The 72089-nt window shown below is 41.6% G+C and overlaps 7 protein-coding genes across 8 annotated transcripts; 2 read left to right on the top strand and 5 right to left on the bottom strand.

Annotated features, from left to right (window-relative positions):
* Nucleotides 1-28547: 28547 nt before the first annotated feature.
* Nucleotides 28548-49788, bottom strand: LOC308335382 (histone H1-like; the record flags this gene model as incomplete). 2 transcript variants are annotated; one of them, XM_080792400.1, is made up of 2 exons in its annotated part: nt 28548-28736; nt 49219-49788. In XM_080792400.1, the coding sequence occupies 2 exons, from the start codon at nt 49786-49788 to the stop codon at nt 28548-28550; spliced, it is 759 nt and encodes a 252-aa protein (XP_080648526.1). The 2 variants fall into 2 exon arrangements, with proteins under 2 accessions (XP_080648526.1, XP_080648527.1); XM_080792401.1 differs by having other exon boundaries at nt 28548-28664.
* LOC308335868 (THO complex subunit 4-B-like) lies at nt 31222-36661 on the bottom strand (the record flags this gene model as incomplete). Its single annotated transcript, XM_080793087.1, has 2 exons — nt 31222-31949; nt 36574-36661. The coding sequence occupies 2 exons, from the start codon at nt 36659-36661 to the stop codon at nt 31222-31224; spliced, it is 816 nt and encodes a 271-aa protein (XP_080649213.1).
* Nucleotides 44404-44787, top strand: LOC308335409 (histone H2A-like; the record flags this gene model as incomplete). Its single annotated transcript, XM_080792436.1, has 1 exon — nt 44404-44787. The coding sequence occupies one exon, from the start codon at nt 44404-44406 to the stop codon at nt 44785-44787; it is 384 nt and encodes a 127-aa protein (XP_080648562.1).
* LOC308335416 (histone H4) lies at nt 47249-47649 on the bottom strand. The gene has a single exon (XM_080792443.1). It carries the CDS (start codon nt 47641-47643, stop codon nt 47332-47334), a length of 312 nt encoding a protein of 103 aa, XP_080648569.1. The 5' UTR covers nt 47644-47649; the 3' UTR covers nt 47249-47331.
* Nucleotides 49789-52944: 3156 nt separating the features above from the next.
* Nucleotides 52945-53355, bottom strand: LOC308335396 (histone H3.2; the record flags this gene model as incomplete). The annotated part of the gene is made up of 1 exon (XM_080792418.1): nt 52945-53355. One exon carries the CDS (start codon nt 53353-53355, stop codon nt 52945-52947), a length of 411 nt encoding a protein of 136 aa, XP_080648544.1.
* Nucleotides 53356-58399: 5044 nt separating this feature from the next.
* On the top strand, nt 58400-58989 carry LOC308335401 (histone H2A-like; the record flags this gene model as incomplete). Its single annotated transcript, XM_080792428.1, has 1 exon — nt 58400-58989. Exon 1 carries the CDS (start codon nt 58606-58608, stop codon nt 58987-58989), a length of 384 nt encoding a protein of 127 aa, XP_080648554.1. The 5' UTR covers nt 58400-58605.
* Nucleotides 58990-60782: 1793 nt separating this feature from the next.
* Nucleotides 60783-61160, bottom strand: LOC308335412 (histone H2B 1/2-like; the record flags this gene model as incomplete). The annotated part of the gene is made up of 1 exon (XM_080792439.1): nt 60783-61160. One exon carries the CDS (start codon nt 61158-61160, stop codon nt 60783-60785), a length of 378 nt encoding a protein of 125 aa, XP_080648565.1.
* Between the last annotated feature and the right edge of the window lie 10929 nt (nt 61161-72089).

Raw genomic sequence — 72089 nt, 5'->3', positions numbered from 1 at the left:
ACCAGATTTAGTTTACAAAATACGTTGCTGCTATGCCTTAATCTGGACGTCCATTGACGACCAGATTTAGTTGATGAATGACGTTGGGCAAGCAGTCGCGACAGGCCTTAATCTGGACGTCCATTAACGACCAGATTTAGTTGATGAATGACTTTGGGCAAACAGTCGCGACAGGCCTTAATCTGGACGTCCATTGACAACCAGATTTAGTTTACAAAAGACGTTGCTGCTATGCCGTAATATGGACGTCCATTGGCGTCCAGATTTAGTTGATAAATGACGTTGAGCACACACGTCAGGACAGGCCTTAATCTGGACGTCCATTGACAACCAGATTTAGTTTACAAAATACGTTGCTGCTATGCCTTAATCTGGACGTCCATTGACGACCAGATTAAGTTGATGAATGACGTTGGGCAAGCAGTCGCGACAGGCCTTAATATGGACGTCCATTAACGACCAGATTTAGTTGATGAATGACTTTGGGCAAACAGTCGCGACAGGCCTTAATCTGGACGTCCATTGACAACCAGATTTAGTTTACAAAAGACGTTGCTGCTATGCCGTAATATGGACGTCCAAGCAGATTTTGTTCTTAAATGACATTGAGCAAATGTGTCCTGACAGGCCATAATCATGATGTCCATTGACTGACCAGTTATAGATCATAAATTCATAAGTATAGTTTATTCTATTCTGAATTACCATATGTTGATCTGACCTCATCAAACCCTGTACACTTGAAAAATGCTCTATGTACATGTATGGCCAGTACAGAATTCATTCCATATATGTTGATCTGACCCCTCATGCCAAAGTGCCAGCACTCGCCCAGCAGTCTGCAGTCTGCCATCACCCAGGCAGGTGGATGCATGCATGCCTTCTGGCCCTGAGTCAAGGCTTCTTACTGGTATAGAATAATACAAAAATAATAACAAAATAATAACGGGTTTTACTCAAGGTGGCTACTATAGAGCGTAGCAGTCCCTCCCCCATTCATGACGACACCAGGCCCAGGAAATGATTCCCAATGCATTTACCCATAGACATTTAAAAAATGTTTAAATGCTTTTATGAGCACATATCAGAGTATACATGACTATAAAACAATTGTAAAATAATTGTGAAAGAGTCCTGTATTGGACTGGAAACAATTGGATTTGCACAAATAATTCACTTCAAAATGCTTCTCACCACACACTGCACTACACAACGTCTCCCCCTACCTCGACCTCCTAGCCACTTATCCCATCCCATTCCCTCAGGTACAGTGCTGCCGGCCTACTCAGGGTCCCCATGGCCATGCGTTGAACCTGGGGTGACAGGGCCTTCTCTGTGGCTGCCCCCTCCCTCGAATGCACTCCCCAAATGCATCAGAGATGCTCACCCCCTCCCTGCCTTCAAAACTGCCCTGATCGACAAATAAAGTTAATCTCTCCCCCCGGCCCTCCCAACACACTTTGACTTTGGGCAAAAAAAATGCTATATAAATCCCAGGTATTATTATTATTATTAAGTCCTCCCAGTGGCCTTAATTGACTCTCATCAGGGGCCCTTTAGTTGGGAACTGGACAGAGAGACCATGCATATCGACAATTTACTAAAAATGAAATGTTGAATCAATATGTGGGCCCCTCTTTTCTGTATTTATAGGCTACAGCAGTGGTTATACACATATGCACAAATATATACTTGGTATACAGACTGTAAATCCCCAAAAAGTGCTTGACCCACACACATAAAACCCAGACTCTAGGCATGTACACACTCTTTCTTTCCTTTCTTTCTTTCGTTTGCTTGTATGTGTTTATTTATTTAACATCAGATTCATCCGCACGCACGCGCACGCACGCACACGCTGGGGTTGGCTCTGACCGCACCTGTGACAAATCTGATGATTAGTGATTAAGTAGCTGGGCAGCTGTGCGAATTGTAGCCTACGTTCGGAATCGTCTCTGTCCTGTGTCCACATACTCCTGCTGCTCCGCTTCGAAATCATTGAGGTAAGGAATTAAAATCAAACTATTACCCGAAACTTTTATCAAAGTTAGTAGTTTATGAGGATTATTCAATTGTTGTTTTCCTGAAATGGATAACGTAGAGATAATGTGGCCACGCAGCTCCTCCTGCAGCCCTCTTAGCATTGGGGCTATATATGGACCAGAGCTAGCAAGGCTACCCATTCCTCATGTATTTTCCCGATCATTCTTGATGCTAATTGTAATTTCGACCGTTTGAAAAATAATTGCATCTCATATTTTTTGGTAAATTAATGTGAATTAATATGGCGTGTAAACGGGAGGTCCATGACATGACGAGGTCTGAGAACCACTAGCCATGGTTCACATGACGCCCGTGTTTCATTGCTAGAGAACCACGTGCGTGCCTTAAATTCATTGTATTAAGTTATTCAAATGATTTACCTAGTCGTTCTCAACATTTATATTTTACAACTTTTAAGTGAGAGTGGCCTACACGAATGGAACCAAAGCAAATGGACAAATACTAAAACTCCAGCCAGCGTGCCGGCGTGGCAATTGGCTTAATTTTGCCAATCAATGTGCTTATAATTTCTTCAAAATCGTGCCTCTAACAAGCTTTTAAATAACCAGATGGGCCTTCCGTTCCAGAGATTTGCTAAAATGCCTCTTCAGCCATGAAAATAACCTTATTTTATTGTTTTGGGCAGGTTTTGAGAACTATTTTATACAGGGTGGCAGGGCCCTAGCTCTGGTATAATATAGCAGGGCCCATGCAATCAGAAATGATCATTGTAATGCAAATGAAAGATGTACTGTTGGAATAATGATCTGAATTGTATATATATTTTATTATTGATATTACTCTTATTGTGAAGTACCTAACACCAGACAGGAAGTGCTTGTTAACTATGTGTATATAACCCGGTGTAAATAAACCTGTCAGAGATGTGCATACTACTGACCCAGCAACACATAGCTGATGCCTCCTGGTGTGTTATTTATTTACTCTTCAGTGTTTTCCTCCGTCTATAATTTCTTCACTTTATATTTCTGGTACAACACGCAGTATTACAGCTGTGAAACTCAACAGGTTATGGGCCCAGAGAGACCGGATTTATTTACGAGGTGAAAAGTTTGTTGTCGGCGTGCTTTGCCAAACTAGTCTCGAGTTAGGCTAACAACAGAAGAACGGAACCATGCGGGCTGATTCGAGTGGTCAGACTCATTGGTCAAGATTGTGTTTCGACGGAGATGCTGAGAGATATATACTGTGGGAGACGAGGATGTTGGGACATTTGAGACTACAGGGGTTGAAGGATATCGTCCTAAAAGATCTCGAGCCACCCGTTCAGGGTGAAGAAGTTGATGTGCCCTACGAAGACAAGAACGCTATGGCATATGGAGAGCTGGTCCAGTTTTTGGACAGCAAGAGCCTGTCGCTGATTACACGAGCAGCGACGGATGATGGACGCAAGGCACTAAAGATCTTGAGAGCCTTTTATACAGTCAAAGAGCCGGCTGCAGCAGCATCAGGAAATGACGGTGTCATGAGCGCCCAGATCCGAGTGCCGCAGCCGTCTATGTCTATGCTACATGAAAGTCCTGATGATGACCAGCGAGGGACGGTGAGCGTTGGTGACGGTAGGATGTGCTACAGATGCGGCGTGAGAGGCCACATCGCCAAAATGTGCGAACGCCTGGAGTGGTGCGAATACTGTCAACGTTCTACACACCGGTACGCGGTCTGCAGAAGGAGGAGAAAACAGCGGCGAGATGAGGCACGGAGAGTGTCGGAGAAGAAGAACAGCGAGCACGAGTACTCATTCGGGGTGAGAGACTGTGATGCCGAAGTTCAACAAGTGAGAGCCGAAAGAGGACATCGTGATCGTGAGAGACAGACGGGTCTGATGGTCGACACAAGAGCGACTTCCCATGTCATCACGGACATCACAAAGTTCACAAGTTTCGACGGCAGTTTCCAGCCTAAAGAACACTGTATGGAGTTGGCTGACGGTACGAGATGTCGGGGAGTGGCGGAGCGCAGAGGAGATGCAAAGGTGATCCTGATCGACAGCAGGGGGCAGCGCCACACAACTACCCTGAGACGGGCATTATACATTCCTACATATCCACAGGACATGTTTTCGGTGCAAGCAGCAACCACCAGAGGTGCCACTGTTATTTTCCAGAAAGGTAACAATGTTCTGAAGTGCAGAGATACCAGGTTCAAAATATATTTGTACAACAGAATGTATTATTTGAACACGGTGAACGACCAGAAATGTATGGCTAATGCTAATGGTAAAGTGCAGACGCACAGGTTGAAGTGTGTGATCCCACCCATTGTAGAGCGCCAGACTGTTAATGATGATGATGATGATGATGATTTATATGTGCCGAGATGGAGGGGTAGGTCTAAGATAAATACTCCACTCCTACCACGAGGGCAGGTTCAGCAGCAAGTGCACGAGGCTATAGTAGCTACACCTCAGGCAAACCAGACTGTGCAGGTTCAGCAGCAAGTGCACGAGACGGTAGTAGCTATACCTCAGGCAAACCAGTCAGATGAGGGCGAGGCTAAAGATGAGGCTAAACAGCAGACACGTTACCCTTCCAGAGTGAGGATGAAGCCAGCCTATTTGAGTGACTATGTAACTGTCAGTGCAGAAAAGGTCCTGAAGAACATGGACTATTCCTACAGCTACAGGTTACAAGTCAGACAGCCAGAGGGCAAGAAAACAGTGGGGGAAGCAAGCAAGAAAGCAGTGGGGGACAGAAACGGGATGGTGCATGATTATTGGACTAAAAATCACACTAGTACTCAAAACCCAGCTATGCAGAAGAAAATGAGAACACAAAAGAAACCAAAGAGAAAGAAATGTTCATTTGTGTTGGAGTGATCTGATTTTGTGATTTATTTAATCTGCTATTTATTATTAAGTATTTGAAGAAGAGTAATATGTGTATCTAACTTTATTATTGAAACCAGTAATGACAACATGATGACGGATGTCAAAGGTTTAACTTGTGTGTGTTACAGAAGTGTTTTGATTTGTTTGAAGAGATTATGCATTTTGTATTATATGGTGAAAAGAAGAGAGGGGAGAAAATAATGTATATAAGAGAAATGTATGAAAAAGAAAATATATCCAATGTGAGATCAAGTGGGGGTGTTGGAATAATGATCTGAATTGTATATATATTTTATTATTGATATTACTCTTATTGTGAAGTACCTAACACCAGACAGGAAGTGCTTGTTAACTATGTGTATATAACCCGGTGTAAATAAACCTGTCAGAGATGTGCATACTACTGACCCAGCAACACATAGCTGATGCCTCCTGGTGTGTTATTTATTTACTCTTCAGTGTTTTCCTCCGTCTATAATTTCTTCACTTTATATTTCTGGTACAACACGCAGTATTACAGCTGTGAAACTCAACATGTACTGTAGCGCTTTCTTCAAATTATCCTTTATAGCTTAATTCCATGTTGTACATGCCATGCCAACAATTCCAAACATCATCATTGTTGGATTATTGATTATTAGAGATTATTATTATTGCAATTTTTATTTTGGTGCAAAATGTGTTCTGGAATCTTAATAAACCAGCTGATTTTATGTTATCTTTCTTTACCCAACAGTCTCATTTCCATCGGTCCTGTCCTGTCCTGCGCTCCCTGCGGCTCCATTAGAATTTGAGTGGAAGGTGCGTGTCACGTGTACTTGTCAATGTTCTTGTTTTATTTAGTGGGATGTAGCTATTGTAATGTGTAATTGTAACAAATGTGAAACAATATATTTGTGTGCAAAATGTGTTTGGAATCTTAACACATTACAGGCAGGAACCACTTTTTGTGACTCTACCCTTCTGGACGGGAACCCCTTTTGGGATTAAGTACATGCAGTATTCAAAAATTACAAAATATCGATGCTGCTATAAATATTTCAGAAGTTTTCTGAAATATTTATAGCAGCATCGAAAAAGTTCAGGATTTAGAAGGCATTTTTAGAATCTGTCTCAGTCCAAAATGGGAACCAGCTGATTTTATGTTCTTTCTTTACCCAACAGTAACATTCCCATCAGTCTGTTTCCTGCTCCCTGCGGCTCCATTCAGTCCATTTCCTGCTTCTGACAGCTCCTTCCTGCTCCTGGCGGCTGTTTCCTGCTCCCTGTGGCTCCATTTGGTCTGTTTCCTGCTCCCTGTGGCTCTGTTTAATCTGTTTCCTGCTCCGTTTGGTCTGTTTCCTGCTCCTGGTGGCTCCTTTCCACTCTTCTAAGGTGAGTGAACTATTGCCACACGTGCCGTTTTGAGCTGTGTGGGGGTGTTGCAACTAAAATGAATATCAAATATCTAAATACTGAATCAAGCAACTGTAAAACTCACTGGGGTGTTCATATAAGCCTGAGTAGACGTATCATCTACTCAATGACCATTAAAAAAAGGAAATATCCCTTTAACTTTAAAGACTAATTCATTTAGACAGGTTAATATACACGTGCTATGTGGTACATTTTCAACTTTTACACATGTAATGTATTGTAGAAATAATTTTAATCCATTCAGGGCGGGAACCCCTAAGCATTGTTATATTGTTGAAAAATAGCAGATCTACAAGCTCATAGCACGGCACGGAGTGCTGCGCTAGAGGTTGTAGAAAAATCAGACCAGTCTGAAGCGAGTGGTGCAACAGCACCCCTTACTGGTACTCTAGACAGACATAGTAACCTAGTCACATAGTCACACCAGGACAAAGCTGTTCCTTGGAGTGGTTGCACCACTCAAAAAAAATCATGAAAATGTGGTGCAATCTTAACATTAATTCACAGCGAACATTTTAAACTAATCTTTGCTTCTGGGGTGGTCCCTGGAACAACATATTTTCAGATGGGGGTCCACGGCCAAATACAGATAATTCTGTGGTCCTTGACATAAAAAAAGGTTGAGCACTACTGATACCTATGTGACTTATGTCCCTGTGTCCCGATGCCGTCCGGTGCTGTTGCACCACTCACTTCACTCACTTCACTCACTCACTCACTTCACCTCACTTGGTCTGATTCTCAGAACTTTTAGGATTTAGAAGAGTTTTTATTTGTTCGATCAAAATGGGTTAATTTGGGTTTCACAATAGGTTTGGCTGTTGGTGGTGGATTATTTTGTAGTTATTGGATGTTGTTTAGTCTTGTTTGGGTTTGGTTACAGATGGCTTACTTAAGAATGTGGCGAAAGAGGAAAGCAGACATCAATAAGCTCATCCTGTCTGTTAGCGACGATGATGTTGATCCAGTGGCGACCAGTATCGGCCCAGTGGCGACCAGTAGCGGCCCAGTGGCGACCAGTAGCGGCTCAGTGGTGTCAAATGATGACGTTGACCACCCAGAGATGATCCATTCCGATGGTGGTGACAGTTCCGACTCGGAGTTCGACTTTGACACAGACATTGAAATGTCTGACTCTGATGCTGAAACATTGAACAGTGAACCAGATGTAGAAATGCCTAGCCTGGGAGATGATTTGAGAGACTGGTATACTAAACATCACATCACTCAAAGGGCGTTAAATGACTTGTTGCACATTCTTGCAAATCATGGACATGTACTCCCAAAATATGCTCGTACTTTAGTAAAGACTCCTCAAGCCATTGACAGTGAGTCAAAATGCAGTGGAAAGTATGTGTACTATGGGTTGGAGAGGGGCATTTCCCGTGTACTCAGCCAAAATACTGCTTTTAGACGAGAACATGACACTGTTAGCTTAGATGTAAATGTAGATGGGCTACCCATCTTTAAAAGTAGAAACATCCAATTCTGGCCAATACTAGTGACATTCAACAATTTCCAACCCTTTGTTGTGGCATTATATTGTGGAGATAGTAAACCACAGCCCCTTGAAGATTACCTCAAGGACTTTATGGAGGAGTTTGTGCATCTAAAACAGAATGGCCTTGTATATCAAGAGAAACAATATGCTGTAAATATCCAAACCTTAGTATGTGATGCTCCAGCAAGAGCATTTTTAAAACGCATAAAAGGTCATACTGGATACCACAGTTGTGAGAGGTGTATATCAAGAGGCCAATATGTTGAGAGGAGAGTAGTATTCAATCAACTGACATCCACATTGCGCACAGATGTTGCTTTTAGTAATTTAGAGTATTCCAACCATCAAATGGAGACCAGTCCTTTAATCACTGCTGGCATTCCCTGTGTTAGTGCCTTTGTGTTAGATTACATGCATATGATTTGTTTGGGTGTTGTGAAGCGCATCTTGGTGTATCTGACCAGAGGCCCAAAAGTATGTAAGCTGTCTGTGAGACAGAAGTCCGAAATCTCACAAAAACTTAACATGCTTAGAGGCCAGATGCCCAGTGAGTTTGTGCGACAGCCCCGTGGTCTTGAGGAGTTGGACAGGTGGAAAGCCACTGAGTTCCGTCAATTTCTTCTGTATACAGGACCCTTAGTACTTAAAAATATTGTGTCCTCACAGCTGTATGATCATTTCCTGACACTGACTGTGGCAGTTTCCATCATGCTTGACTCGGATGACCAAAGAAGAGCTGCCTATCTGGACTATGCCTCTGAACTTATGAGGCACTTTGTTTCTAGTTGCCCTGTACTGTATGGCAAAACATTCAATGTGTACAATGTCCATGGACTGTTGCATATTCACGAAGATGTCTCTCATTTCAATTGTTCTTTGAATGACATTAGTTGCTTTCCCTTTGAGAACTACTTGCAGCACTTAAAGCGACTAGTAAGGACTGGACGAAACCCATTAGCACAGGTGTCAAAACGTATGTTTGAATTTGAGCATGCACAGAGAAATGCAAAGGTAGATGTAAGGCCAAAAATGTATATTTCTACACGTCGGAGGGACAGTTGCTTCCTGATAGAAGATGGGTTTGCCTTTGTTAAAGAGAGGAGAGGAGATGGGACAGTAGTTTGTCAGGTGGTAAAGCAGAGCCACACTATCGACTTATTTGACAAACCATGCAAGTCAAAACTCTTGAACATAGCATATATAAAGAATAGTGTTGTATTCAAAAGAAGAGAAGTTGATGAAAGAGACCTTATTCGCAAGGTGGCCTGCCTTGATTCCAACAATGGTTCCGTCCTGATTCCTCTGAGACATGGCATCGAACATTGAAGTTACAGGTTGGCATTCATTTGTCTTGCTTGAATGTATGTATTTTCTTCATACATCTAAATGTTTCAATAACTGCCACAGGAAAAAGCTTGGTTTTATAGTCGTGCCCCCCCCCCCCCCCCTCCCATTTATTTATTTTTTTTGCTTGCAGATCATGCGCCAATACGCCAAGGCAGTTTGGATGGAAGGTCGTATTGAAATGGAGGGGACCATCCCTGAAATATGGATCAATATGATTGAGAAAACGATAAGGTGGCCAAAGATAAAAGTCAAATTTTGTTATCTCAATCATATTGTGCCTAAAGAAGACTGGGAAACATTTCAACTAAAGAAAGTAAAATTTACATCAGGTAACCTTGTACTTTTCATACAATGGTATTGGAGTAGTCATATATCAAATGTGTCTTGTAAGAACTGGAATTGTCTATTTTCAGAAAGTGCCGAAGAATGTGAAAGGTATTTGGAGACCAGCCATGCAGAGGAAACCAGCCATGCAGAGGAGGAAGAAGTTGAACATAAGAGGAAGAAAAAGACCAAATCGTATGAGGGATTTGTTCAAGGTACGTTCTTTTCATTTAAATCATAAATAACTACAGTATTCTTAATAATGTTAAATGTGTATATTCAGTGATTTCACTTTTTTTTTGTTTTTAATAATCATCATATCCTAATATTCTGGGCGTTAACCCCTTGGTGTTTTAAGGATTATGTTATACTTTACTGTAGCTATTGAACAATAGCCGATCTACAAGCTCATAGCGCGTCACTGAGTGATTGATATATATATATATCCTGGTTCCTCTAAATGGGTTAAAACTGAAATACTATTTATTTATAGGATCTGACCTGTCGGACTCTGATGCGACTCAGGTGGAAAGTGAAGAGAGACATGATCAAGGTAATAATTATTTTGGCATTCATTCCGTTGATGGATAATTAAGTAGTTATCTTATGCTCAGTAACAATTGGTGATCGTCTTGTCATTCTGTATTTAGACTCGGAAATCCCCCCCTTTCCCATCCCACCAATTATGTCAAGCACTCCAACGGTGGCTTCAAAGGATGGTGAGTTGTTACTGAGATTAACATTAACCCTACCTGTTACACCAGAGCGCCCAAACATAATTATGCCCAGTCTGATTTCTGCATACTTACAGTTTAAATAAATACATCAAATTCTTAGCTGTTGGATATTTATTGATGTCTTGAATTACTCTTCAAAACCTGGGCTCATCATTCAGGACAAGCACTGTATTGATCATGACAGGGTTAGATGCCAGATAGTCTTAATTTCTATAACTGCTTTTGTCCCCACATGTACGTCGTAAACGAGCAAACCGGCGAACCAATCGCAGGCATTCTGATTGGCCTGTATGAGATTAAGCATGATGTATGATCGTAATAGTGCCCCTCACTTAACACATGGGTATGATTTTTAATTTTTGCTCAGGTCCACCAAGGTGTCATGGACGGGGCAGGTCAACCAATCGTAAGTATTGTCATTCCCTGAATAGCAATAGGCATGCTTGTCACTAGCACCACAAGTATGACTGACTGTCTCTTGTTTGGATTGATCAGGTTCTCCCAGGATTGGCGGGGACAGAGGAAGTGAAAGGGACAGGGCAACTATTCGTAAGTATTGTCATTCACTGAAGCAATAAGCATTCATGTCACTAGCACAAAAGTATGACTGACTGTCTCTTGTTTGGATTGATCAGGTTCTCCCAGGATTGGCGGGGACAGAGGAAGTGAAAGGGACAGGTCAACTAATCGTAAGTATTGTCATTCACTGAAGCAATAAGCATTCATGTCACTAGCACAAAAGTATTACTGACTGTCTCTTGTTTGGATTGATCAGGTTCTCCCAGGATTGGTGGGGACAGAGGAAGTGAAAGGGACAGGTCAACTAGCCGTAAGTATTGTCATTCACTGAATAGTAAATCAGAATTTATATCAAAAGCAGCATATGGATATATATATATATATTTTTTAAAATCTTTTCAGGATCTTCAAGGTCCAATAGCCGTAACAAGTCGACTAGCCGGAGCAGGTCAACTAGTCGTAAGTATTTCCATTCATTGCATATTTACAATTTGGCCATTTAGAAGATGCTCTAATCCAGAGCGATTTACATGAAATAATCATGCAGATCACAGGGCCCTACTAATGACTATCGTTTTCTGGTGTTGATTACTCAGACAGATTCCGTTCCACAGCAGCGGAGAGCAGGCCCATTAGTATTTATTCATTCATGCATTTTCACTGAATGATGCACATTCATAGGCCTACATGTTAATTCAATATCATTAACTTTATTTTTGCTTAGATATTGGATCACAGTCAGCACGTCCACAAATTCCCAAATTCCCAATGCTCCCAGAGAGTAAGTATAAGAATATTTCCGTGTCACACATTACTTATGTTTGATTACTATGCATTCTCCTTGCAACTGGCTTTATTACTCTAATCATCTTCACACACACACACACACACACACACACACACACACACACGGTGCTACTGTCCCACGTGGCATTTGACATGGGGATGTGATAGCATCTATGATAATCTTAACTTTATTCTTTAAATATCACAGGCTTTAGGTTCATTCCTTTTTTGTATAAAGTGTTTAACTGAATCTTCTCAGGTTCTTCTGGGAGTTTCTCCAGTCAGAAATGCGTTGCTCTTCTGAGAGACTTGCATTTATATTTTTCTATTTTTATTTCCAGAGTACCAGAAGGTGGTCCTTGCAAAACTTGTGACGATCCAGGACTCCATAGACAGACTGCAGAGAAATGAGCCATCACACTCTGCAAGCAACATCCACAGACTGGAGTCCTTGGATGAGTTCCAACAAAAAGAGGATGCCTTGAGTGACCCAAACACTTTTGATACATTGGTAAAAACAAAATTCGGTCACTAATGAAGTCCAACCGAGCCAACTGCATTGACCACAAAGCTACTAGCAGGCTGCTGTGTAATGCTCAGCTTAACTGTTAAATCAGAGATTGATATCAGAAGTTGATATTAGAAATCTTAAAGCCTATGTTAATCCGTAGTAGGATAGATAAACACAGCTCTATATGCTATGTTACATTTTAGAGCTATAGATTTGGTGTCATATCTCTTGTCTGACAGTGTGAGCGGAGCCCTACAGTTTGGCAGTACAGCCTTAACAGACAGAACACACGTTCTGTTTCGAATGTGTGAGGCCTGAGACAAACGAGACGCTTATTGAAACATAAACAAATCAGTGTCATAATGGTTACATTTTCCATATTTCTCTAACTAGATCCCTACTTGTGCTCACAGCTCATGCCTGTAGTGGTAATACAAGAAAATGCTTTTATTTTTAGGTTTCTCAACTGTCCAAAGTAGGTGGTAAGGATGTCAAGGACCGCACGTACAAAGCCATGGACAGGTAAAGTAATTATTTACTTGTAATTATATTAAAATAAAATGTTTAAAGATCTTTTAAGGCATTTAGATTTGGTTCTCTTACAAATTTTTGTTTAGTTCTCCATGTGACTTGAAATAAACTCCCAGTATATGCATGGATGGCAAAAATGATTATTTCTGATGATGATTTGATTTCTCTTGGATTAGGCTCTTCACCAACCACCTGATGTCCAAATTCAATTTGAAGGGGAAGGGGAAGCAGAATAAAATCGCCATCGAGGGGACCAAGATATTTTCAGCAATTCTAGGTAATCCACTTTATTTATAAAGTGCTGTACACAAAATATACTAAAATTCCAAGGGCGAAAACGCATAATAACAGGGCAACATAAAAGTCAGTGCAGTGGAAACGGCAACTCTTAATCTGCATGTTCGAACGCCAGGGAGTAAAAGTGAGTTTTCAGATGTGATTTAAAGACGGGCAAGGTTTGAGAAGCTCTAACATTAGGTGGAAGTTTATTCCACAGTGTGGGTGATATCAGCTTTGATTTAGGGATCTTGAGAAATTACTTATATCAGTCGACCTCAGGGCCCTTGTCGATTCTTTGTGTGCTACAAGTTCCAATATGTAGGCTGGTGCCAACTCATTTGCAGACTTAAAAACAAGCATTACAATCTTGAACTGGATCCTGTAGCGCACAGGGAGCCAGTGTAGGGAGCTGAGACTCAGGGAGATGTGGCCATACTTCTGTGCCCCTGAGAGATGAGCGGCTGGTGCAACCACTCCTACAACCAGGCAGCAATGTCCGTGTACCTGTATCATGTTGTCATGAGCACGAGTATGTGACTTAATAATACCAGTAGGGGGCGCCAGAAACGGAGGGGTATTGCTGTGCTGAGAGAGAGAGAGAGAGGGGGGGGGGGGGGGGGGATTGCACCACTCAGTTCACACAGGTGTGATTTTTGACTAACTAATCGGTTCAGGCAGGCTTTGGTAACGCCAAAGTAAATTGCAATATAGTAGTCAATTTGAAATGAATGTTGATTAGTATTATACTTGATGCAATGTAACTTGATTTATATCTAACTGTAGATGTCAGTGGCAACTGCATTCATTTTTTTACATGTTTTCTTTGTTTTGTTTTTGTAGCGGCAGTCGTCAACTCTGAGCCTACCGCCAAGGAGAGCGATATCCGGCTGGCGGCAGGAGACTACCTGAAACATGCCCCTGGAAGAGTGGGGGGGGGCGGGTACAAAGCAGCGGAAATTGTTTAATTAATGCCCGTTGGAATTTACTTTGGAATACAAATTTGCATTGTCACTTGCCCAAATATATTTCTCAGTAAAACGTTTGAAATTTGAATTATTGTCTTGCCTAATGTCTTATGTTTTTGGTTTTTTTACATTCCATCTCTGTAGACATAGCCAGAACGTCTTTAGTACGTTTTATAATGTCGTCTATTTAACGTCTTGAAAAGACGTCTAGAAACTGTTCTTTCTGGCTCTTCTGGGTACGTCTTCTGAACGTTGGGTAATCACGTCTATATGACGTTTTATAATGACGTCTATATAAGGTCCGGAAAAGACGTCTTAAAAACTTTCATTCTGGCTCTTCTGGGTACGTCTTCTGAACGTTGGGGAATCACGTCTATATGACGTTATATAATGGCGTCTATATAACGTCCGGAAAAGACGTCTTAAAAACTTTCATTCTGGCTCTTCTGGGTACGTCTTCTGAACGTTGGGGAATCACGTCTATATGACGTTATATAATGGCGTCTATATAACGTCCGGAAAAGACGTCTTAAAAACTTTCATTCTGGCTCTTCTGGGTACGTCTTCTGAACGTTGGGGAATCACGTCTATATGACGTCATAAAGACTACTTTTTGCTCACTGGGATATAAAATATGAAATATAAAATACAATATAGCCTATAGCTATAAAACTACATGAACTAACATGATTAGGAAATCAATAGGCCTAAGTAAATTTTAAAGGCAGTTTAGTTCTCTGTTAATTTCACAAAATGTTACATGGAATCAGATTTGTTTCTCAGTCAATTTCACAACCAGTTGCTGTTCCCCATCAGGGTCCCAAGCAGATCTCCTTACACCTGATAGGATCAGGGTTGTCAGAGTCATACTGGGTCAACATGTGGGGAACAGACCCATGCCAGGGCTGAAACAACTGGCAAGGTGACTGGCTACCAAGACCTCATCACTTTCCAATCTATAGAGCACATGCCGTCCACAGTTTATATATAGGTCCCATTTGGACAGCATGTGCATTCATGGTCAAAAAACAATGATCATAATTCACAAAGCAAATAGTTGTTTCTGGATAAAGGAAACATTTAACTTGAACTTGGAAAGCCATTTGATTTATTGTAATAACTCCTTTTCCAACAAATATTGTTAGTTTACCTACGATGAAACACGACATTTACTTAAGGAAAAATGTTGGACTCTGATTGGCTAGTAAGCTAATTGGCAAATTGGGTAGCAGTGATGTATGCCGCAGTCAGAAGCATTATAACAGTCAACAAGCAAAGCTTCACATGTTTCACTGCTCGGTTGAATGCTTGATTCTGTTTGGTCAATCACTATCTAGTATAAGTTCTATGGACCCTCTTCTTATGACTTTATCACCTGTGTGAATGAGACCTGTATGTTGTGTCAACGAGATTTTGTTTGAAATCCTTAATTAATTTGGACCACAATCCTCCCATGCGAACATGGATGGTTGACTGCTTCATTTGAACACATTCTTTTTGTTGTTCTGACGGTCCATCGCTCCGAAAATACACGCTGGAGTTAATTATGTTGGCATAGCTATAATTTTCCTAATAGGCATAAACAACATGGATAAACATCAGGTAGGCTATATACTGATTGCTTATAATCTGAAGTGTAGCGCTATAGCCTATCTTTGACGCACTGGAGCGCATCATGACACACGCCTGCACTGTACAATGCAGTGTTTTTTTTAACATTCATTGTTGTAATATACGGTAGGTCTACTACTCAGTTGGAACTATATCACAGTGAGCAAATGACGTTACAGTGCCTGAGATCTTATTATATTCGCTTGTTTGTTGGGGAGTGTTATTGTGCTTGTGAACCCTGTGCGTCATGCACACCGTTCAGATAATTCCACAGCATATTAGTAGGAAGTATCGGCGCTATAATTGTTTCCTTATAGCCTGCATTAGAGAACGCATGTGTCCAATCCATCCCTGACAGTGCATTTGATTCAATTAGGACAGTGTGTGGTTGTGAAAGCTCGTTTGGAACCTATACTGTGGGAAACGTCTGTATGTTGGCTAGTCAGTTATAATGAGGTCCGTGAACCAGAGAACACAATAATAGATAGGCTATAATGATAAATCTCATAACCACATGTTGGGAAAGCCTGGGTATCGAGGCTACGTTGGGCAAAGCATGCAGCCAAAAGCACCACAGGGAATGGACAGCGACGGTCCGACGAACGGACTCACACACACACACACACACACACACACACACACACACACACACACACACACACAGCAGAGAGTGTTGATCAAAGGATTAAATACCATACCTGTGCCGTATCTCTTTTTTTGAGAGTCATTCATCCAAGGTAGGCCTACATTACGTGCTTTCATATTCAATGTTTTAATGTGATAACATTTGAAATGGTGAGGACGTAGAATACGCACATCGACAGGCTGGGTGCTGGGCTAAAGAAACTTCAGCAGATATTGGATGGAGAGTTAAACAGTCATGTTTCATTTAATTTAAATATTTTATCAATATTAATCTCATGCTTTCATATTCACTGAACTGAAATCAGACTTCTTCAAGAAAGTTTTGCATCATAACATAATCGACTCCTTATCCAGCAGGAGGAGCTATAGCTCTATGCAGTAGGCTGCAGTTTGTGTATTTTGTGGAAATAAACTATATTTATGCATAGACCATCTTCTGGGTGTTTATATTAACATTTAACACATTCCTGTTTGAGATTAATTACAGCTCTGTAATGTTGAAGTGAAGAAATACCACGTTTTGGTGTTGCAAGCCTGTTTCTGTAATATATTTATTTGGGTCACTCAGTCACTGAACTTGGTGAAGGACTGGCTGGCTTTGTCAACGAGCGAGATGCTCTCTCTCTCTCTCTCTCTCTCTCTCTCTCTCTCTCTCTCTCTCTGAGCTGCGTGACCCACGACAATATAGGATCTCTCATCGTATTTAATGTTTTATGTTGGTTTAGAAAATGTTGTGTCCTGGCTCACTGGCTGCAGGGCTGCAGTTCAGGCAATCCGTTTTTGATAAAAACGGAGTTATAAAAAGATAAAATATAAATACATGCTTGGTTGTTGCCCCCCTCCCCGTTCTGCCTATAAGGGCCGGCTGATGATCATCTGTCGTTTATAACAAACCAAACCATTTGAAAATCGGTTGAAAGTTATACTTAAAATGCACCATAGACACAATGTTATGAGTGAGTGAATGAGCAGACTGTAGCAAGATGAGATCTGCACAAAATAATATCTAAATGAGTGACGGTACGATGAAAAACAATATTTAATACAGTATATATTTTTATTCCATGGACAGATATGCATTATTTGGCTATAGATCTATCTATCTATCTATTAGGGGTGTAACGATATAGTAACTGCATCAAAAAATATCGATGCAGTTATATCAAAATGAAAACAGCAACGTTGACTATGTATCGTATCGTTTTGCAATGGAAATAATCTGTATCGAATTGTTTTGCTGTGTAATTAATCAATTGTATCAATACTACATTTTTGTGTGTGGTATTTAGCATTGTCATACGAATACGAATACAAATAAAATTGTCAATGTATTTTAAATAGTTACTGTATCGATTTCAATTCATTGAATCATATCGGATCTCCATAATGAACCAATATCGTCCATGTATCGTATCGTCAACCATGTATCGTGATACGAATCGTATCGCTGTTTTCACTTAGTAAGAGACCACACCTTCGCTCAAGATTTACAGTTTACAGTTTATTGAAACAGAATGAGATGAATGCGGAGTGGAGTGAAGAACCCAAGGTAGGGCGAGACTCAGGGTGGGGGCGTAGTCTCTGGAGCTGACGGCCATCTTTGCTCTACTCGGAATGAGCGGTTGGTCGTCTCTGCTCGGTCACTGCCCCCCCTGGAATCGAGGCGGAAGGAGGAGGCTGGGGTGGAGGAGGATGGCGATTTTGAAGAATAGTGAAAATAGCCGATCTACAAGTGCAGTACTCACAACCCATGTTTGGTCTGTCGTGGAGCAGAACAAACAACTTTGAGAGATCCCAGGTGTATTTATACTGTGGTGATTGCACCGGGGATTGGCCGGGTGATAATGAAAGGCAGGTGAGTTTGATAAGGAGGGAGGAGTGGTTAAGGTCAAGCGGAAGGAGGTCTCTTCTCCAGAAACTGCATGTGTTGTATAAATGCAACTACCCCTGATTGTCGGGCCGTGCCTCTGAATACATTCAAAGCTCTCTTGAGTACAAATGTCAAATAGTTATACAGCATCTAAAGTTCTGAACCATGATGCAATCATGATTTTGTGTAGGAGAAAATCACACCATCTTAACGTGTAGATTGTAGAACAATGGTTTTCAAACAGTGGTCCGGGGACCACCAGTGGTCCTTGAGGGGGTTCCAGGTGTCCCCCAGCTAAATGACGGAGAGTTGGTAACCAAATGGACCCTTACCCGTCTTTAACTCTTGAGAGCATATACATGAAATCAAATGGACCCGTAATGCAACCAGGGGGTTGCATTACAATAGTAGTAATTTTTTGTTGCAACCCTTTTCTGTCACATATCCAGTTATGGAAGAACCTTGCTGAGTTTACAGCTTTCCATGGTTTCCTACAGTAGTCAGTTTTTGAAGTTCACTCCACCATAGCCTCTGATCAGCTCTGTATGCATTTTCTTGACATCTATCAATCCTGGTCATCAAAGAAAACAATAGATTGAATATTAATCTGTACAGAAAGCCGCACAGATCATAATGCCTTATGGTGTGACAGTGTCAGTTATAACATCCTAAAGAAAGGTGTCCCTATGGGCCAATTCAAATGTATTCGCAGTAAAAGATGATTATTTCCAGGTGAATGCAAAGGTTTTCATTCTTCGCCCCTTTAAGCTCCAACTTTCCTCTTTGTTCTTACTCTGAATGGGGCTACATGCAGGGTCCATGGCAGCGTAATGCTATACATGTCTATTAATCTGATCATCTATTAATCACCTATTTATTTTATGACAGATGCAGGCAGGCCAATTAGGGGGCAAGTCACCGGAGGATGTCTCGCCGCAGTCTGGGCCTGCCGTCTGGCCTGGCAGAGACAAAAACAAACAAGCATGTATGTAATCTGACACCACTGCTATATCAAGCACAAGTAGTCATTACTCATACGCATGAGTGACGTCTTTCGATGGTGACGTATATCAGTCAGTGGATTAAAGGAAATGCCTCTAGTCTATGTAATTTGTAAATTGATTAGCGGTATACTGTGGTTACTTTGCACACCGTTTGATGCATATGTATCGTAACGGTAACAACATATGACGTCAGGGTATAACTGGTATAACTAGCTCTCAATGATGACGTAATAAAGATGTGGATTTAAGGACCCAATGCCAGGGTGTAATTGGTTTTCAATGGTGACATAATGACGATATGTTTTAGTGTCGGGAGGATTAAAGGTAATGTCCCTATGTATATGTGGTCCGAGCTAAAAACACCAATGCACTAAAAACATATATACTTATAAATGTACCAATAAATTACAGTGATAATTGTAAAGTGCAGCGGTGCTTAGCTTAAAAACTAAATTAAAAATGTAGCCAACTACGCCACCTTTGTGAGAGGTCTGGTCCTCTGTTAAATAATATGACTATAAAAACAAGGCAACACAGGTTCGTGGACAACTTCAAATATAAAAGGCAAACTTAAAACAGAGGCCGATTGAATGAACAAACAAATACTTTTATTACACTAAAATAAACAACTCTTAAAACGTCCTTATTAAAACATGTGCAAATTGCTCAGAGGTAGGGAGGGGAGGTTCTCTGGAAGAGTATAGTCTGGAATATCCTTGTCACTCTTCCACTTCACAAACAGCTCCTGTAATCACATACACAGGTAGGCCAGTACAACGGTTCCAACATCTTCTATTATCAAACGTCTCTGGTAGACAGGTATGTGAGCGAGTACTGCATCAGAAGGTTACTTACAGCGGCGGCCGGCATCAGAACCGGCCACCTACGCTGACACGTAAGCAGCACTTGCTCCCTCTCGCCAGCCTCGTCCGTCTGGGTCGTCTCTCTCTCCATCCCCTGCTGCATTCTGTGTGTCTCATGTTCTCCGAACAGCCCCCCATGGGCAAGGCCAAGACGGACACACACCAGCCAGGGGCCGCGGTCGTGGCGCTTACAGTGTCGAAGGCCTGGCTCTCATGGCACTTACAGCCCATCTGTGGTCGACGATCATGGCTACCGCTGGCCCCCAGCTGGAGTGCCCTGGCCCCAGCCCATGGAGCTGCCCCCATTCCTCCTTCTCCCAACACAGCCTTCTCCTTCCTCTGTTTCTCTCCCCCTGTTCCATTTGCCAGCCTCAATATATAGGGCTCCTGATTGCTGGCCACGCCCATTCCCAGGTGCAAGTCAGTCACTCAGCTGCAGGTCCTTAGTGAGTTATGGTAGCCAGTCAGTGGAAAAATAAAGTTATAACAAATCATGCAGTTCAAACAGAAATAAAATAAGCAAAATAATAAAGTAAAATCACTCGACAATAATCTCACTTAACAAAACAAAATCATAAAACACAGCAAATACAATAAACCAAAACACATCTAAAATTCCACCGGCTCACATATACATGTATGTAATCTGACACCACGCATACGCATCAAACATCGCCCTGGATGAAAACTATTACTTGCGCGCTCTGCTGCAAGTAATAATAATACACTACATTTATATAGGAATAATTATATAAGAATAGTTGTCTACATTCCTATATGTAATGTTGACTTTGGACTGGAGCAGCCAGCTGATCAGTCTCAAGCTTTGCCACAATATTCTCAAGTTATTTAGTTCAGACAGACAGACAGACAGACAGACAGACAGACAAGTATCGTAACACTCAGTGGCGCGCTATGAGCTTGTAGATCTGCTATTTTAGCTAAAGTATAACGTAATGCTTAAAACACCAAAAGGGGTTCCCGTCCTGCTTTAGATATAGGCTATACTTATGCACTCTATAAATGTATAATTTTATTTTTTCTCCTTGTTTTACATACATACATCTCTGTAATGGTCCAGTCTTGTGACTCTCCTTCCACTCTAATCCATGTCTGTCTGTCTGTCTGTCTGTCTGTCTGTCTGTCTGTCTGTCTGTCTGCCTGCCTGCCTGCCTGCCTGCCTGCCTGCCTGCCTGCCTGCCTGCCTGCCTGCCTGCCTACCTGCGTGTGTGCGTGCGTATGTGGTGACATGGGGCCTGATTCATTAAAAAGAAATACGCCACCGTTACACTGTGGCGGAAACAGATATGGGGCCTGATTCATTAAAAAGAAATACGCCACCGTTGCACTGTGGCGGAAACAGATATCGTATTTATCCGTCCGATCAAGCTACGTTGAGATGACGTGTTATTCAGAGAAGCTGGTGTAATCACTTCATTTATGCGGATCGCTGAGTGTATCCTTTCCGCATTTTCCCCAAGCGATTCGCCTGTTGTCGCCTGGTTAGTTGGAACATCCACGCCCATTCTACACCATATAAGGCAACAGGAAATCTCAAAATACGTCATCATAGCCGGCACAGAGGATTCCCAAACTTTAAATTCTATACAACAGCGCGATGAGCTTGTAGAGTAGTTAATTTTGACAGGAGGTTCTCTGCACGGACAGATCTTCAAGCAAACAGCGCGAGTTATATGTATAAAAATAATTATAAACGAAACTTGCCAACTTGGCACGCATTGCTTCACTCGATCCTTAAATGTCAGAGTTAACTGATATGTTACAGTTACTTTCACATGAAGAAGTTAATTTGTACTGTTCACCACACGACCAAATGCTATATACAACTCGGCAATGATACTGATGAATGCACTGCAGGGTTATAAAAAAAGAAAGAACACTCGCCTGCAGAAGTAAAATAGATATCCGATGTATCAGATGTAAATTCATTTCATGATGTCGTCATATTAAAATGATTCGCGGGACACGGCAAACTTGATTCATCTCATGATGAGATCAATGTAGTAGCTAGCCTACAGCATATAGCCTACACAGCTACAACGTTGCCCATATTATAATTAATTAAGGTGAGCTGGCTTAAAACTGACTGGCCAAATTGCACGCGCTGATGCCATAATGTGGATTTATAGCCCTCGTCGTGACTGCTGTCTGTCTGTCAGACCAGCATGTCTGTGAACCATAGAATGCCATAGATAGACCATATAACAGTCGGGCCGGGCCGTGTTCTGTCCTTGCCGGGCTCACCGCGCCGTTATATTAATTTTCCAATGTAAATTTCACCCAGATTGGACTCTGTTCAGCGGCCGCATGCTGCTGTCCGCCCCACACACACACACACACACACACACACACACACACACACACACACACACACACACACACACCGACAGTCAGAGAACTGACTCACTAAATAACACTAACACACACTAAACAATGTTGGATTCGTACAGTGCAGAATGCAGATAAGTGTAGGCCTATGTTCTTATTATAATTGTGAGTTTGTTTTTTAACATGCAGCGTGAGTCCACGGGAGCCGATCTACAAGCTCACAACACCTGCGAGTAGCCTAGAGAAGGCTGTCAAGTGAGCAGCGCAATCGCGCATGCTATAGAAATATCCTAATAAATAAATAAAAATGTGTCGCTTGCAGGGGCAGTTTCCTTATGGGACTTGCCTCTAGAATGCATGCATAGGCATACAAGTGCAAGTTTTATATATCATTTTTTTATGTGCTGAACAATGTTATAGGGTCGGGACACATGCCTACATATTTTATCTGTGATTTGGGAACTATTTATTGATTCAGCATGAAGACTAAAGCCTTCTGAATATATCCGTAAATTCGTCCGCCACCTAAAGAGGTCCCGTGGGATTTTACGGAGTTTCCGACCAACCTACGTGAGCGTCAAGTTCACGGCCATTTCCATGAATTCCAAATTAATGTGGGAAATCCACGTAAATGCCTTTCCGCTAGCTTCACGTCATTATATCAGCGTAAACGCGTTGAAGAATCAGGCCCATCGTATTTATCCGTCCGATCAAGCTACGTTGAGATGACGTGTTATTCAGAGAGCGGTGTGTACCACAGGTGCGCTGGCGTATCGCAGGTGTATGTCATACTGAATGCAGTGGGTGCAAAGTGATCGGAAAAGCACCCGACAACCTCATTTGCATTGATCCACGCCCCATATCGCACCATAAAAGGCTTCAAGCATGACTCAGCAGACAGCAGTTTGGTCTGTCAAAAAAAGAAAAAAGGCTTTGCAGCCGCAGACTATGCTGCTTCACAGCCGCGGTCAATGCATGAATATAGCCCGCACTCTATTAAAATGTCCACAACGGTGCGTGCTCCGCTGCTGAAGCAATATCATTATAATTTATTTAATTAAGTTCGGGACCAAGGCGGGTGCTGCACTCACACCTTTGCAGTCAGAGGTAAAATATAGGCTATCCGATATTTAAAATATCGGATATATCATATATGTCAATGCAAAAGTCGTCTTTTGAGAGAGAGAGAGAGAGAGAGAGAGAGAGAGAGAGGGGAGAGAGGGAGGGGGGCATGGCTTGCGCGATAAAGAACAGTACAAGCATATACATTCATAAGTGAATAATTGGGATCCTCTTGTCTGAAGAATTTAAGAAATTATAATCCAGTGAGTTTATCCAGTGAGTTAAACTATTCTGTGTGTGGCATCCATGCATGTGATCAATATCAATACATGATATTAATTTGTACTGTTCACCACACGACCAAATGCTATATTACAACTCGGCAATGATAAGCCCTTATAGGCTACTGATGAATGCACCTGAGGGTTATAAAAAAAGAAACAACACTCGCCTGCAGAAGTAAAATAGATATCCGATGTATCAGATGTAAATTAATTTCATGATGTCGTCATATTAAAATGATTCGCGGGACACGGCAAACTCATGATGAGATCAATGTAGTAGCCTACAGCATATAGCCTACACAGCTACAACGTTGCCCATATTATAATTAATTAAGGTGAGCTGGCTTAAAACTGACTGGCCAAATTGCACGCTGTGGATTTATAGCCCTCGTCGTGACTGCTGTCTGTCTGTCAGACCGGCATGTCTGTCAGTCTGTGAACCATAGAATGCCATAGATAGACCATATAACAGTCGGGCCAGGCCGTGTTCTGTCCTTGCCGGGCTCACCGCGCCGTTATATTAATTTTCCAATGTAAATTTCACCCAGATTGGACTCGGTTCAGCGGCGCGCATGCTGCTGTCCGCCCCCCCCCCCCCCCCCCCCCCCACACACACACACACACACACACACACACACACACCGACAGTCAGAGAACTGACTCACTAAACAACACTAACACACACTAAACAACGTTGGATTCGTACAGTACAGAATGCAGATAAGTGTAAGCCTATGTTCTTATTATAATTGTGAGTTTGTTTTTTAACATGCAGCGCTAGTCCACGGGAGCCGATCTACAAGCTCACAACGCACTGCGAGTAGCCTAGAGAAGGCTGTCAAGTGAGCAGCAATCGCGCATGCTATAGAAATATCCTAATAAATAAATAAAAAGGTGTCGCTTGCAGGGGCAGTTTCCTTATGGGACTTGACTCTAGAATGCATGCATAGGCATACAAGTGCAAGTGCACTCGGCTTTTATATATCATTTTTTTATGTGCTGAACAATGTTAGGGTCGGGACACATGCCTACATATTTTATCTGCGATTTGGGAACTATTTATTGATTCAGCATGAAGACTAAAGCCTTCTGAATATATCCGTAAATTCGTCCGCCACCTAAAGAGGTCCCGTGGGATTTTACGGAGTTTCCGACCAACCTACGTGAGCGTCAAGTTCACGGCCATTTCCATGAATTCCAAATTAATGTGGGAAATCCACGTAAATGCCTTTCCGCTAGCTTCACGTCATTATATCAGCGTAAACGCGTTGAAGAATCAGGCCCATGGTGTTATATTTGGACGGGTGGATAATGTACGTCTTTCCAGCCAGAGTCCAGTGCTTATGAAACAAACTGCTGTAATTTTATTGACCATATTGAGTGTGAAACACATCAGACTGTTTTAGTAATAACCAGTGATTCCAATACTCTGTTTGAGAGAACCACCAGCGCGATGCTGATGTCACCTCCTCTCTCTTCCTCCTAGACGTCACACTCCTTCCTGTGTGTAAAGTGGAGCAGGGATCCCCAGTCAGACTTTTAAGAGCCGACCACATGCACTTTACAGAGTTTATTCCATTAAAGTAGGCAATGTTTGCATATGAGCCATGATTCAAGGACTGACAGAGTATGCTGCATGTAAAACTAGTATGTACATACTTATTGAAAGGTCATACTTTTCTTTGTATATGTCACAATAACTATCTCCTATAACAGCCAAGACATGTTTTTTAACATGCATGCTACTGGGGGCACGTTCGGAAATGGCGCACCGGAGCGCACTTATTAGTTTCGAGCAATATGAGTCCCCAGCGCCGGTGCAGGGCAGGGTTGGAGACGTTGGCCTTATGTGGCCATGACGCACCATGCCACGTTTTAAAACATTGTATCCTGGTTCATGCAGATTAAATTCACACCGATTTGCCAGCATCAATTGATTCAGTTTGGGTTGAATTGAGTTGCTTCAAGTTTGCCTATCGTCCCGCTACAAATTGTATATTGTAGCGGGACAATATTATACGAGGCATGTGGGAGAACTATTTTAGCGGGACAATAAATCAGGCAGGCGGTGGACATTATGCCAGACAAGTCAACACTAACTCCATTGAGCGCCACCCTCTGTATATCACGTGAACAGTGGCAGCCGTTAGCCACTGCGCAAAATTCATGTTTGATTTAAAAAGAGGGGGACATGCATCTTAACCAGTGTAGTGTATCGTCGCGTTAATTATGCAATAATATACATTTGCATAGTCAGTGGGAGAAGAGATCAGTGTCTGATATATTACCATTATATTATTCCAATGCTCATATGCCACACTGACATGTAGAAAATGCTCTTTAAAATAAATAGATGATTTTGGGAGTTCTATCAGTTGTGTCAGAAAAGTTTAAGCACGTTCTCCGCGGATACGACGGGCGAGCTGGATGTATTTGGGCATGAATCTGGTCACCCTCTTGGCGTGGAATGGGAAGTAGACAGACTCGCACACTCTAGTCCAGTGATACTCAACCTCAGGCCCGCGGGCCACATCAGGCCCGCGGGACCATTATGACTGGCCCACAAATGAAAATCTAAAAAAAAGAAGAAAAGAAAATCTGGAAAATGAAATAAAAATAAATAAATCTGAATGAAGTTATCTTTAATTACATTATTATAAGTAATACTATTAGAGTTGTACTATTACTCGAACGAAAATAAAAGCTTGGGGGGGGGGGATGCAATGCAAATGAAAGACATATACTGTGTATCCCTATTCCCTGACATAATTTTATAGCTAAACGGACAGAATTCTATTTTATTTGAATGATGAAACCCAGCTGCCATTAATAGTTGGAAATGGAAATGGAAATTGCGGAAATTGTAATTGCGGAAATTGCGGAAATGGTGGAAATGGAAATTGCGGAAATTGCGGAAATGCGGAAATGGAAATTGCGGAAATGGTAATTGCGGAAATTGCGGAAATGGTGGAAATGGAAATTGCGGAAATTGCGGAAATGGAAATTGAGGAAATTGCGGAAATGGAAATTGCGGAAATTGCGGAAATGGAAATTGAGGAAATTGCGGAAATGGTAATTGCGGAAATTGCTCTTCACTTATAGCTATCTATTTTCAGGTAGATTGTTTTATTTTACTCAGTCAGCCATATCACTACTCATTTTTTTTCATGAAAAAGGTCATAGCTGGGTAATCTATTTTCAGGCAATTGAAATTGTGTTTATTGTATTTTATTTTACTCAGCCATAACAATTTATTTTCTGTTAACCAACTTGCTGGCTGGCAGGCAGGCAGACAGCTACTCATAGACAGGCAGACAGACAGACAGCTACTCATGGAGAATTGGACAGGCAGGCAGTCAGACAGCTACTCATAGACAGGCAGACAGACAGCTACTCATGGAGAATTGGACAGGCAGGCAGACAGCTACTCATGGACAATTGGACAGGCAGGAAGGCAGACAGCTACTCATAGACAGACAGACAGACAGCTACTCATGGACAATTGGACAGGCAGGAAGGCAGACAGCTACTCATAGACAGACAGACAGACAGACAGCTACTCATAGACAATTGGGCAGGCAGGCAGACAGCTACTCATAGACAGGCAGACAGTAAGACAGCTACTCATTGACAGACAGACAAATAACTACTCATGGACAGACAGACAGACAGGCAGGCAGGCAGGCAGGCAGGCAGGCAAAGAGTTATACTCATGTTATGTTATTATGTTATTATAACAGCTACTCATGTTATGTGCAATAATTTGTGCAGTTATGGAAACAGCTCTTTGTGTTTATGCAAGAAAATGTAACACATTTATTTATTTACATATTGTGTGCATGCACATTGTACTTTGATACATTTTGCGAAAATAAAGCAATTGAAAGAGAGAAGTTATCAAGTATCATTAATGTCGTAATTTTATCTACTGGCCCCTGGCCCCTTGCCATTTTTGTAATGTGGCCCACAGGTAAATCTATTTGAGTATCCCTGCTCTAGTCTAGTGACTAGGCATACTCTAGTTGCTCAGTCATTGCATTGCTATAATTTACATTATAATATAATGTAAATTATAGCAATGCAATGACTGAGCAACTATAGATATGTATAATGTGATATACATATTATGTGTATCACATTATGCCAATTCAATACCGTCTATATCTTATCCAAGTAACATATCACGATGCAGTTCAGCATGCGTAGGCTATTTATAACTCATAGATCAATTTGTTATGTATGCTATTTGTAACTGTTTGTTACTTATATTTTAGTTATTTATCCTTGTGTTGAATATTTCAATATAATTTCGGGGGCTTTTTGTTATTATAATAAAAAAATACGTGTCATATTGTCACAGTGTTTTACAATATAGTGTTTAAAAATCCCGGATTTATATGCACAAATTGTTTTTAATAATAACATGCACGAGGAGGAATTTATGCCTTCTGTTGTTCAATTTGGACTAGGTCACACATTGCTCATGTGTTTAATGCTGCACTAATCCCCCCTAAAATTGTTTTACGCGCTCCATACAGTTTGATTATGGCTGTTGGGATTCATGCACTCAATTGTAGGCTATAAAATATGGAATTACCTCTGAGTCCCTTATGAAATAGAGTAGACTACCGGAGATACTTGTATAATAAGCAACGGCTGATTTCGGAATGAAGTGATTTAATAAACACGCAGTTACGAAACAGTAACAATATATATATATATATATATATATATATATATAACGCTGATGCTCCTAGGCTTTTAGTTATCGTAAAACTGTAAATATACGGGTATTCTTCGGTATATATTCTTCACTTCATTTGTATGCAAAATAGAGTAGCCTACGGCAGAATAATTTATTTCGGCTGGATGGTGTTGAGCATTCGTTTCCCCGTAAGTAATCGCATTGTTCTGGCTAACTTTGTTTCCTACACATACCATTCATTGACATGACAACTACCGGTATATTAAATAAAGGAACATTCTTTAAATTAAGTTGTGGGGGGCTCTTAAAAGAGCCTTTGTGGGGTAAAGGGGCTGTGTTCTTTTTTACTTCTTCTTAGCGGCAGCCTTCTTGGGTTTCGCCGCCTTGGGCTTCACTACCTTCTTAGCTGGGGCTTTCTTGACGGCAGCGGGCTTCTTCACCTTCTTGGGACTCTTCGTCGCCTTCTTCGGGCTCTTCTTGGCTGCTGGTTTCTTTGCAGCGGCAGCAGGCTTCTTTGCCTTCTTGGGAGATTTCTTTGCCGCGGCGGGTTTTTTGGCTGCAGGCTTCTTGGGTTTGACTGCTTTCTTTGCGGGTTTCTTTTCCTTCGGTGCTTCCTTGTTCATCTTGAAAGAGCCAGATGCTCCGGCACCTTTGGTCTGAACCAGGGTGCCTTTAGCAACCAGGCTCTTGACGGCGATCTTGACGCGGGCCTTGTTCTTCTCGACATCGTAGCCTCCGGCAACCAGAGCTTTCTTGACCGCAGCCAGGGAGACACCTTTGCGTTCCTTGGAGGCGGACACGGCCTTGACGACAAGGTCAGCGACACTAGGGCCCGTCTTCTTGGGTCGAGGTGCTGCCTTTTTCTTGACGGCTTTAGCCGGGGCGGCGGAGGGAGCTGGGGCGACTTCTGCCATGCTGTAGAGTTTCAGATGCACTGAACTAAACTCTTAGTAGAGAATGTTGTAAGAGGAGAAGGGGGTGGAACTTAAAGGATATGTGAGAACGATGTAGACTCAACCCACTAGGTCAGTACTCTGTGCTGCAGAATACTGAGACAGTTGTGTTTTCTCTACAACTAAAACTAAATAACATACAAAGAAATGTATTAAAGTCATACAAAAAACTCGATCAGATAGCAGACGAGTTTAGCTTCATAATCAAACCATGTGGAGGGTTGAGGAGTCCTGTGTTTTGTTTAGGGACGTTTAAAACCTCACTTGTACACCCTTACATGTACAGTTGTTTGTCAACTTTCCTCTGTCATTTGTCTTTTAAAATAGTTTTACCATATAATACCCTGTTCCATATTTGCTGCAGAGCCAGCAGAGATGTCTGGGTTTGGAATGAAAGTAAATCTAGTCGTTTGTGGTGAAGATTTCTTTTTTAAATGTACAACTTTCCAGTGTCTGCAAACACAGCTGTTGGCCCTGTGGAGACTTATCAGAGGGCACTTTATCTCACTCTGCTAAGCTCTTAATTGTTTTGTGATGAGAAATCTGACATGACTGTAATTTCACACTCAAATGTATAATTCAATTAAATTACCAAATGGTGCCATTTACAAAAAATATGACATAGCTCAATAAAATGTAAAATAGATGAAACACCACACATTTGCAGGCAACTAGCACAGTTATACTATATATATATATTTTTTTTCCCCCCTTTCTTTAACTATTATTACATACACAATTTTTGACCACTTCTAAAATGTCTTATATATTTTTTTTCCCTCAAGAAACATTGTGCCACTATGTATGTGTATACATACTGTATCTGTTACGTTTATCTATTATCATATATCCCTAGTCCGGGTAGTCCCTACCCTAGTTATATTTTAGGGAGACAATTAGACCTAGAATGCCTGTGATCATTTAATTATACTTCGCACAGGCATAGATCGCTTGCACCCTTTTCCCCTCACTGTTTCTTTTCCCTTTTTGCTTCCTTTACAGTATGATGAATTCCTGTTCTGTTCTTTATCTTTAGAAGTGTCTATTTGTACGTTTTTATTAATTGAACAAGGTGGACCCTGTTGTAAACAAGTGTAATGCTTAATTGGGTCGTCCACTCACTCACAGTTAACAGTCTTTGTATTGAGTTTGTGCTTGAAATGCACTGAAATTCTGCAAACTGTTAATACATATTTCAATCAATCAATCAATTAATCTGAACCTTGAATATAGGGCTTAAAGCCAAAAACAATCCCAAGACTGAAAATGTTTTTTTTGCAAATCTGCACTGATCTCATTAAATGACCCATATGAAATCCTCAGGACTGAAATCAGTCCCCAGGACTGAGAACTTTAACCCCTTATGCGCGTGACATCATCATACCCGGAAGTTATGCAGGAATGTCTGAGTGGCAAAAAACGTATTTCTGGCCTTGACAGCCATACATCCAAACAGAGAAGTCCTGTTTGATTGCATTAAATTACTTTAAACAACATTTGTGTTTGATGAGGGGGGAGGGGCAGAACACCACCAACAATCAGCAATCAAACACAAATGTTTGGTCAACCCATGTGACTCCAATGAGTCACACTTTTCATTTAAAGCAAATAGCCCATTGTCATGTAAACTTGAGAGGTAAACTTGTTTAACAAAAAATAGTCACCCAATTTTATTCTAGTTTATGATGGAGTGATTTAAATCACACATTAAAATCTAGTTAATTCAGTTAGATGCATTATTATTACAGATTAGTAAATTAGATCAGTAAGACCAGATCCCAAAGCCTGTAATTAATAAAATTCAGTTTCTACATAACTGTGGATATGTTAATATAGCCTCTGAATATACACAATGCAAAAGGTTGGCTGCAGTTCAATGCAGCACTATGATGTAAGTTATACATGTAAAGAGATTGTATTAGACCTAACCACTGTCAGTCCATGAATCATATAGCTCATATGCAAGCTTTAAGCACATGTTGCCTACTTTAATGGAATAAACTCTGTAAAGTGCATGTAGGTGGCTCTTAAAAGAGCCTTTGGGTTGTTGGTAGATCAATAAGCTCTACAAAGTGGTGTCCATCCTGGCATTGTATGCATCTAGCTGGGCATCAAGCTTCTCTGCAGAAAGCGGCTGTTTTTTGGCACCACCAGCACCGCGTCCGCCTCTCCCCCGGCCTCTGGCACCACCTGCTCCGCGGCCTCCACGTCCCTTCTGCTTGCCTCCAACGCCACCAACACGGCTATTCATACCTCCACCTCTGTTCAGACCCTGCATGGGAGGCCGTCGCTGGTTATCAATCTGTGAGGTGACGAGCTGTATGTTCATGGGGCACCCATCAAGTGGCATGCCGTTGTACTGTTTCATGGCCTTCAGGGCATCTGCCCTCCTTTCAAAGTGGACATCTGCAGTCCCCAAACCCCTTCCAGAGCGGTCATAATGGACAGCAGCCTTCTTCAGTGTACCAAACTCTGCAAAAAGTTCCTGGATATCTGCTTCAGAGACACCAAAGTCCAGGTTTGAGACAAGGAGCCTCCCTCCAGTTTCCACACCAGCTCCTCCACCACCAGCATTGTCGAACATGTCAAGCTGTTTAGGCCTGCTGTACGGCGTAGATCTGCCTCGACCCCGGTTGAGGTTGCCTCGGCTCCTCATGGGGACGGAGCTGCCGGTGGCTCCCCCGGTGGCTCCCCCGGTGGCTCCTCCAAGACGGCCACCACCACGGCCACCACTGCGGCCTCTGCCTCCGCGGCCTCCTCCTCTCTGCGACCTTTTCTGTTTGATAATGTCGTCTAAGGACATATCAATTTTATCTGCCATTATGCCCGAGCCTAATAACGCTAAACTTAGAATTAAATGGAAATGGTAGTACAACCTAGACTCTAACTTGGTCCGAAACCCTGTCTCTCACTGAACGATCTTGCCTGGACAACGTTGAAGATTCTAAAGTGAATGAATGATGAGCTCAGATCCTCCTTGTTATAAGTGTGCTCTGAGGACCTAAGTGAGGACAGGCAGACTGCTCTGCAGTGCACTGGGCGGTGCCAAACCTGTTTTGCTGTCTTTGTTCTCACCAATGGTCTGAAACCGACATGGATTTAATTTGCACATTGACTGGTTGTAGCTGAAACCTTTACTATATATATTATATATATATATATATATATATATATTATGTATGTTTGTTTGCAACATTCATGTTTTCACACTGTTTATTTGGTAATGTTGAACTATCAAGACTTGTAGCATCAGTTGACTGAGCCTTTTACATTGTCCACAGTGTTTACTGTGGCCTTTCCAGCCCTAGCCCTAGTGGAGTGAGGTATATTAATATTTATTATGTTTTCTGTTTTGGGTTTCATTCATGATTTACTTTAATTAATTGTATTTTGGGTTTGATGGTTCGTTTGGTTTGGTATATTTGGTTATGGACTTATGGTTTACTTGGTATTGTATTGGTCTTGTTTTGAAATGATTTGATTGATTGTATCACTCACACTGTATTATATTGACTATGAATTAACCATTGTATTGTTGATGGTAATCAATTGATGTATTTAATGCACAGATATTATTGTTAAACTATGAAATCATTGATTTGTAATATCTATTTTCTAATTTAGAGTTTTCACTGTGTTCCAATGAACACAGGGCCTTCTCCGTGGCCGCCCCTACCCTCTGGAACGCTCTCCCCAAACACATCCGAGATGCCCCCTCACTTCCTACCTTCAAATCTTCACTGAAAACCCACCTGTTCACAATCGCATTCCCATGCTATATTCCCATATTGTTATATGCACTGTTTTATTGGTTTTATTCTTTTAATTGTTTTTTCTAATAAAGTTGTCATTTTTTCTTGTCCCCCCATGGCCCCAACACATGTAAAGCGTCTTTGAGTGTCATGAAAAGCGCTATATAAATCCCAGATATTATTAAACTGAAATAAACCAAGGATTTAACGTGTGATCAACATGCAAATTATTTAAATCACCTCAATCACTCACTCAGACATTCCGCTGCACAGCTCTACCCTGTTGGGGAAGGGAGGCATTGTTTCATTGTATTGAACTCACACCAAAACCAGCAGTTGTTCACACTTCTGTACCAACTTACAAAGCAAGTCTAGAGTTTTGGTTTAAATCTAATCTCTATCCAGTAGCTTCTCAAAGCGCAGGTGGGGGTTGAGCATGTTTCTAGGCATCAGAATTTAGTGTAACAATTGTTATCAGACTAATCAGAGTAATTAATACATCACAGTACAATATCACAACCACATTAAGGTTTAAGGTTAACTCCCTCATGTATGGATTCTAAACATACATACTTGAGACTAACTGGCTTATATTTGAAGTATTTCTGATATTACTAATAGTCCTACAACAAAACAAATTAATGAAAGGCATTCCAATGTTGTCTATCTAACTTTATATATTACTATTACATATTACATTACCTTTGCAAATGATACTGACAAGATGCTTACCATGATAGTGTGAGCATAGTGAATTTGTGATATCTAACCATGATGATGTGATACTGACCATGTGATTGCAATAATAACATATTTTGTCTCACACCAGCCTTTTTACAAGGTGGGACCGTGTAAAATGTGTCGATTTTTACAATATGTATACTGATCCTATCCTGAAGAAGGTCAGTAGACCGAAAGCTTGCTAAATAAATACATTGATTGTGCAACAGATCTGAGTGTGCAGAGCTTCCCTTTATTTTTCTCATGTTCTCTTTGTGGCTCCAGCAAATCACTTAAGTTTTTTCAGCGGATGAGCGGTGGTTCTTTTTACAATATGTATACGTTTTTTCAGTGGATGAGCATGGTTCTTTTTACATTATGTATACTACAATAACGTTGGCTACAAACTGAAACTGTATATCAACTATAAATATAATGTGTTAAAAAAACACTGATTAGTCAAATAATTCGTTCTGTATACACCATGTTATCACAATTGACTGATTACACATTATCAGTGGTACATGCAGGACTGTGTCAGTGAAACCATATAATCAGATCAGACACCATAGTTTATTGAAGATTTAAACACGTTTTGTTTTCTGTAGTTGATCACAGTAAGTTATTTGTCCACAAATGGACCACGTTTTCAGCTGACAATCTGTCATTGGAAGTCAGGATCATCTCCACCATCATGCTGACTTTAACTGGAGTGTGTTTACTGGGGTCAGAAAACCTTTCATTTATATCAAAATTAAGGACAGAACAAGAGTAGCCTATAGTTTATTTATGGTATCAAGTCGCCATGAATGTCTGCCAAAGGGATTGTGAGTATTGTTGTTAATGTGACATAGTTTAAAATGGTTTAGAATAAATATAAAGGAGGAAACACTGCTCGGACTGTGGATGATGTTTTGAGCATATAACTTGAAAACCAGAGTGCTGATTTTACCTAAGACATATTAATGAAAAAAATGCACGTGTGCATAACTGGTCAGCTCTTTGTTGCATTTCATAAAATAAAAGGTATAGTTTGTGATATGTTGTTTTAATCGAGGAGAAAACACAAGTGGCACAGAGAGAAGATATTCTGTCTGTGTTGTCTGTTGTCTTTGTCACTTTATCCCCCATATATGGAAATTCCTCAATTTGCCCAAATTGTTGCGTCAGTCATAGTCTACCACAGTGTTTCTCAACCTTTTTTGTCCCAGGGCACACTTTTCATAGCCTAAAAATCTCGGGTGAATTCCTGTTCTGTTCTTTATCTTTAGAAGTGTCTATTTGTACGTTTTTATTAATTGAACAAGGTGGACCCTGTTGTAAACAAGTGTAATGCTTAATTGGGTCGTCCACTCACTCACAGTTAACAGTCTTTGTATTGAGTTTGTGCTTGAAATGCACTGAAATTCTGCAAACTGTTAATACATATTTCAATCAATCAATCAATTAATCTGAACCTTGAATATAGGGCTTAAAGCCAAAAACAATCCCAAGACTGAAAATGTTTTTTTGCAAATCTGCACTGATCTCATTAAATGACCCATATGAAATCCTCAGGACTGAAATCAGTCCCCAGGACTGAGAACTTTAACCCCTTATGCGCGTGACATCATCATACCCGGAAGTTATGCAGGAATGTCTGAGTGGCAAAAAACTTATTTCTGGCCTTGACAGCCATACATCCAAACAGAGAAGTCCTGTTTGATTGCATTAAATTACTTTAAACAACATTTGTGTTTGATGAGGGGGGAGGGGCAGAACACCACCAACAATCAGCAATCAAACACAAATGTTTGGTCAACCCATGTGACTCCAATGAGTCACACTTTTCATTTAAAGCAAATAGCCCATTGTCATGTAAACTTGAGAGGTAAACTTGTTTAACAAAAAATAGTCACCCAATTTTATTCTAGTTTATGATGGAGTGATTTAAATCACACATTAAAATCTAGTTAATTCAGTTAGATGCATTATTATTACAGATTAGTAAATTAGATCAGTAAGACCAGATCCCAAAGCCTGTAATTAATAAAATTCAGTTTCTACATAACTGTGGATATGTTAATATAGCCTCTGAATATACACAATGCAAAAGGTTGGCTGCAGTTCAATGCAGCACTATGATGTAAGTTATACATGTAAAGAGATTGTATTAGACCTAACCACTGTCAGTCCATGAATCATATAGCTCATATGCAAGCTTTAAGCACATGTTGCCTACTTTAATGGAATAAACTCTGTAAAGTGCATGTAGGTGGCTCTTAAAAGAGCCTTTGGGTTGTTGGTAGATCAATAAGCTCTACAAAGTGGTGTCCATCCTGGCATTGTATGCATCTAGCTGGGCATCAAGCTTCTCTGCAGAAAGCGGCTGTTTTTTGGCACCACCAGCACCGCGTCCGCCTCTCCCCCGGCCTCTGGCACCACCTGCTCCGCGGCCTCCACGTCCCTTCTGCTTGCCTCCAACGCCACCAACACGGCTATTCATACCTCCACCTCTGTTCAGACCCTGCATGGGAGGCCGTCGCTGGTTATCAATCTGTGAGGTGACGAGCTGTATGTTCATGGGGCACCCATCAAGTGGCATGCCGTTGTACTGTTTCATGGCCTTCAGGGCATCTGCCCTCCTTTCAAACCCCTTCCAGAGCGGTCATAATGGACAGCAGCCTTCTTCAGTGTACCAAACTCTGCAAAAAGTTCCTGGATATCTGCTTCAGAGACACCAAAGTCCAGGTTTGAGACAAGGAGCCTCCCTCCAGTTTCCACACCAGCTCCTCCACCACCAGCATTGTCGAACATGTCAAGCTGTTTAGGCCTGCTGTACGGCGTAGATCTGCCTCGACCCCGGTTGAGGTTGCCTCGGCTCCTCATGGGGACGGAGCTGCCGGTGGCTCCCCCGGTGGCTCCCCCGGTGGCTCCTCCAAGACGGCCACCACCACGGCCACCACTGCGGCCTCTGCCTCCGCGGCCTCCTCCTCTCTGCGACCTTTTCTGTTTGATAATGTCGTCTAAGGACATATCAATTTTATCTGCCATTATGCCCGAGCCTAATAACGCTAAACTTAGAATTAAATGGAAATGGTAGTACAACCTAGACTCTAACTTGGTCCGAAACCCTGTCTCTCACTGAACGATCTTGCCTGGACAACGTTGAAGATTCTAAAGTGAATGAATGATGAGCTCAGATCCTCCTTGTTATAAGTGTGCTCTGAGGACCTAAGTGAGGACAGGCAGACTGCTCTGCAGTGCACTGGGCGGTGCCAAACCTGTTTTGCTGTCTTTGTTCTCACCAATGGTCTGAAACCGACATGGATTTAATTTGCACATTGACTGGTTGTAGCTGAAACCTTTACTATATATATTATATATATATATATATATATATATATTATGTATGTTTGTTTGCAACATTCATGTTTTCACACTGTTTATTTGGTAATGTTGAACTATCAAGACTTGTAGCATCAGTTGACTGAGCCTTTTACATTGTCCACAGTGTTTACTGTGGCCTTTCCAGCCCTAGCCCTAGTGGAGTGAGGTATATTAATATTTATTATGTTTTCTGTTTTGGGTTTCATTCATGATTTACTTTAATTAATTGTATTTTGGGTTTGATGGTTCGTTTGGTTTGGTATATTTGGTTATGGACTTATGGTTTACTTGGTATTGTATTGGTCTTGTTTTGAAATGATTTGATTGATTGTATCACTCACACTGTATTATATTGACTATGAATTAACCATTGTATTGTTGATGGTAATCAATTGATGTATTTAATGCACAGATATTATTGTTAAACTATGAAATCATTGATTTGTAATATCTATTTTCTAATTTAGAGTTTTCACTGTGTTCCAATGAACACAGGGCCTTCTCCGTGGCCGCCCCTACCCTCTGGAACGCTCTCCCCAAACACATCCGAGATGCCCCCTCACTTCCTACCTTCAAATCTTCACTGAAAACCCACCTGTTCACAATCGCATTCCCATGCTATATTCCCATATTGTTATATGCACTGTTTTATTGGTTTTATTCTTTTAATTGTTTTTTCTAATAAAGTTGTCATTTTTTCTTGTCCCCCCATGGCCCCAACACATGTAAAGCGTCTTTGAGTGTCATGAAAAGCGCTATATAAATCCCAGATATTATTAAACTGAAATAAACCAAGGATTTAACGTGTGATCAACATGCAAATTATTTAAATCACCTCAATCACTCACTCAGACATTCCGCTGCACAGCTCTACCCTGTTGGGGAAGGGAGGCATTGTTTCATTGTATTGAACTCACACCAAAACCAGCAGTTGTTCACACTTCTGTACCAACTTACAAAGCAAGTCTAGAGTTTTGGTTTAAATCTAATCTCTATCCAGTAGCTTCTCAAAGCGCAGGTGGGGGTTGAGCATGTTTCTAGGCATCAGAATTTAGTGTAACAATTGTTATCAGACTAATCAGAGTAATTAATACATCACAGTACAATATCACAACCACATTAAGGTTTAAGGTTAACTCCCTCATGTATGGATTCTAAACATACATACTTGAGACTAACTGGCTTATATTTGAAGTATTTCTGATATTACTAATAGTCCTACAACAAAACAAATTAATGAAAGGCATTCCAATGTTGTCTATCTAACTTTATATATTACTATTACATATTACATTACCTTTGCAAATGATACTGACAAGATGCTTACCATGATAGTGTGAGCATAGTGAATTTGTGATATCTAACCATGATGATGTGATACTGACCATGTGATTGCAATAATAACATATTTTGTCTCACACCAGCCTTTTTACAAGGTGGGACCGTGTAAAATGTGTCGATTTTTACAATATGTATACTGATCCTATCCTGAAGAAGGTCAGTAGACCGAAAGCTTGCTAAATAAATACATTGATTGTGCAACAGATCTGAGTGTGCAGAGCTTCCCTTTATTTTTCTCATGTTCTCTTTGTGGCTCCAGCAAATCACTTAAGTTTTTTCAGCGGATGAGCGGTGGTTCTTTTTACAATATGTATACGTTTTTTCAGTGGATGAGCATGGTTCTTTTTACATTATGTATACTACAATAACGTTGGCTACAAACTGAAACTGTATATCAACTATAAATATAATGTGTTAAAAAAACACTGATTAGTCAAATAATTCGTTCTGTATACACCATGTTATCACAATTGACTGATTACACATTATCAGTGGTACATGCAGGACTGTGTCAGTGAAACCATATAATCAGATCAGACACCATAGTTTATTGAAGATTTAAACACGTTTTGTTTTCTGTAGTTGATCACAGTAAGTTATTTGTCCACAAATGGACCACGTTTTCAGCTGACAATCTGTCATTGGAAGTCAGGATCATCTCCACCATCATGCTGACTTTAACTGGAGTGTGTTTACTGGGGTCAGAAAACCTTTCATTTATATCAAAATTAAGGACAGAACAAGAGTAGCCTATAGTTTATTTATGGTATCAAGTCGCCATGAATGTCTGCCAAAGGGATTGTGAGTATTGTTGTTAATGTGACATAGTTTAAAATGGTTTAGAATAAATATAAAGGAGGAAACACTGCTCGGACTGTGGATGATGTTTTGAGCATATAACTTGAAAACCAGAGTGCTGATTTTACCTAAGACATATTAATGAAAAAAATGCACGTGTGCATAACTGGTCAGCTCTTTGTTGCATTTCATAAAATAAAAGGTATAGTTTGTGATATGTTGTTTTAATCGAGGAGAAAACACAAGTGGCACAGAGAGAAGATATTCTGTCTGTGTTGTCTGTTGTCTTTGTCACTTTATCCCCCATATATGGAAATTCCTCAATTTGCCCAAATTGTTGCGTCAGTCATAGTCTACCACAGTGTTTCTCAACCTTTTTTGTCCCAGGGCACACTTTTCATAGCCTAAAAATCTCGGGGCACACCTAGATATACGGTGTGTGTATATACTGTATATATACACCGGTGTATGTATATATATATATATATATATATATATATATATATATATATATGAACCCAATATACTTTTAAAAACACGCATGACAGCACTCGTCAAATTTAAATTTTAAAGAGAAAGAAATGGACAGAGACAGTGCCTCAGTTTCACCAATTTATTTTTGAAAACTCATACAAAATATAGCACACACATGTTCAATTTGTCAATGCAAAGTAATACTTCTAAATAAAAAAAGGAGTTGTAAAAAAAAAAGAAGAGAAAAACATCTTTTGCCACAATACAATGGTCTTAAACTTGAGCACTTTTGTACAAAGAAAATCGTAAAAAATAATTGATAAAAAGAAAAGTAAATATGTTTGACAAGTTCTGTCTTAGTGTGAACCTTGAGCTTGTTTTCCTGAACAAATAGTTTTTATCCTGGCTGGGATGCTGGACAAACAGACACGGAGCTCCTCATCAACTGCTCTCAGTCTCTCTCTGTGTTTGTTTTTTATGCAAGTCAGGCTTGAAAAGCTAAGCTCACACAGGTAGGTTGTGGAAAAGGGGAGCAGCACTGCCATTGCGCTGGCTGTGATGGCTGGATATTCTTTGCCAACAGCCAACCAAAACCTGTCCAGACTTAGTTCCTTGAATTTCTTTTTGTATTGATAGTCCCCCTGTATGTCCAATAACTGCTCTTGCTCCTGCATTGGGCTGTTCACGTTTTCCGCGGTCAATGGGTCATGGACCCAGTCAAACTTTGGGCCTGATTCATTAAAAAGAAATACGCCACCGTTGCACTGTGGCGGAAACAGATATCGTATTTATCCGTCCGATCAAGCTACGTTGAGATGACGTGTTATTCAGAGAAGCTGGTGTAATCACTTCATTTATGCGGATCGCTGAGTGTATCCTTTCCGCATTTTCCCCAAGCGATTCGCCTGTTGTCGCCTGGTTAGTTGGAACATCCACGCCCATTCTACACCATATAAGGCAACAGGAAATCTCGAAATACGTCATCATAGCCGGCACAGAGGATTCCCAAACTTTAAATTCTATACAACAGCGCGATGAGCTTGTAGAGTAGTTAATTTTGACAGGAGGTTCTCTGCACGGACAGATCTTCAAGCAAACAGCGCGAGTTATATGTATAAAAATAATTATAAACGAAACTTGCCAACTTGGCACGCATTGCTTCACTCGATCCTTAAATGTCAGAGTTAACTGATATGTTACAGTTACTTTCACATAATGAGAAAGAAGTTAATTTGTACTGTTCACCACACGACCAAATGCTATATACAACTCGGCAATGATACTGATGAATGCACTGCAGGGTTATAAAAAAAGAAAGAACACTCGCCTGCAGAAGTAAAATAGATATCCGATGTATCAGATGTAAATTCATTTCATGATGTCGTCATATTAAAATGATTCGCGGGACACGGCAAACTTGATTCATCTCATGATGAGATCAATGTAGTAGCTAGCCTACAGCATATAGCCTACACAGCTACAACGTTGCCCATATTATAATTAATTAAGGTGAGCTGGCTTAAAACTGACTGGCCAAATTGCACGCGCTGATGCCATAATGTGGATTTATAGCCCTCGTCGTGACTGCTGTCTGTCTGTCAGACCGGCATGTCTGTGAACCATAGAATGCCATAGATAGACCATATAACAGTCGGGCCGGGCCGTGTTCTGTCCTTGCCGGGCTCACCGCGCCGTTATATTAATTTTCCAATGTAAATTTCACCCAGATTGGACTCTGTTCAGCGGCCGCATGCTGCTGTCCGCCCCACACACACACACACACACACACACACACACACACACACACACCGACAGTCAGAGAACTGACTCACTAAATAACACTAACACACACTAAACAATGTTGGATTCGTACAGTGGAGAATGCAGATAAGTGTAGGCCTATGTTCTTATTATAATTGTGAGTTTGTTTTTTAACATGCGTGAGTCCACGGGAGCCGATCTACAAGCTCACAACACGTTGCACTGCGAGTAGCCTAGAGAAGGCTGTCAAGTGAGCAGCGCAATCGCGCATGCTATAGAAATATCCTAATAAATAAATAAAAATGTGTCGCTTGCAGGGGCAGTTTCCTTATGGGACTTGCCTCTAGAATGCATCCATAGGCATACAAGTGCAAGTTTTATATATCATTTTTTTATGTGCTGAACAATGTTATAGGGTCGGGACACATGCCTACATATTTTATCTGCGATTTGGGAACTATTTATTGATTCAGCATGAAGACTAAAGCCTTCTGAATATATCCGTAAATTCGTCCGCCACCTAAAGAGGTCCCGTGGGATTTTACGGAGTTTCCGACCAACCTACGTGAGCGTCAAGTTCACGGCCATTTCCATGAATTCCAAATTAATGTGGGAAATCCACGTAAATGCCTTTCCGCTAGCTTCACGTCATTATATCAGCGTAAACGCGTTGAAGAATCAGGCCCTTTCTTCGGCGGAAACTGGGGGGAAATAAATTGCAAATTTCTCCTCGAGAGTTTACAGATGCTCAGAAATGACCCCACACAATTCACGATTGTTTTTGTATCCAGCGTTGCTGCAAGGAAACATTTCTAGCTTGCCCGTGCCCACAGCACGCCGCCACATGGCGAGTTTGCTCCGAAATGTGTTCAGTTTTGCCGTGGTTGTAAGAATGTTCTCATTTCGCCCTTGCATTTTCCTGTTCAGTTCATTCAGATGGGTAAAAATATCCGCCATGTATGCTAGTCTTGCACACCAGTAGGGGAGAGCAGGGTCGGTTGATGCGCATTTTACTAATCCCTCCCTGCACAGAGATTAATTAATTTCAAGTAACCAAACTTTTTTGTGAACAAGATACACTTGTCCTCTCCCATTACCCCGAGTGTTTTTTAATTTTGGTGAAATGAGTCGGACGCAATCGGCAAGCAAAGAAAAAAAACCTTTCGTCCTGTCAAAAGCAAGATCAAGGACGAAAGACGCGGAAGTAAGAGCGAGATCACTTTGCTTGCCGATTGCGTCCGACTCGTTTCACCTAAATTAAAAAACACTCTGGATAATGGGAGAGGACAAGTGTATCTTGTTCACAAAAAAGTTTGGTTACTTGAAATTAATTAATCTCTGTGCAGGGAGGGAATTAGTAAAATGCGCGTCAACCGACCTGTCTCTCTTCCAGTCTCCGCTACTTAAAGCGTGCAAAAACACAAAAGGGTCTGTAGCTCCGTCAATTTTAGGCGGAAATGGATAATTTTTTGTCTGCAAGGCTTTCGGGCACTGTGGAATCGAATGACGTCACCGGAAATATGCGACGAAAAGGCGTTGTATGGTATCCAGTCCGAGGTGCAACCGTCCTACCGCACCAACTGACCCCGCTCTCCCCTACTCATTTGCAAACAGTTCGGCATATACACATGACTGACGTAATAAATAGACTGTACCCCAAATACTGTGGCAATGGAATACTGCCATCATTATACCCACAGCACTGATAACAGCTACTACACATGCATGTTGAGGCAATGTTTAGTTTTTAGACATTGTCAGGCAAAGTCATAATACAGTCATCGTATACGTGAGTGACCTAACGTGATTGACTGAGAGGCATAATCTATGTCATGCATTGGTGGACAGACTGTTCAAATTACGTAATACATGCTAGAAAACTAACACAGTAATTCAACTACCCTTAGATTTTAACTTTTCAAATACAGATAACAACCCTATATATATATATATATATATATATATATATATATATATATATATATTGACATGAGGTGGGGTGACCAGAGTTTGAGGCGCATGTCGCTTTGAGGGAGTGAATCCTTAGCTTGTTAGCGATGTCCTTTAACCCTTGAATAATGTTTCCATCTGGTTTAATGTAACTCGCCATGGTATTATATATATATAAGACCATGGCGAGTTACATTAAACCATCTGTTGCAGTTTGTTATCTATATATCACATGAACAGTGGTCACTGGTAGCCGTTATGCCACCAACTGCCGTATTCATGTTTGAATACGGCCCCCTAAGATCTTCCACTGCTGGCCTGTTCGCTTTGCCTAAAAAAATGGCAACTAAAAAATACGGGAAGCAGCTTTTTGCTTCTACGGGCCGACGGCATGGAACAAACTCCCACTGTACCTTCAACAGGCAGTCTCTGTAGACATTTTTAAAGCACAGCTCAAGACCCACTTCTACACCCTTGCTATTTTTTGTCCTCACTAAATTGCATTAGGCCTACTGCTTGTTTTTTTTAATGTTTATGCCTTGCTTTTCTTAATTTTTTTCTCCATTGCTCTGTAAAGCACTTTGAGCTGCATGTCATGAAAGGTGCTATACAAATAAAGTTGTATTATTATTATTACCTTACATACAAGTAATGCTTGCCTACAAAATGATTATGAACAGTGTATATGTGTGGCGAGAGACTTTGCTTTCTTTTAAATATACCCTTTACATTTTAGAATTATTGTCTGGTACTTTGCTGGGTATTTTATTGTATTTGTATATGTATGCATTGACCTGAGCAAAACAAATTTCCCTTGTGTATAATAAAGACTCTCTCTCTCTCTGAAAGAAACCATCTCTGGTCAGGAACCTCCTTCCTTGGGAGAAGCTGTTCAGCCACTAGCACCGATTGGAGGGGAGCTCGTACACACTCAGCCCTCGCTCTCATTCATTGGTGGGGCGCACAGCCGCACATAGACAGTAGCAGTAGAATGTGTGCTGTTGAACATATAAAGGGTCTCGCGCGCCTCTCCACCAGCATATTTCTTCTATATTCAATTCCAGAAATAAACCTACACCAAAATGAGTGGCCGAGGAAAAACGGGAGGAAAGGCCAGGGCGAAGGCTAAGACCCGCTCATCCCGTGCCGGGCTCCAGTTCCCCGTGGGTCGTGTCCACAGGCTGCTGCGTAAAGGCAACTATGGCAAAAGAGTGGGCGCCGGAGCTCCAGTGTACCTCGCTGCGGTGCTCGAGTATCTGACCGCAGAGATCCTGGAGTTGGCTGGAAACGCTGCCCGTGACAACAAGAAGAGTCGTATCATCCCCCGTCACCTCCAGCTGGCCGTCCGCAACGACGAGGAGCTCAACAAACTGCTGGGCGGAGTGACCATCGCTCAGGGCGGTGTGCTGCCCAACATCCAGGCTGTTCTGCTGCCCAAGAAGGCCGAGAAAGCCGCTAAGAAATAAATCTGCTTCATTCGTTTAACGAAACTCACAAAGGCTCTTTTAAGAGCCAACCACTCTTTCCATGTAAAGGTTAATTTCCAATGTCTTGCACAAGCGCACATGCACGCACGCGCAACACCATGCGCGTGCACGACACGCACTTGCTGGTGCGCTTAACCCTCTAACACCCGCATTCATTTCTACTTGCAAAAAATTTATTTCAACCTTACTACTACTTTGTAGGCTACTACTAGGACTAAGACTAAAAAAGATGTTAAAAAAAAAAAGTTTGATGAAAAATGTATAATAATGATATAATAAATTAATAATTTACATTTGGGGGATATCTTTCACAATAATGAATAAAACATGTTCTAGACATTCTAATGATCACAAAAAAAACATATTACAATTATTTTACCTACTTTTATTAGGGTAAAGGTCAAAAGTCTTAGGTTAAAAAATGTTCAAAACATTTTTTATTTGTGTGAATTTCAGCCTCTGTGGGGGGTGTTTATATGCAAATATCATGACTAATGCCATTGAAATGGCATTGCAAGAACAGAAAAAATAATAATAATTTAGTAATTAATTAAAATAATAAATGCATTGTGTATAGTACCAGCTGTGCTTAATCATAATTACGTGCTCGGTTTGGAAAAGTTTGATGTAGTTTGTTGTAGGTAATAGTTTCATTGAAAGCTTATTAGTTGGCAAGTGAGCATATTTGAAGAAATACAAATCTAACAAAAATACAATTATATGCAATAGGCTAGGCCTGTATGGTCGAATATGACATGATATCAAGGCATTTAAGTAATGTAATAAGTTGCTATAACCCCGTATGATACAAGTGATACTTGTCCAGACCATAGACCACAGACACAGGACCATATGCATTGGGGGACAAAGTTCTTAACAATGTGTTGCGACTGTAGGCCACTGTTTACTATGAAAACCTGCATTTCCCGTCAGTCAGTCAGTAAGTGTGTCATGTCACGCCTCCATATATTGTCACGCCTCATGACATCATGCCTCGTGACACGTCACGCCACCATATATGGCCGTTTCCATATATGATATAAGATCACAACACTGACCTAATCAAACCCTGGATAGCCATACATGGAAAAGACTGGATCATCACCTATATCTCCATATATGGAGCTGAGCCGGCCAGCAACTCTACATCTGACCTCAAACCCTTAGGTCTCCATATATGGAGCTGACCTGTTCTGACATTCCATATGTTGATCCCTCCCCACCCGTCCTTCCTCTTCGATGTTTCCTTTTTGACTGATACCTGTCCATTCAAACTCTAGACCCAAAGTTATTAGTAGAGTTCTCAGGCCCAAAAATGAAGGCCCGGCCCTACCTGGGCCCTCATCAAACCCTGTACACTCAAGACACTGCCCCCGCTGCCACCCTTCGATCTCCATATATGGAGCTGACCTGTTCTGACATTACATATGTTGATCTGACCTCATCAAACCCTGTACACTCAAGACACGCTCCAATGCCAGTACAGAATTAATTCCATATGTTGATCTGACCCCCCCATGCCAAAGCACCAGCGCTCGCCCAGTAGTCTGCCGTCACCCAGGCAGATGTGTGCACGTGACCTCACTTCTCGCCCTCAGGGCGTCTTACTGGTATAGTCGGATTGGCAAGATGGTCTACTGTTATTTATCTTTCTATTCCCACAACAATATAGTCTCCAGAAAAATACGGCATATTTTGGACATCATTAATCATGACTAATACATTTTTAAGAAATGTAATGTATTTTTTTTAATGTAATCGTTTGACAGCCATAATACTACACACACACAATTGGTAATATTAAAGTGGAGACGTTTAGCAATGTTGCTCATTCCACGGACGCGTGGTCATGACAAGCTGTACCTCGTTGTAAAGGTGACTAATCAACGATTAAAATGATGTAAAACACAATACTAATTGGTATTATTAAAGTGGAGAAATAATGGACCAAAGTTAAGTTTCCGTCCCTCACGGATCACCGCCCTCACAGAGCACAGCCCCCTCACGGAGCACGTCTCGTCTGCGAGACTGCAGCTGGGTGCTATTGTGTCGTCAACAGCAGCCAAAAGTAGTACATAAGGGACCCAATATACTAAGAGGTCCTATAATAATACTTTAAGAAAATGCATACCGTATTTTGCTTTGATCCTGTGTCATAGTTGTTGCTGTTATGATGCACAGCTCTCATCTGTATTCATAAAAGTACTTTGTCATTAATGTATACGGAATCAAATAAAAAAAATATATATGCAGACAATTTTTAGCTTTATGGCCCATGTCCCAGTTTGTGCCAGTTATTTAAGCACGCTCCACTACAACAGTTTGTTCAGACTAGTCAAAGGCTACTAAAAACTTTGCAAAATCCAGGATTTATTTTTCAGGGCAAACCAGTAATATACTACCGTAGTTAAGTACAAATCTTCAAAAGGTTCTAGAAATTGTATAATGGAATCTGCTCTGTAGAGAAAGTGTGGGCGGCTCTTAAAAGAGCCTTTGGGTTGTTGGTAGATCAAGTCAGCGTTATTAACCTCCGAATCCGTACAGAGTGCGTCCCTGTCTCTTCAGAGCATAGACAACATCCATGGCGGTCACGGTCTTTCTCTTGGCGTGCTCGGTGTAGGTGACGGCGTCACGGATCACGTTCTCCAGGAACACCTTGAGAACACCGCGGGTCTCCTCGTAGATCAGACCGGAGATGCGCTTCACTCCGCCACGGCGAGCTAAACGGCGGATAGCGGGCTTGGTGATTCCCTGGATGTTATCACGAAGAACCTTGCGATGACGCTTGGCGCCTCCTTTTCCAAGACCTTTTCCTCCCTTGCCTCTTCCAGACATCGTTGCTTTAGTAGTAGTTCAAGAAGTGAATGATTTGAGAAGCAGAGCCTTGCCTTTTTATGTGTGTTCTGAGGACGTAAGGGAGGACAGGCACAGAGAGAGCTGCGTAGGCGTTGCCAATGTGCACCCCCCACACCCACACACATACTCCTCCCCCTTGGTCACATCACCCATTTGTTTTTACAGTAATATTGCTATTCAACTCTATAATCATATAATTGCTGTTATGTTTTCCACTCCAATATTGCTTTCCCTGTTTTTATTGGTTTTATTCCTTGGCATTAATCTTCTTTTTAACTCCCTAATAAAGTAGATTTTTCATGTTGCTTCTTCTTGCCCCTCATGTGTAAAGTGTATTTGGGTGAGTACCCAAATACACTTTACACATGAGAATACACTTTACACATGAGGGGCAAGAAGAACCTGAGAAAAAGCGCTACATAAGTTTGAGATATTATTATTAAATATCAAATTTTATTATCATGCAAGAGACAATAAAGACAATAATTTATATGTAAACATTTGTAGAAACCATTGGAAAGCATAAATAATAACATTACATGACTTCATGGCTTATTTTCCTATGCTGTACTCTCGATAATTCTAAATACTACAGCATGCAGAGGAGAAGTCATAACAGAACCATCTAAACACTACAACATGCAGAGGAGAAGTCATAATAGAACCATCTAAATACTACAGCATGCAGAGGAGAAGTCATAACAGAACCATCTAAACACTACAACATGCAGAGGAGAAGTCATAACAGAACCATCTAAATACTACAACATGCAGAGGAGAAGTCATAATAGAACCATCTAAATACTACAGCATGCAGAGGAGAAGTCATAACAGAACCATCTAAACACTACAACATGCAGAGGAGAAGTCATAACAGAACCATCTGAATACTACAACATGCAGAGGAGAAGTCATAACAGAACCATCTAAATACTACAGCATGCAGAGGAGAAGTCATAACAGAACCATCTAAACACTACAACATGCAGAGGAGAAGTCATAACAGAACCATCTGAATACTACATGCAGAGGAGAAGTCATAAAAGAACCATCTAAATACTACAGCATGCAGAGGAGAAGTCATAACAGAACCATCTAAATACTACAGCATGCAGAGGAGAAGTCATAACAGAACCATCTAAATACTACAACATGCAGAGGAGAAGTCATAACAGAACTATCTAAATACTACAACATGCAGAGGAGAGGAGGGACGCTAATTGGGGAACCCTAGTCCTTTATTTTATTTATTTGGAACTACCATATGTCATTGTACACTATTCAAAATTGATTTGAACCAAACTGATTCATGGTTTATCAGTGTGAAGATAAATGGCAGATTAGAACTGGCCTTTTAATAATTGCGTGGTGTTTGACTTCTAACAAACAGGTATAAAGTGCCTGCTGCTCACATGAACACCATTAGTGAGGATAGGATACTCTTATAAAACAATGTGGTTGGCTCTTAAAAGAGCCTTTTGTGGGTATAAATATGGAGCAGACAGTTTACTTCTTTTTGGGCGCTGCCTTCTTTGCTGCCTTGGGTTTGGCAACCTTCTTGGCTGGAGCTTTCTTGGCTGCTGCGGGCTTCTTAGCCACTTTCTTGGGGCTCTTGGTGGCCTTCTTCGGGCTTTTAGCTACTACTTTTTTTGCGGCAGGCTTCTTGGCTTTCTTGGGTGATTTCTTGGCGGCTACGGGCTTCTTTGCTACCGCCTTCTTGGGCGATTTCTTAGCCGCTGCGGGTTTCTTGGCTGCAACGGGCTTCTTTGCTTTGACTGCTTTCTTAGCTGCAGGCTTCTTTACCTTCACCGCTTCTGCCTTGTTAATCTTGAAGGAGCCAGACGCGCCGGTGCCTTTGAGCTGGACCAGGGTGCCTTTGGTGACCAGGCTCTTGACCGCGGTCTTTACGCGGACCTTGTTCTTCTCCACATCGTAGCCACCGGCAGCCAAAGCCTTCTTGACCGCAGCGAGAGACACACCGCTCCGCTCCTTGGAGGCGGACACGGCCTCGACGACCAGCTCAGCGACGCTGGGGCCGGTCTTCTTGGGTCGGGGAGCTGCTGCTGCCTTCTTCTTGGCTGCCTTGGCCGGAGCTGGTGCTGGTGCTGGAGCGACTTCTGCCATTATTCTCTCGGATAGTAGATTGCTGTTCCTTCTCGAAAGTAAACTCCCACAGTGTGATGCTGAACGCTCTGAAGGGGCTGGACTTAAACGCCACATGAGAACCATCTAGACTCAACATACACAGCAGCTCTTCTGTAGTATCTTAATGTGACACTTTTGTGTTTTCTCCTCAATTAAAACATCATATAACTATCTACTGGGTATATTATTTAATGCAACAAAGAGCTGATCAGTTAACACACATGCTCCTTTTTTACATTAATACATCTGATATGAAAACAGCACTCTAGTGTTTAAGTTATATGATAAAAAACACCACCCTTCCACAGTCCGACACAAGTGTTTCCTATCATTTGTATTCTAAAACAATTTAAACTATGATAAATTGACAATGATACTCAAACTCCTCTTAGCAGACATTCATGGCGACGCAATAACATAAACTATACTTTTGTTTTGTCTTCCGTTTTTCTATAAAAAGAAGGTTTTCTGACACAAGTAAACACACTCCAGTTGACAACAGCATGGTGGAGTTGATACCACATTCCAATGCCAGAGGTTGTAATACTTTTGTGGTCAAAAACGTATTGCTATCAAAATAAAAAAATATGTTTTCATCTTCAATCAACTGCAGGTACATTATGTCTTTGGTTATGGCAAACATAAGCTACACTGATACACTACTTCCATGCTTGATGATGTGAGCAGACAAATCTGACTTTGGAACATGATGTTGCATGTTGGCATGCATTATTTTACTTAAACTGGTGTGTACAGTAGACTATACCTTTGTATTAATACAAAAGTATTTGTTGTAGTGTCGTGACATTATGGACAACATGGAGACTATAATGTATTTTATGGACACTACTTCATATGTATTCTTTTCAGAGCCACCCACACTTTCTTTCAATATTTATTCAGCTAAGTGTCATGATCAATGAGGCCAATAATTAAGTACTTATAAGTAATCCGTTCTCAACAGTGATATCAATGTACATTATAGTAGTAATGGATGGATTCATGACAGAGGTGGCAGTGCATATTTAGGTGAGGTGACTCTGAGACAAGCTTGGTTAAGGCCTATTCATAGTCTAGAATTTGGGTGGTGAGGTGACCATGCCCCATGCCAGACTGTGAAGAGTTGGAGACCATTATGACACTTGCTCATAGAAGACTGCAATAGGTCAAAAGCAATCTGGAGCAAGATGCACGATATAGGCGTGAGGGTGCCATGTCACAGGGACATTTTGTACGGTATTTTTTAAACAAATTAAAACTGAACTTAAAAGGAGAAAAACAATGGACCTGAAGAGACTGCACACGCACTTAAACTGGCACACTTTGGCACTGTAGGGTTAGTAGTAGTAGTAATTTTAGCACAGCCCAGACAAATGTACTTTGTAACATTTATGTAAATATATTTTTTGCCCTTATTCTGCCACAGTGAGTAGTATTCTGATGTGAGGACTCCCGGTTGCGGTATGTCTACATGTTTTATACTTTTAAATGTTTATACTGAGTGTGCGGTTCTGGGGGTGTTGTTGCATGCCAGCGGATAGACACACATGGCACCAAAGCATGGTGCTATTTGTTGGCGAGTGGCGAGACCTTCAGAACAGCACATGCAGGTGCAGGCATTTGGGCGTTGGGGGGTGCTGCGGATAGTACACATGGCACCCAAGCATGGTGCTGTTTGCTCGCGCTCTCTGGCGCCTAAAAGCCTATTCATAGTCTGGATTTTTGGTGGTGAGGTGACCACCGCTCCGGTGGTGAGGTGACCACCGGAGCTGAAATAACGCTGAGCGGCGGTGAGTAAAAACAGAGAGAAGGGCTGGAGCGGTGGCGGTGGTTTGCTCTTCACCGCGGCTCGTGACGTCATGTTGTAGTTCGGTGGTCACGTAACCACCGAAGATCCAGACTATGAATAGGCCTTTATGGTTATGGAGCCTCACACAGCTGGACTCAAGTAAACATTAAGAAATGAATGCAGTGATGTGCAGATCAAACTGTTTTCATTCTCCAGTATTGCATGTGTCAGTTCAACATAAAAGGAGTAAATCTAAGGTTGTGATTCTCTGGGTCAGGATGTATCCCCCCCCCCCCCCCCCTAGCGATGCTGATTAATAGCAGAATAGCAGATCTACAAGATCACACAGAGTCACAGACTTGCAGTATTGTTATTATTTGCGGGGCACAAGCCCCATCTATGTCGAGCCTTTAGTCAAGTCAAGTCAAGTCACCTTTATTTATATAGCACATTTAAAAACAACAGAAGTTGACCCAAAGTGCTTTCCATATAAAAATTACATCATAAAATACAACATTAAAATAAACGTTTAGCAATACTTCATATAAGAAAAATACAATATTAGAACATTTAAAGAGCATGAAACAACAAAAAAGCCTACTGATTACAAAAAGGTTTAAAACATTTACAGGACTAGGAGCTGAAGGCAATTAGTGTGCACGTAAACAGTGTGTCCTAAACACAAACATTTAATGCCATTGACAATGAATGGCCAGTTCTGAGTGTTTGTGTTAACACAAACATTGAAGACGAGGACATACATTGTGATTGGCCAGAATGAGATGATGTATGATGACGTATAAGAGCGCCCCTCAATTCACACGGGTGTGATTTGTTTGCATATTCAGTATTCTAATGTAATTTCACAAATATGTTTCCTTTGCTTGGTGTTCTGTGTAAAGCACATTGAATTGCCTTGTTGAAATAAAATTGGCATTGCCTTTCATAGTAAACCAAAAAAGTGATTACTTACAAATGAATGCTAAACTAATGATAATAATTTCATGTGAATGGGTGTCTGAGATAATAGTAAGGAGCACACACAGGTAGCAGTTTTAATGACTTATTATAGCCTTCACACAATGTAACTCAAATGATACAGTATTTGTATTGTTTTTTTGTGCAATGGCATTGATGAATAAACACTTAGAATTTTAATGTGCACATGAGAGTTAGTCAAATTTTCTCAGCACACATTACCAAATGAATAATTGTCATTTTTGGCTCATTGTTCAGTTAGTTAAAAGTGCATAACTAGTCAATACCAAAGGATAATAGCTCTTTAAATAACACATTTGGTGGCTCTTAAAAGAGCCGTTTTGGGGTTGTGACAGTGACGGATTTGTTTAAGCACGTTCTCCGCGGATACGACGGGCCAGCTGGATGTCTTTGGGCATGATGGTCACCCTCTTGGCGTGGATGGCGCACAAGTTGGTGTCTTCAAACAGACCGACCAGATAAGCCTCTGCGGACTCCTGCAGAGCCATGACGGCGGAGCTCTGGAAGCGCAGGTCGGTCTTGAAGTCCTGGGCGATCTCCCTCACCAGGCGCTGGAAGGGCAGCTTGCGGATCAGCAGCTCGGTGGATTTCTGGTAACGACGGATCTCCCTCAGAGCCACTGTACCGGGACGGTAACGGTGAGGCTTTTTCACTCCGCCGGTGGCCGGCGCGCTCTTACGAGCTGCCTTGGTGGCGAGCTGCTTCCTGGGCGCTTTGCCCCCGGTGGACTTACGAGCTGTCTGCTTAGTTCTGGCCATTGTCTGTTGTATAGAGGTCTAGAATAGAGTGACTAAGCAGAGCAAACTGCTGATTTTATTAGCGCCACGGAGACGCCGTCGTCCTATGATTGGTCAGTGTTCTGAAACCTCCTTGTTTGGGGAGGTACCATGCATCACTGGCACCGATTGGAGGGGAGCTCTTACACACGTCAATCTGACTGGGACTGCTGTAATATAGCTAATAAATACTATGGAATACCAGGGGCCTATTTCACGAATCTTGGATTAACTAATCCAGGATATAGGCCAAAGCCAGGCTTTTTAAATCCTGATCTTTACAGCCTGGTTTATTCCGTTCCACTAAAGCCGGCTCAGAATTGGCGGATTTGGCGAGCCGGGCTCAGCAAGCCTCGCTTACAAGCGCGTGCACGCATTCCTTGAAAAGCCATGATGCCGATCATAGATTTCTTGAGCGAGACCAATCATGAGCGAGGCGAGCAAATCTGCAGGGAGAGCTGCGGCTTTCACCGATGAGGAGCAAGAAAATCTTATGATATACTACGAGGAAGCCAAGGAAATAATTAAAAAAAGGGAAATACAAGCGCCATTAACAAGGCGAGGGAGAGAGCGTGGCAAAATATTGCCGACAGATTGAACGCATAAATTGTAAAGCATATTATATAGTCGAAGTCCATAAATATATAATTCAGTGAACCTATAGCCCCGAGTTGTGGAGGGTGAGCTATAGTTCCAAACAAGCTTAAACTTTAAGGGCACTTTCTCGAAATAGCGCACTGAGCTCATTTGTGCAATGCAAACGACAAACTAATAGGCGAGTGCGCTCCGGATTCGGTATGGTATGGAATTATATCCTACTAATCTACATGTATTGTGCGCCATGAAATGTTACATTACATTAAGTCTGTCTGTCTATCTGTCTGCATGCACTGTAGTGTCACGATTGCATGGCATGATGGCAATACCGATTTTTCAGAATGTATTATTCCATCATAATTTGAGCCTATAAATGTCTCAAATTTGAAAGCACTATATTTCTAAAACTATGAAACATTTCAAAGATTCCTTTTCAGGCACACATGTCCACCGTAGGATGAACCTAAATAGGTTTGAATGGGGTTTCTAGGTGTAAGTATGTAGGACTATGGGTGAAACGTTATAATGGTAATATGTTGTAAAACAACGAGTAATGGTAATATTTAGTGGTTTTCACTTTTACAAAAAAAATAAAAAAGAATAATTTAACCGTGCACTTGCACGACAGCAAACCTACTCATGGGGAACATTCACCAAAAGCAGCTGATCTACAAGCTCACAAGCTGTCATGATGTTGTGCAGCCTATATATTTTGGTTATTTGATTTTATATAGTGCTTAAATTAGTCCTTTAATGCAGACCGATACAAATAAGGCAACATAAACCCATAATAATTGAATAAATCTGGAAAACATAATTGGTTTGTGATCAGTTTGACTGCTTAATGAACAGTAAAGACATCAGGATTAGGTTAAACCTGGCTGTTAGCCTGGTCCGGAGCAGGCTAAATCCAAAGTATAAATTCCCATGGTAATTTATGTAGCATCCCTTTCATGAAACCAAATCAAGCCTCAACATATCCAGGTTAACTGGTTAAGTTAATCTGGCAAGATCAACCAGCTTTCATGAAACCGGTTAAGCCAGGATATGTGTTAAAACCCGGCTTAATCTCTAATCCAAGTTTCGTGAAATAGGCCCCAGTTTCCAGCAAACTCAGGGTTTCCTGCACAATGTTGTTGGCATGGCGCTGCTCCATGCTTGAAATAAATCGCGCCATGCCAAGCTTTTTTTTTGAGGGGGCTAGTGAATCATGGTGTGTGTGTGATATGAAATGTCCAGTACCTCCCCTGTGCCTCCCCAAGTGCCACCCCAGTGTCTGCCCATGCAGTGCCCCCCAGTGTCCCCCTGAGTGCCTCCCTGAGTGCCTCCCCAGTGCCTGCAGTGCCTCCCCAGTGTCCCCTCAGTGCCTCCCCAGTGTCTTCCCAGTGCCTCCCCAGTGTCCCCTCAGTGCCTCCCCAGTGTCTTCCCAGTGCCTCCCCAGTGTCCCCTCAGTGCCTCCCCAGTGCCTCCCCACAGTGTCCCCCTGAGTGCCTCCCCAGTTTGCCCCTGAGTGCCTCCCCAGTGTCTCCCCAGTGCCTCCCCAGTTTTCCCCTGAGTGCCTCCCCAGTGCCTCCCTAGTGTCTCCCCAGTGCCTCCCTAGTGTCTCCCCAGTGTCTCCCCAGTGCCTCCCCAGTGCCTCCCCAGTGTCTTCCCAGTGTCTCCCCAGTGCCTCCCCAGTGCCTCTCCAGTCCAGTGTCTCCCCAGTGTCTCCCCAGTGCCTCCCCAGTTTGCCCCAGAGTGCCTCCCCAGTGCCTCCCCAGTGTCTCCCCAGTGCCTCCCCAGTGTCTTCCCAGTGCCTCCCCAGTGCCTGCCCAGTGTCCTCTAGTGTCCCCCCAGTGTCCCCAATAGCATTACAAGAGCAATAATACAAATTAATCTTACTTTATTAATCTTATTAATTAATGAATCAAATTAATGAATTCATTAATTCCTGCAGGAAACACTGAACTGAAACAAATAATATACATGCATTGCTCTATGACACGGGGCAAATAAATAAACATTTCTACAAGAGCACTCAAAAGGTTAAAAATGAGGAGAGAGTGGATAAAATGTATTATTATTCCAGTCCCATTGATCTTCGAAGAACCAGAACCTACTTTACATTATTATTATTGTCTCCACCAGGCAGAAGGCATGGGGAGAGTATGTTTTGCACTCAGTTCGTCCAAGTGTTTGTGTGTGTGGGTGTGTGTGTGTGTGTGTGTGTGTGTGTGTGTGTGTGTGTGTGTGTGTGTGTGTGTGTGTGTGTGAGTGTGAGTGTGAGTGCACACTAAACAAAGTGGAAACCGAGCTACACTTCCTAACCATCTGTCCATTGTACCAAGACATCAGAGACACATACTTCCCACAGATTACAACCACACACGGAGATTTTGAAAACATGACCAATGACAAAAAACTCCCATATCTGCTGGGCGAAGTACAACAATGTGCAAACACAGCAGCAAGATTTGTGAGTTGCTGTGATAGGAGAAGGATATCAAATGGAACACAACCACCCTAAAGACTAATCATTGTGTATATTCCTGCACTATACCTGCATCAAGTGATCTTGGTACACAGAAGTTGATCTATTGAAGATTCTGACCTTCAAAGTACATCATTTTTGTTCTGATTGTATTGCTGTATCGTTGTATTGTTCTTTCTGCTTTGGCAATGTAAACGTATTTTTTCTCATGCCAATAAAGCCCTTTGAATTGAATTGAATTGAGTTGAGTGTGAGTGTGAGTGTGAGTGTGAGTGTGAGTGTGAGTGTGTGTGTGTGTGTGTGTGTGTGTGTGTGTGTGTGTGTGTGTGTGTCACTCCCATTGATGTCTTAAAAACGAGTCACTTGTTTCTCTGGTACTGGTGGCTTTATTTCTCTCATGTCAATCAACAAGCCAACATAAAAACTGATAAATAGAACAACAAAGCATGAAGCACATAAACATAACTAAAATATAGTACAAACAATATTCACCTCACTGGCTGCACATAGGGATCAAGGGAATGAAGGAAGGAACCCATATGAACAAAAACAATCAAGACTGGAAAGAAACACAATCGATCAATTAGACTCAAAACAAAACATAAACATAAATATTGACAAACAACACACAGAAACCAAAATAACCTGAACTGCCTTCACAACCCTCCTGTCTGCATGCTGAACAGGAGGAAGTGTACAATGCTTGTCAGCCATGCTGAATTGAACCCATATATGGTCATGAGACCGGAAATGACGTAGATAAATGGCGCAACAAATAAAATACTCTTTACCAAAACATCAAATAATGCAAAGTGGAAGGTAGAAAATAAGAAATAACAAAAACATAATTCTGGCAGCCAAACTCTGTGGACAGCTAATCTCCGGCACCGTTGGCTTGATCGCAACCATACTCTGCACACCCACTCCCTGAATGCCACAGCTGAACCTCTGCCCCAAGGTTTTCACATTGGCCTCTTATAGCGCCACCACCAGGCCGCTTTGTGCAAAACTCTTTTTTTGGACAGTACACCTACAGATGTCCAAACAGTATGAAAATGTGTGCACAGTCTCTAGAGCCATTCAATGAAACATGTCTTTCAGATTTGAGATTTTTAGGACTGATTGGCTTCCAAAGTTCACAGGAGTGCTCTGTTTCAAACAAAATGCCACAAATCATGATCTTGTGATTTCAGTGAAATTGTGCATGCACATTCCCACTAGGCCAAGGAAGAAATGCCACTGGAACATTTTCAACTCAGCCTCATGGTGGCGCTATAACTGGCCGATTAGTGTTTTCACCTCTAACTGCATGGATCTGTGTAAACCTTTGTATGCACACTCCCTAGAGGCCAAGGGAAAACCTTTGCCTGGAAATGTACAAATAAACAATAAACATCTGCCCTTTAGTTTATAGCTGCACCAGTAGGTCGGAAAATCACCACAACTCCTCAACAGCTTCAGCAGTGTTGGATTGCAGTGAAACTGTACGCGCACGCACACACACACAAAGGGCATTTGTTCTAGTTTGCATCTCCATGGACACCTTTCCTTTTGTCACTAAACACAAGGATGTATGTATGTAAAATACTAATGCAAAATATTAATGTGGTCAATCTTACATGTAGGCCTATGTGCTTTTGGCACAGAAGTGATGATTGTGGACTAGAGCTAAAACGTGTCTTGCACTTGAATATTATATGCAGGCACTGAAATCCATGCTGTGACACTAAATGTATTATGTCAGCTGGGGTTTCTTAATCTTATTTACATGTGGTCTGTTTGTATGGTTCTTAACATTTCTCTCTCTGTAAAGCAGTTGTACTGACATGTAACTTGTTGCAAAAAGGGAGCAAACTGCTGCATTTTATCTCACTAGCTCTGAGAGGCAGCAGTGCAGCACACACACTTTCAGTGTTGTTGAAGATGTGTGGTCAGGAACCTCCCTATTTGGGAGGAGTCAGAGTTTACACTGGGAGGAACCGATCACTCCACTAGCAGTGATTGGTGGGAAACTCATACACACTCAGCCCGCGCTCTCATCCGTCTCTATGATTGGTGGGGCGCACAACCCCACACTATACTTTACTAAGCTGAATATATAAAAGGTCTCGCACGCCTCTACCCCAGCACATTTCTTCGAGTGCTTAATATTCTACAAAACCAAAATGAGTGGTCGAGGCAAAACCGGAGGAAAGGTGAGGCAGAAGGCCAAGACCCGCTCATCCCGTGCCGGGCTCCAGTTCCCCGTAGGTCGTGTCCACAGGCTGCTGCGTAAAGGCAACTATGCCCAGAGAGTCGGTGCCGGCGCCCCGGTCTATCTGGCGGCTGTCCTCGAGTATCTGACCGCTGAGATCCTGGAGTTGGCTGGAAACGCTGCCCGCGACAACAAGAAGAGTCGTATCATCCCCCGTCACCTCCAGCTGGCCGTCCGCAACGACGAGGAGCTCAACAAACTGCTGGGCGGAGTGACCATCGCTCAGGGCGGTGTGCTGCCCAACATCCAGGCTGTTCTGCTGCCCAAGAAGACTGAGAAAGCTGCCAAGAAATAAACCTTCATTTCGACTGACCAAACCCCACAAAGGCTCTTTTAAGAGCCACCCACTGTTTCTATATGAGGGTCATTTCTGATATCTTCCACATTATATAAATGTATCAATTATGCTATTTAACTTCCTTGTTAATTCCTCTAGTATTATTTAAATAAGTAGTAGTAAAATGAACCTTGTCTCTAAACATTGAGGTTATGAAGAGATTACAATTATACATTTATTATTTAAAGATCATGTGTGCCATGCTTGCAGCTGTTTTGACACACATTGGCCTATGACAGACCTTTTAATGAAGTCTTATTTTTACAAGCTTCTTTAAAGTGGTTCATACACAAATACCACTTACAGCAATCATTACCTGGTACTTATAATTAAAACAAGCCTTGTATTATCATTCAGCGTCAGACGTCTGACCTGGTTTAGCTGACAGGCTGTGAAAAGGCCATTTGCTTATAGTGTTGAGATAAGATCTTCAGTGAAGTCAAGATATGAAGAAATTATGCTTGCAGCTGTTATATTTTATATATTTTTTAACTTGTGGATCATATGTTCATTTTACATGATTGCTAGTGTAGTAGAGTAAATTAAATTAATTTCAACAGGTTTATGAATTAATCTGCAGTAGGGGAGAGCCGCCTTGGATGTAACGCGTCACGGTTGTAACATGGACGTTATCTCTTGATTGGTCAACGCCACCATGACGCCATCGCGTCAGTATGTGTACAGCAACGTACTCTACGTGCCCAGGAAGTTTGAAGTGTTTACCTTCATCCTGCGGGGAGCTATTGGCGAAAAACTGACTTTTTTCAAAATGCGTATAATTTTACACCTGGAGTATTTGTGTGCTACAAGTTTTTTCTTTGGTGTTGGTGAATAAAAATCCACATGGATGTCTTCATGCTTATGTTCTTCATTAGTTTGCATCGTGTTTAGACGGAATTCACGTTCATTCTGGTCTGTAAGCAACGGCAAAGAAATCTTCGGAGGGAGGGTCAATTGTAACATGTGTTACAAATGGTCCGCTTCCATTCAATGCCATTATAAGTAATATTTACATATTTGACATATTGGCCAATATTATATGTTCTAAAATTGTATTGTATTGTGTAGTGTATTCTAAAATTAGTTTAGGGTTGTATAACATTGTACAACTCAATCAATCAAACGTTTGTTTAATCAATGTATTTCCCCATTGAACTGAAAAAAAAGCCCAAACTGCACACCCGATACTATTTAATATTTCCCAATATGTTTGATACATTTTCTTATCACATCCATGGTATGAAAACAATGCTAAGGAGTTGCTTCAATGAAATATAATTGCTTTAAGATGAAAACGATATGTTTAATGGTGTTTTTTAGCGTTGTTACATTTATACTCCATGCCGTTACAATTAATCCGATATGCGCAGCAAATGTAACACTGAAACAGCGTCCACGTTCGGTTTAATAACTCCCGACCTGTTTTATCAAAAAAATAACTTGAAGTGGTTTATGGTAGCTGACATGTGTAGGTCCGTTGCCTGAAAATATTACATGTGTAGCTAAACGGATCTCCGAGTAAAAAAATGAAACGTGCAAAATGTTACATCCAAGGCGGCTCTCCCCTACCATTAAAAACTTTACATGCCCAGTATTAGCAGTTATTCAGAATCAGAAGACTGACCTGGACCAACTGGTTTAGCCTACAGGCTGTGAAAAGGCCATTTGCTTATAGTATTTGAATGAACTCTTTCTTGGAAAAGATGAGTGGTCCTTAAAAGGACCGTTGTGTTTAGAGCAGACAGAACAGTTTACTTGGAGCTGGTGTACTTGGTCACAGCTTTGGTGCCTTCAGACACTGCGTGCTTGGCCAGCTCACCGGGGAGCAGCAGGCGGACGGCGGTTTGAATCTCCCTGGATGAGATGGTGCGGCGCTTGTTATAGTTAGCCAGTTTGGAGGCTTCACCGGCGATGCGCTCGAAGATGTCGTTGACGAAGGAGTTCATGATGCCCATGGCCTTGGAAGAGACACCGGTATCGGGGTGGACCTGCTTCAAGACCTTGTATATGTAGATGGCGTAGCTTTCCTTCCTGCCCTTTCTGCGCTTCTTGCCGCCCTTCGTGGCGGTCTTGGTGACGGCGCCCTTCTTGGAGCCTTTCTTGGGCGCTGGCTTTGCTACTTCAGGCATCGTGCTTGTATTCAGTAGAATAGTTCAGTTGCAGTGAAGAATGTGTAAGAAGACGCTCTCGTACCACTATTTATACAGAGCCAATGCAAATGAAGCATGGGACTCCTTGCATATGATTGGCTGATCCTGCCACAAAGAGTCTTTGTTTTCTGTATTATGTTTTCCGCTCGTGTGCTCTATTGTCCCTGTAACATTGTGAGGGGCTAAATATACTAGCCTCTTTATACATTATTAATATGTATTGTAAATGTATAATTTAAAGCCCCTTTTTATCATATTGAGTTTTGTTTTGATTTTGCATTGATCCTCCTTTATGACTGCTGTTGCTGCTATGACACCCACATTTCCCCATTATAAAGGTATATCTGCATATTAATTTGCCACAACTTAAGCTAACTTTACCTAACTATACAGGGAAACACTGTATTCTGAATATTGCAACGTAAGATAATGATAAAACCTGACAGAAACCGGCCTGCTGAAACCAGGAACCGGATTAACTATAGCCTACTACATTAATTAACATGTTCTTTATTGGCACGAAATTTCATTCATTCAGAGAGAGTACAAGCTTTACCAGAAGTATTTTATTAAATTCATCACATAAATCAAAGCTTGGAAATCCATATAAAAATATACTGCTTGTCATCGTATAAAAACATCACATCAAATACATACATCATAATACATCATCAATACATAATACATACATCAAATAGCCTACATTTAGCTCACAGCCACTTAGGCGCCAGGGAGCGCGAGCGCCACAGTACCATCCGTTGATGCGATGTGTACCATCCGCGACACCCCCTAAAGCCCAAATGCCTGCGCCTGTATGTGCCGCTCTGAGGGTCTCGCCACCCGCCAACAGATAGCACATTATTATTATTATTATTACCACACTAGTAGGTGTTGATTCAGATACACAAGCAGCATGGTATCTCAGCAGCCTGTTCTTTCATTCTTCTACTCATTGATTTGTTATTTTATTTGGTTAAATACGTGTTAAATAGCTATATTCTGACAGTAATCAATGCGACAGTGTTTATTCAGTAGTAGTAGTATCCATGTCTCTCCAGCTCTTTCTTTATGAAACAGAAAATGCATTTTCAGGTCAGGATATCAATTCTATCCAAATCAGGACAGAGAACTCAACTCAGTCAGGATATAGATTACATAAGTGGAATAAGACGTGATGACACAAAGAAATATGCAGACAAACTTGGAATTGGAACACTATAAAAATTAAGCTGATCCTACTCTCTCCTGATTGGTTGAACCTACCTGAAAATGTATGTTGTTTATTAAAGTGTTGGAGAGACAGCTGGGAGACTGCCGTTACTGAACAAACACACTATAGCAATGATTACTATCAGAAAATAGTGCTTTAACTTTTAATTAAAATCAAGACATGTCACAAACTACATGGTCAAACTCATAACTGTACTAGGAGTCCTGTTACACAATATACTGGATAATTTAGGCATTTAGCAGACGCTCTTGATCCAGAGCGACTTACATTTAAGCAAAAACAAAAGCATGGCATACATTTAAGCAAAAACCAAAAGCATGGCATACATCACATATATCAAAAGTAGTTATCATTAATCATGTATGTCACCAGTTGTTGTTACTTTAGCTAAAATAGCAGATCTACAAGCCCATAGCGCGCCACTGAGTGCATGCGATTTACTTTGTCTGTCTGTCTGTCTGTCTGTCTGTCTGTCTGTCTGTCTGTCTGTCTGTCTGTCTGTCTGTCTGTCTGTCTGTCTGTCTGTCTGTCTGTCTGTCTGTCTGTCTGTCTGCCTGTCTGTCTGAACTAAATAACTTGAGAATATTGTGGCAAAGCTTGAGACTGATCAGCTGGCTGCTCCAGTCCAAAGTCAACATACATAATTATAGGAATGTAGACAACTGTTCTTATATAATTATTCCTATATAAATGTAGTGTATTATTATTACTTGCACAAGCAGAGCGCGCAAGTAATAGTTTTCGTCCAGGGCGATGTTTGATGCGTATGCGTGGTGTCAGATTACATACATGTATACATAGGGACATTACGGGTCCAGTACGGGTCCATTTGATTTCATGTTATGCTCTCAAGAGTTAAAGACGGGTAAGGGTCCATTTGGTTACCAACTCTCCGTCATTTAGCTGGGGGACACCTGGAACCCCCTCAAGGACCACTGGTGGTCCCCGGACCACTGTTTGAAAACCACTTTTCTACACGTTAAGATGGTGTGATTTTCTCCTACACAAAATCATGATTGCATCATGGTTCAGAACTTTAGATGCTGTATAACTATTTGACATTTGTACTCAAGAGAGCTTTGAATGTATTCAGAGGCACGGCCCGACAATCAGGGGTAGTTGCATTTATACAACACATGCAGTTTCGGGAGAAGAGACCTCCTTCCGCTTGACCTTAACCACTCCTCCCTCCTTATCAAACTCACCTGCCTTTCATTATCACCCGGCCAATCCCCGGTGCAATCACCACAGTATAAATACACCTGGGATCTCTCAAAGTTGTTTGTTCTGCTCCACGACAGACCAAACATGGGTTGTGAGTACTGCACTTGTAGATCGGCTATTTTCACTATTCTTCAAAATCGCCATCCTCCTCCACCCCAGCCTCCTCCTTCCGCCTCGATTCTCTAGTAGGAATCCAGGGGGGGCAGTGACGGAGCAGAGACGACCAACCGCTCATTCCGAGTAGAGCAAAGATGACCGTCAGCTCCAGAGACTACGCCCCCACCCTGAGTCTCGCCCTACCTTGGGTTCCTCACTCCACTCCGCATTCATCTCATTCTGTTTCAATAAACTGTTTATCTTGAGCGAAGGTGTGGTCTTACTAAGTGAAAACAATACGATTCGTATCACGATACATGGTTGACGATAAGATACATGGACGATATTTGTTCATTTTGGAGATCCGATATGATTCAATGAATTGAAATCGATACAGTAACTATTTAAAATACATTGACAATTGTATTTGTATTCGTATTCGTATGACAATGCTAAATACCACACACAAAAATGTAGTATTGATACAATTGATTAATTACATAGCAAAACGATTCGATACAGATTATTTCCATTGCAAAACAATACGATACGATACATAGTCAACGTTGCTGTTTTCATTTTGAACTGCATCGATATTTTTTGATGCAGTTACTATATCGTTACACCCCTAATAGATAGATAGATAGATCTATAGCCAAATAATGCATATCCATGTGGGTGTCCATGGAATAAAAATATATACTGTATTAAATATTGTTTTTCATCGTACCGTCACTCATTTAGATATTATTTTGTGCAGATCTCATCTTGCTACAGTCTGCTAGTCACTCACTCATAACATTGTGTCTATGGTGCATTTTAAGTAACTTTCAACCGATTTTCAAATGGTTTGGTTTGTTATAAACGTCAGATGATACAGATGATCATCAGCCGGCCCTTATAGGCAGAACGGGGAGGGGGGCAACAACCAAGCATGTATTTATTTTTTATCTTTTTATAACTCAGTTTTTATCAAAAACGGATTGCCCGAACTGCAGCCCTGCAGCCAGTGAGCCAGGACACAACATTTTCTAAACCAACATAAAACATTAAATACGATGAGATCCTATATTGTCGTGGGTCACGCAGCTCAGAACGTGGTATTTCTTCACTTCAACATTACAGAGCTGTAATTAATCTCAAACAGGAATGTGTTAAATGTTAATATTAACACCCAGAAGATGGCCTATGCATAAATATGGTTTATTTCCACAAAATACACAAACTGCAGCCTACTGCATAGAGCTATAGCTCCTCCTGCTGGATAAGGAGTCGATTATGTTATTATGCAAAACTTTCTTGAAGAAGTCTGATTTCATTTCAGTGAATATAAAAGCATGAGATTATTATAGATTAATATTGATAAAATATTTAAATTAAAATTACTGTTTAACCCTCCATCCAATATCTGCTGAAGTTTCTTTAGCCCAGCACCCAGCCTGTCGATGTGCGTATTCTACGTCCCCTCCAAAATGTTATCACATTAAAACATTGAATATGAAAGCACGTATATGTAGGCCTACCTTGGATGAATGACTCTCAAAAAAAGAGTTACGGCACAGGTATGGTAAAGTTAATCCTTTGATCACCACTCTCTGCTGTGTGTGTGTGTGTGTGTGTGTGTGTGTGTGTGTGTGTGTGTGTGTGTGTGTGTGTGTGTGCATGTGTGTGAGTGTGTGTGTGTGCGTGCGTGTGCGTGCATGTGTGTGTGTGTTCTTTTGGGCACATTGCAGCGGCACATTTTACGCTCTCAAGAGTTACATTGTTAAACATCTAGGCCTACATTAGGCTACGTAATTTAAATCAAGTTTACACAATTAGTGAATGTAGAAGAATTAATATTTTGATCAACGTTTGCCTGTTGTCCCATAAACCAACATAAAGGATGGAATTGTGGACAAATGTTTCTGACATGAAAAAGGTTGAACACTGATGCATTATGTAGCGTTGTAGCCTATAGGAATATATATTACAGGTATACTATATATGGCTGACTGGCTGGCTGGCTGATGACTGACTGACTGGCGGGCTGCTGTCTGACTGACTGACTGGGCTGCTGGCTGGCTGCCTGCCTATGGCTGACTGGCTGACTAACTGTGGCTGGCTGGCTGCAGTGGCTGGTTGGTTGGTTGGTTGGTTGGTTGTGGGATTGCCTGAAAATAAAATGTGAATTGTGCTTGCTTTCCAAGTGCCAACATATTGCATTCTCAGTACTTAAATGGCCTAAAACAGAATTTGAGACAATGCTATATGGCCCAAAATATAAATTACATGTAATGGAATTGTCACAATAGCTGTATTCATTTACGTTATGCCAAAAGCCGAAAATAGCTCAAACAAGTCAAACAAGCTCAGAATGTATCACTATATGCTATACTTGTTGTGAGCTTGTTCATATGTTTAACCCAGAAGGTTGTGCTCTACAGCCCTGACTAAGAAAGGAAAGAGGCCGCACAGCTCGTAGTCACGATGCTATGAGCTGCATGAGAAAACATACGTTTACATTGCCAAAGCAAGTGTCAAAAACTCAATTTTTTTTGTAAACAGTTAAGTCACATTGCATAGTTACATGTTATACAAATATAAAATTATAAAGCTTAAACCACATTATAACAAGATCATTCATTTTTTACTAGGCTACAGTAATGAAATTAAGGATGGTCTACGATCATGAAAGTAGACCTATAGTAATATTCCCCGTTACTCTTCTTGACTGTATAAAAATGTGGTTCCATTTGCATACAGTCACGATACAAACTACACAAATGGAACCAAATGGACCTGTTATACCGGTATATACAGTCAGTTACAGACTTATACCCATTATCCTATTTTGAGACACTGTGTGTTTAGAAATACTTTAGTCCACTTAGCACTTTAGATTTCATAGATGGCTTCAGACTAGGTCCTGTTTGACATCAGCGTATGTTGGATTGGATGAATGTGTATTCTCAGACATTTAACCAGCTCTGTACTTGGTCTGTCCCCCTCCTCCTCCTCCTACACACCAAAACCTCTTTGTCGAAAATAGCAGATCTACAAGCTCTGCAATTTTCGGCTAAAGTTCTCCTCAGGCATAAATCAGTGGTGCTCAAAGTGGGGTCCTTGAGGTGGTTCCAGGACTAATGCCTGCCCTCAACAGTGATATACTTCTCCAGTACAGCAGTGCAGAACCGAGAGAGTGACATTATTTTGGATGTATTAAACTGCGCAGCTTTTGGCTTTTTGATTGGATTTGCGGATCGATTTTTTTTCTTTCAATATGCCCCCCCCTTGCCACATGCCCCTGTGCAGCTGCACATATCAGCCTATGGTAAATCCGGCCCTGGAGCCGAGGGACTGTCAAATGGGGTTTGAACTGATATCAGGGCCAATAATCAAGATTTCAGTTTTTTGGGCGTTGAGTTGTAAAAAGTTTTGTGCCATCCAATTTTTTATGCCGGTTAAACAGTTGTGCATGATTATTAGTTTGCTGGGGTCATTTTGCTTAAAGGAAAGATATAACTGGGTATCGTAAAGTGGTCCTCATTATGTAAATTAAATGTTTCTTTCAGGTACTGGAAGCTCAATATTACCCCGTTTTAAGAGAGTACAATATGCAGAGGCGACATTCTCAATACAACCTCTAAACCTGTAACCTTTATTGAGAATTTTGACAGTAAAGATGTGATAGAAACACAATGTCTTTATCAGAACTCAGAAATAACATGCATTAACTGTGAAATTCCAAAGATGGATGATCATATCAAAGGTTATGACAGTGTTGCAAACAAAGATCAGCTGTGGAATGTTGTGTCATTTGTCTCATACATATATTTCTATAATGTCCAGAGTTTAATCTAATTTCTATAAATCATATTATAATTGGAGAGGGTTAATAATAGCGACAAAAACAATGTCATCCAAGACATTTCAACAGAGAGACTTACAGCTACAGTATATCTTGCCCCTTACCCCTTATCCCTAAACTTATTCACCAATAGCTAAAATGGCTGAACTACAGATTCACAACATTTGGATGTAGATTGGCTAGGTGAACTATTTTAAAATAGTAATGGAAAATAAGTTTAGGGATAAGAGGTAAGGGCAAGATAGGGCCCTAAATGTGTTCAGACACTTTTTGAATGTGAACAGGTTCTTTTAAACATCAACTTTGCTGAATTTCTCATTCATCCATCCATTTTCAACCACTTTTCTGGAGTCAGGTCGCATGGGGGCAACGGTTGACTTCATCAAAGTAGTCATCAGCGAAGCACAGCATCTGGTTGACGGCGCTGAGGATCAGGATGTCACGCACACGCACACGCACACGCACACACACACACACACACACACACACACACACACACACATAGTCGTGCACAGCATACATTTTATATGCTTCGGTTAAGATAGTGAAAGTTAACTTCCCGTTTAGTCCTCCTAGATTGTCGCCGTAAAGAATGTAAACCTGCGTGAACATTCTGTGTAGTCTTTAGTGTGGCTGTCTGACAAAGAACTCCATATATGGGAATAAAAGGGACACCGACAACTGGGTGGGGCATGCATTTCAAACTTGCATAATTTTGCATAGCAAATAAACATAATAAACAGCTCTTGGAAGGAGCTAAAAGTAGCTACAGTACATGTAGCCAAAAGACCCTTTGGAGGATCGGCAACCAAAGTAGGTATGATTACATCTAACGCGACTAGTGACGGGACCGCGATGGGCCGCCAGAAACATTTTTTTTAGTTAGAATTGCAATTATTGATTTAGATCAAGAGTTATTCACATTTTAAGATTTTCGATCCCATACATTAAAATGGGAGGGGGAACAGTTTGGATGATGTTCCAAGTGGAAATTACATTGAATGTTGACCAATCGACGCTCCCACGCAGTAGACTGGTTCGCTCGGTTGCTAATGTTCCGTCTTTTGATTAATCTCCGTCCGGGGCGATGAGCGGGATTTGATAGGGCGGAGATCTCCGTCTTGGCCGCTCAGATTGATGACGTTCCACTAGTGTTCACTCCCATTTATATATTTTGACCGTCTTCTCTGTGAGAGAGGCGAGGTAGTGGTCTCCGTTGACGACAAAGGGGCTGATGTCCAACACCGGCTGGCCAGCGGGTAGCTTCTGAAGGAGAGCACCACTCCCTGCATCCCACACCTAGAAGAGAGTACAGGGATTGAAGCAAAACATAAAAATATCTCACACGCCTGAAATAATGTGTAGGCTATGGCCAAGACATACTATGTGATTTGTGAAACAGGTTGAAAGGAGACCACAACACCAGCAGTTTCCTAAACAATTGTTCCCAATTGTGCCTGTTATCGTCATTTCGCTTATTTTGTCTGACTGAAACGTGGCTGGGTGAGCAAGAATATGTCAGTTTAAATACAGCCACCCCACCAAGTCACACCAATGCCCATATCCCCAGAGACAATGGTAAAATTGGAGGTGGAGTTGCTGCCATCTTCAATTCAAGGCTAACAATTAGTCCTAGAACCAAAGCCACCTACAAATCATTTGGAAGCTTGATTCTCAACCTTTCACACCCAAGCTGGAAATCAATACAGCCCCTAATGTTCATCACAGTGTACCGCCCTCCCGGCACCTACACACTATTTATATCTGAGTTCTCTGACTTTTTATCAAGTCCTTGAGTCTAATAAAATCATCTTAATTGGTGCTCTAAATATTAGCCATCAACTCGGTATATTTCAACACAATAGAAGACCCCCACACCTATAGTCCTTCTTGTTGATAGTCAAATGCTCATTTTAAATAACACTTGACTCTGTCTCTCCCCAGAAAAGGAAGGTAATAAAGCAACAAAGGCTAGCCCCATGGTACAACTCGGAAACTAGAAATCTCAAGCGAACGTCTCGCAAACTTGAAAGAAAATGGCGCGCAACCAAACAGAAAGAATCATGTATAGTCTAGCCTCAAAATATACAAAAAGGCCCTCGACAATGCCAGAGCCACCTATTATTCACCCCTAATAGAGGACAACAAAAGTAACCCCAAGTTCCTTTTTGACACTTCACGTATCCCTACAACTCTCAATAGTAACGATTTCATGAGAGAGATGGCCGCACACCCAAATATATGGACAGTTTCTCCCCAATCGAGCTCTCTGATTTCACTTCAATGATAACTTGGTACATCCCTGCTCAATATGATCAATATGTAGCTGGTGACAGGCTACGTGCCACAATCCTTTAAGCCAAGGTAGCTGTAATCAAACCTGTCCTCAAAAAGCCTACTCTTGATTCAGGCATTCTAGCTAACTATAGACCCATATCAAACCTTCCATTTCTCTCCAAAATCCTCAAGAAAGCAGTCGCCAAACAGTTATGTGACTTTCTACATAACAACAATTTATTCGAAGGCTTTCAGTCAGGTTTCAGAGCAAACCATAGCACTGAGACGGCATTGCTGAGAGTCGCAAATGACCTCCTGACTGCAGCAGATAATAACCTCCTCTCCGTACTATTATCGCTATTATCAGGCTGCCCAAGTAAGTCTCTGAAAAGCCTAGAGCTAGTTTAAAATGCTGCGGCGTGTGTGCTGACAGGTACCAGAAGAAGAGGCCACTCCTTCACTGGCCTCTCTACACTGGCTACCGGTTAAATACAGAATAGAGTTCAACATTCTTCTCCTCACCTACAAAGCTCTCAATGGTCAGGCACCACAATATCTCAAATAACTCATCGATCCCTAAAAACCAAATAGAATACCAGTGCGTTTACAGTATGTAAAAATGCTTACTGTCCCAAAAATATCAAAAGTTACAACAGGAGGCAGGGCGTTTAGGTCCCAGGCACCTCAGCTGTGGATCCTTAATTCTCCCAGCTTCAGTCCGTGGGGCTGACACGCTCTGCACATTCAATACTAGGTTAAAAACCTTTCTCTACGACAAAGCCTATAGCTAGACTTGTCTTCAGTACTCGCTCACCCGACAAAGTCATAAGGGTGAGAACTGAGTAAGGGGAACCTCCTGCAAAAACCTGCACCTGTGTTTTGTGTCTGCTAAATACCATAGTCGTACATTGTTTGTGTGGGTTTGTCTCCCAGCAGTGCCGGAGTGCCGGAGTGTAATACACACTGTATAGGCTCCAGTAAGGCCTGCCACTAACCCAACATCCGGGGAATCCCTACCCGGAGTCTCTTTTCGTCCTCCACTTCGCAGTTCCGTGGACCTCTAATATTAACCCCCAATTGACTGCAGAGTGCGACCATGGACCAGGCCTCTTCATGGATGGAGCCCATCAGAAGTCCTGCCTGTTCACGAGCTTTCAATTCAACCCCTTGTCCTTTAAATTGCTCCATGTATTGATCAAAAGCAAAATACTTGTTTGCTCCCCGTCTATGACTTTATTGTGGCCTCCACCTCATAGAAGGGACGTTTCTCCTTCAGACTTAAGCCTCACGTCAGAGGAAGAGCAATGTGCTCAAAATGTCACTTTTATGAGGTGGATGCCACAATAAGTCACAGACAGGGAGCTACAGTGTGCAACGCCCTCTTTTTGCTTTTGATCAATGTTTCTTTGGAGCACCTGCTTTTAACACATTTAGTCTATAGGACGTGTGGAACCGTCATAAGCAACCCAATCGACGGGTTGCAATGATGTGTGTACACGTCCTAGCGCATCTTCAATGATACCAAACGAGAAGAATATTCACATTTATTTATTCATTTTAGTGGGACTCTAAGGCCACCAAATGATTCGCTCTTTGTTCATGCACGGTCCCGTTCACTTCCCATTTACCGCGGCAGAAAGAATGCCTCGTCTCTCCTAATCTAGGGCGCTCTCCGTGGTTTTGATCTGATCGATAATACTAAGCGATTCATTTCTGACTCATCCGCCTCTCGTTCAAAATATGAACGCTTTGGATAATTTATATAATGGAAACGAGAGCAAGGTAAGCAAGCAAAATATTTCTCCGGTGGGGGGGTGGTCAGAGTAAAAGTGGCCATGTCTTCCCAGCACACCAGAGCTCCTATTTTGAAGGAATCCCGGGACTGATTGTGTTAAAGGGCGTGTTAAGGGGAGTGTTCTTCTCACCATGGTGGAGTTGCTGGCCTCGTCTCCGACACACACCAGCGTGGCGCCCTGTCCGGTGGGGCTGCCGAACACAGCGTTCTTGGTGAGCAGCCTGCAGTAGGGGGTGGAGTAGGATCCGGCACTGAAGGTCCGGAGCGGCTTCCAGGAGCAGCAGCCGGGCTCCTGGGCCACCGCGTCCCGCTGGGGCGTCCTGCTCAGCTCCATCAGTACGCTGCGCAGCACCGGGTTGGAGCGCCCTGGGGTGCAGGAGAGAGAAAGAGAGAGTTGGAAAGAGGCAAAAGTTAAGGAGGATTGAGGAGGATTGC

Source organism: Protomyctophum bolini (genome assembly GCF_963924005.1).
Source record: "Protomyctophum bolini genome assembly, chromosome: 20".
Classification (NCBI taxonomy): domain Eukaryota; kingdom Metazoa; phylum Chordata; class Actinopteri; order Myctophiformes; family Myctophidae; genus Protomyctophum; species Protomyctophum bolini.
Note: the sequence above shows the minus strand (reverse complement) of the source record. Positions and strands in the feature narration are given on the sequence as shown.

What these genes read in the sequence shown, in the direction of transcription:
- LOC308335416 (XM_080792443.1), bottom strand. Translation starts at nt 47,643, where the DNA reads ATGTCTGGAAGAGGCAAGGGAGGAAAAGGTCTTGGAAAAGGAGGCGCC.